The sequence below is a fragment of the Lipophrys pholis genome (genome assembly GCF_963383615.2).
Source record: "Lipophrys pholis genome assembly, chromosome: 11".
Taxonomy (NCBI): Eukaryota; Metazoa; Chordata; class Actinopteri; order Blenniiformes; family Blenniidae; genus Lipophrys; species Lipophrys pholis.
The window spans coordinates 11,695,541-11,767,629 of NC_137631.1; the positions used below are offsets into that span (position 1 = coordinate 11,695,541).

The 72,089-nt window shown below is 41.4% G+C and overlaps 1 protein-coding gene across 2 annotated transcripts; it reads left to right on the plus strand.

Moving 5' to 3' along the window:
* Nucleotides 1–13,663: 13,663 nt before the first annotated feature.
* wnt7bb (wingless-type MMTV integration site family, member 7Bb) lies at nt 13,664–45,807 on the plus strand. 2 transcript variants are annotated; one of them, XM_080475322.1, is made up of 4 exons: nt 13,664–14,357; nt 21,673–21,899; nt 38,866–39,137; nt 43,712–45,807. In XM_080475322.1, exons 1-4 carry the CDS (start codon nt 14,287–14,289, stop codon nt 44,189–44,191), a joined length of 1,050 nt encoding a protein of 349 aa, XP_080331448.1. In that variant the 5' UTR covers nt 13,664–14,286; the 3' UTR covers nt 44,192–45,807. The 2 variants fall into 2 exon arrangements, with proteins under 2 accessions (XP_080331448.1, XP_080331447.1); XM_080475321.1 differs by lacking the exon at nt 13,664–14,357 and adding an exon at nt 16,424–16,960.
* The last annotated feature ends 26,282 nt before the right edge of the window (nt 45,808–72,089 follow it).

Consider the following 72,089-nt stretch of genomic DNA (forward strand, 5'->3'; position numbering starts at 1 on the left):
CAGTAAACACACAAGTATCTGTGGAAACACAAATAGAATGTTCGGACAGTCTGCTTGTAATAAAGGTAACATGGGGATGAACAGGCAACGGTGAGGAGTGAAGCTATCAGGCAGAAAAGGACCAGGCTAAAGTAGAGCGAACGGGTCAAACCGGGACAAACTGCAGCGAATCGACAGTAGAAAGAACACATGAGATTAACTAACCAGGAATAACGTGGGCCAGCACAGATGCTAAGAGAGCTAATGAGCCATGGGGGAATCAGGTGACTGTGATGTCAGACAAGACCAGGGTTACTTCAGGACATGAAGGGTATGCGAGTTTGTGAATGACATGAAAAATATACGAATAAACTGTGACAGATGATAAAGCGCTTCAAATCTTGAAACCAGTGTCACTGGCATGACTGTCGATATTCTTATTATGATTGGTAGTATTCGGAATAACACACCATGAAGCTGTAAAGCCACTACTTTTGACTTCTGAGAGCTCATGATCCATTATGAATACTATACTATATATACTGTGTATATTGGAAGTTTATCTCAGTTTTAATTTGCTTCTATTGCGGTTACTATTTGTGCATTGCACTTTTTCTTTTTTTCTTTTTGGCAGTGTCATGCTGAGTTCTGTATAATGCAGAAAAGTACATCTGGAGTGATAGAGTGTGCACAATGGAGCACTTGCACCTGAAAAAGTAATGGCTGACTAACTCAAACACTCACCTCAGTTGACCTTAATGAGTGAGTGAGACTTTAAATCATCTCACACCCCTGACTGCTTGGACAATGTGTCACAGCTAAAAAACAACAATACATTATGTACACATTAATTAGTGACTAGTTATTTTTATCATCACTATGTAGTAGTGTTTTCACTACTTTTAATATAATTAACTAAACTTGTATTAGACGGACTTATTTTTATGTGGGCTTAGGGCCATACACTCTGCAATTGTTAATTATTTATTTTTATTTTCAACCTTTTTTTCCTTCAGTTCTGACAAAGAAAAAAAATATTTTTTTTTTTCTTCAGGAAAATTAAAGTCATTTATTTTTTGGGGGGGAAACCCGAATCCTCCTCTGAAGTGATAAAACGGCACTATAACTTGAGAGAATAATGGCAAAAGCTATGAAAATAAGACCAAAATCCAATGTTAAAGGTAAATGAACCGCCAAAAATTTCAAACAATGACAAACCTTAAAAAACAAGCATAAGTATGATAAATATTTCTGTATATACACATTTCTATTGCTATTGAGAACCATATATTAATACTACTGGATCTTCCCACTATCTCCGTGGTACTCAGCCCAAATGTGAAATCTCAATATCAAAAAAATAAAAAATAAAAAAAAAAAAGAATCAGAATTACATTACATATTTAACAAAGCTGAATATTTCATCTAGCATAATTTATACAGGATATTAAGTTCTGGGATTTCAGTGCATTATTGAGTATGTACATGAACAGTGTGCCTGAAAGTAACCACAAAGTTTCTCATGGGGAGGGAACTTACTTTCATTGAGTGTCGAAGTGTGGCTTAATGATGTATATTTAATTGTTTTTGCATTACATTGGAGGTTTGGGGCCTGAAAGAAAGAGACGGTGCCAATAAGAGTAATACAAGCCGGTGAGGGTCAATTTGTTGTTGGTTTTGGTCCTTTCACAAGGATAGTTAAGAATGAGAAAATATCAAATTTAATATACAGTCATCCGTTTTGTCCATCAGCAGTGGCCGATGAAATATGAACAGGGTCAGTAAACACTCTTTTCTCCGAAGGTTGAAGAGTGCTTAGGCACAATCCCAATAAATAGTATTTCAGAGGAGACTTGTAGTGACCAACCAGCTGTAGATGTAATGCAGCACGGTGATAGAAACCATGCTGCACTGCAAGGTTTTAAAACTTTACTCCACGCAATCACAGACCTGAGTGACACTTCCTCACAGGGGAATAATCACATCATTGAACACATTTGTGATCCTCGTGCAGTTTGTGACGCTTGCATATACCACTATATATTCCAGGTTTTTCATGTCAGTCCACACATGATGACAGGAGACATTCTGCTCCGGATCTACCACAGATTGCACAATGATATCGAGTCTTTAGTCGTGTTTAATCTTTAAGTGCTTTGAGGCGTATGCTAAAGCACAACCCGGTGCCATAATGCACTTTGACTTGAAGCAGTGGACACATTGTCTATCCTTGATCAAGCTCTTTTTGAGCCTTAATAGGGGTACTGTTACTGTACAGTGATACGCCTGGTGGGACTTGGAGCGTGGGGTATCCGAGTCAGACACTGTTTCAATCACGCGGCACGGCTGGAATTGGAGGAGATGTGTTCCTCTGAATCTAGAAAGTGGTATGCAATCAAGAGTGAACCCCCCCCCCCACACACACACACATACACACACACACACACCCACACCCACACATACACAATCAAGTTGGCAATCCAATCCAGGGTGGTGTTGGCTGTAGTCAGGAAGTGCTAATGAAGTTATTAATGATATTCATGTGTGCAGTGGCGTGCAAGCAGGGACTGGGCCTCCATTAGGCAGCTGGTAGGTCTGTCTCAACTTCAGTTCACGGTGATTAATAAAGTAGGGAAGAAAAGAGAGCTTCGCTGTGAGCCGGTTCGGGTTAAAATGAGACAAACATATGACATAGGCAAGGAGAGAAGGGGAAAAGGTGGCTTTAGCAATAATGGGGGTTTTTGCTAGTGATTAAGAGGTTACTGTTAAATCTCATAAATACACTTTGTACGCTTGGCTGTTTGGACAGGTAACACATTTCATTAGTTCATCAGTTAAAACTAATTTGAGTAAGTTTGAACAAAAATGATCTGGACAGAGAGAATTTCCAATATATGAAGGATAACAGACACACAAGTGCACCTTCAAACTGATGATGCACTGTTCACATTCACTGTGTCAGGAGGGTGTGCTAACAGACCGCAGCAAACACAAAGACGGCAGCAATTAAGATGGCGATCGGATTTAAGGGACACTCAAACCCCTGGTCCATGTGGGCAGGATCCATTGGCTCCCACACTGGGGCCGTTTAAAGTGAAGGCCTCCTTTCCCCTGCTTCCTTAATGCTTGTCCAACACCTCCCTCTGCTGGGTGTGCACACAACTCTGAACTCGGCTCAGTTTAATGTGACCCCAAAAGACAAAGAGCGGAAGTCTGTCATCAGCCATGTTTCCGTCCCCAACTTCTGTTTGGAGTTGAGTTAAAGATTGTGTTTGCAAGGGGGAATCAAAATAGCCTCATTATCTCTGAGTAAAATACGATACCGATTACTTCCTGCGTGTTCTCACTTTTTGACAGCCAACTAAAGGAGAGAAGAAAATAAGTCAGGCTCCAGTGTGGTTCAAGCTCATCGTGTAAGATCGCGTGCTGCACACTTTGTCTCCATCTACTGGAAAGACTTAGCTGCCCCTCTTCCAAGTTTACTTCAGTGTCTTGCAGTTGGAGCCGATCATGGTCACCCAGGCATCCAGCTGTAAGTGGACACCAGTTCAAATCTGCTCTCCTTTAGGTTTTCCTGATAAGATTGGCAGTATTTAAGAATGTAGCACTATTTTGCTGTATATTTCTCATCGAAGACAGAAAGAGTTCTGGCTGCGTGTGTCTCTGTTGGACGACGTCTCACAGATCACCTCACAATAGCTCTGTTCTGAACGGTCATGCAAATCACATATACATTATAATATCCTGAGCTCATGCTTTGACATATTACTCCAATTCACCGTACCACACACAGATGGGCAGCAATTCCCAAACACATCATCATTCGAATGGCTTCCTGATGACAGCGGTCAAGTCTGAGTTTCATATAGGAGTGCCAGGATCCAACCACCCATTAACCACCAATATATCCCTCAATATAGTTAATCGCTTGGTTATGAATGATTTATCTGTCCTGCAGCATGCGGCGCCAGCACCACGTACGTTTGGGAGCCATTATTCTGTTCAAGCTAAATGAAGATAAAGGAAAGACAAATTTATTGCCCTCATGAACCAGTGGAGGAATTGGAGGAATTGTATTGTCCACATTTAGCATTTGCCACTTTCTGTGAGCTTTGTGTGCGTCTGTGTCCCTGCCAGTGCGAGTTTTCTACAAATTCCACCGGATTCCAGTAAGTAGTGTCAGACAGCTTTCCTGGGCTTAACGGGAAATCTGTCTTTGGGGTGCAAGATTATAACCTCTGCAAACCGCTGGTCAATGGAAAAGTTCTAATCCACTCATAGGCCAACCACTCCCGGGTGTAATATTGGCTCCAGGAGATATGGAGGTGGCCGATTTGACCAAAAACAAATAATTTCAGCGAGGAATAAAATAAACACTCAAAAGCGCCGCAGATGGAGAGCGGAAGAACATTTTGCTCTGTTTTCTTTATAGTCACTTTTGATTATGTTACTACTCAATTTGTAGAGTAAAAAAATACGCTGCTGCTTCAGAGTCGCTTAAAATCTGTTCTGTAGGATTGATCATTTTTGCTTGATAACTAATAACAAATTATTGTCAATTCTGGTAAATTTGGAGAAGGTAAGCAAATATCCTCCGCTTTTATGATGCCATTTCACACATCCTGCCGATGATGACTCTTGCTCCGGCACTTGCTTAGTTATCAAAAAAAAGTCCAAAGGAAGGAAAAATTATTCTATTTCTTTAAGGGAATGCGTGCAGTAAAAAAAAAAGAAAAAAAAGTGCTGCACCACAACAAAATAAATCCATATGGGAGGCCTTTCATGTCTCTGCAGCTTGACTTTATAACAAGGTTTACTATTTGGCTGAAAATATCATTGTCATGCTGATGGAGGCTGAGGTCATGGGGGACAGCTCGACTTGTGTGTCAAGTTGTTGTAATTTTCACCCCATACCCTCACACCAGACTGGAGAGCGACATGAGGAGGATGTAAAGAAGACGCCAAGACGAAGAGAGGAGGAAGCCTCCTATCGGCCACAGGCCAAGTGCAATGGAGCTCTGAGGTTGCCCTTTGGCCTCTGCTGTCTAACAACCCCGAATTTCTCTCCGTTCCAGCAGAGCTGAGTCCTGTCGACAAGGAGCTCTGGGTTTGGCAAGAGTAGCTGTCACTCTTCTGTCTCTGCGGAAATGTCTTCTTCCTCTGTGCACCGAGGGGAAACTTGAGGGCAGACGCGCAGACCGACAGACAGACAAACCGCAGGCAGCCCGGCTCTCCGGGGTTGAAATAGCAGTCACTTTTTTTTTTTTTTTTTTTACAGGAAGTCATTGCTCACTGCGTTGCTTCAGTGCTCAGACACAACAAAGTGGGCTTTTTCAGACACAAACACACAGGAAGAAAAGGGCAGGGTTACCCGGAGGCCAGGAGCACGTTGAGAGTCGAAACGCAGTGTGTGTGTTGACTGTACATGCAAATTGTGTGGGATTCATGTCCCGAAAGCCACTTGGAGAGAGATGAAACGGGAATAAACAATCTTAAGAGAAAAATGGCCTCAGATAGTGAACACATTCATTTCTCCTTAGGAAAAAATAAGCATGTGGTCGGCTTACTTTAAAACATGTGTTGGTATGCAAACTGATAGTTGGTAATGTGACAGTATTTCGATCCTCAATGTCACCAGGACGACGTCTTTGACATCCATTGTTCTCGACAATTGAAGCAGTTCTGAGTTTGACCCTCCCAACACAGAATGATCTTACTGTCTCACTCACATTCCCCCTCCACTGACCGTCTCCTCATTTAATGTCCAGACTCTCAGCAATACAAGAACCTCCCTGGCCCAATTTAGATGTCAGATTACTGTTGTGGAGTCAAACAGGCAAACAAGCAGTGTGTGTGGCTGTGTAACGGATCCATCCCAACATTCCTTTGTGTATGTGAGGCCTCTGCAAGGTTGACTGTGCGGCTGACACAACAAAGAGAACCTGTGTTTGACAAGCAGCCCGATGCCAGGCCTGATCCATGGATGCCAGAGGAGCCCTGAACACTCTGAACTCCTTGGACGCTTCACTTTGTGGAGGCCACGAAACATCCTGTCAATATATGAGAGATGGTTCATGTTCACGAGGAAGGATTGAATTTTAACATGCGATATACGGTAAATGTTATTTAAAGGTCTCAAACAACTCTGCAGCTTTGGATTTTTTATTTTTTTTTTATTGCCGTGCCAACAGCAGACATTTAACTCAGTTGTGCTATCAGAGTGTTATCAACACATTTTTCATAAAAAATAGGACTTTTTTCTCCGTTAAAAGAAAAATCTTGTTGGAAACAAAACTGCATATGAAAAGTTTTAATATATTCTTATATGTGGCTGCACTCAGGAGTGACTTTTAAGAGTTTCCAAGTAGATTTCACAGTGTAATACCTCCACCGTACAGTAATGTGTGCTTAATAATTTGTTGCTTCCACCCCTGACTGTACATACAACATGCAGCAAGTATCCTACAAGTATGACAGGTTAAACTGGTGTGCGTAGAGTCAACTTTGTTTTTTCCGCAAAAACTTTTCACTGCAGACAAACAGCTTTTCACATGAATCCACACCAAATGTCTCATCGAATTTTCTTTACCACATGAAAAATTATCCTCACCTGCATCTTCTTTTGAAATGTCCATCGGTTAAACTCCATTTTTAAGAAACACTGTGAGATCCATTTGGAAAGGTTCTCCTCAGTGTTTTGGTGAAACTACAGAAATAATTGCTTTTGCCTGGTAAACTGATGAGATGATGGAAGTATGACGAATTTATTCCTGTTTGGTAGGCTTGTCATGCAGTGATCTACTGTATTTTAATATAACATGCGGCATTATGTTTTGGTATAACTATGTGATATTAGTTTGGCCTCCGCCTGGATGATCTTGATTTTATTTCTCTTTCCCCAATTCTTTTTGTTCCCAATTCTACATTAAATCCAAATCCCCCCAAAAACACAGAGAAAACCATCTTCAGCTGTACGGGACGATCGGTGAAAGTTACAACACAATAACAAAAAGTACCAGCTATTCTATGTACTTTCAACCTTCTGGGAGAAATATAAGCATTGCACATGAGATCTTGGCATGCGGTACAATGCGATTTGAAGGATGATTGGTCAGGCTAATTGCTCTCTTATATCAACAAAATTCAAGCTTGAATATCATTTTGCACCGGCCCTCCTGAAAGAGGCTGTCCTGGAAGGAAACACTTCTGTGACATTTCTTTTTACCACAGTCCATCAGGCCAGTATTATTAGGCCTCAGGAAAGCACTGCCAAGCCATCATTGAGCAGGAGTAAACACCGCAGATGGCCTTTACATATTACATACACAGTGTTTGGTGTCAGGATGCTATATGAAAAGACACTCTTGCTGTGCCAAAACAGGGAAACCACATTTTTCTATCCAAACATATCAGGCCATTGGTATCGAAACCTCAATCTGCCAAATGCAATGCTGAAGAGAAACAGCATGGATGGATTGAGACGAACGGCATACGCAGAGACGGAGCGGCTTGAGGATAGCCAAACAGTTTTTAAAAAATGATGTTTAGCCGATGCACTCAAGCAGAGAGATTTATGCCGGGTTCATCAATAGGATAATGAAATTTAAAAAAGAAAAGAAAGGGAAAATCAAGCCAGCTGTTTTTGAAGCTATTTTGACTTCAATATAATTTCATAGTACAAGTAATACATGATGTTATTTAAGACAATATAATAGACTGTTCCTTGTGAAAATGCCTTGTTCATCATAGAAAGACAGTCTGGCCTTCATTGTTTGTCCACATTTTTATAAACCACTTTATAGACAAGGAGAAAGCAAACGTGAAGACTACGAGCCTGCTGCTACAGAGACTTTGCAAGGAAGGACGGGGGCACAGGGATTAGCCAGAGTTAACTTTGAGTGCCATGACAAAATAATAAAAATCAAAGCTTGTACTGATGTCTTGTTTTAATATTTAGACTGGTGAGAAGAAATAAACTGTGAGCCTGACTAGCCAAAACACTATCAAATGCTGCCGGAGAAAACACTGAAGTATCAGGTGTGTTTCTGAAATTCGGGCTGATTTCTCAATGGACTTGGCCCCTGTGTTCTTTGTGCAACCAGAGGCCGAGCCTTCGCCGATTTGTGCGAGTGCTCACAAAAGCGAAGGCTCAGAGTGTGCTTGGATGGCAAAGGGGACGGAAACGCACGCTGTTTGAGTTAGGTGCAGTGCAAACACAGACAGTGCACGGGTCATTGTGAGAGACAGAGAGAAGAACGAAGGACCCACACTGCAAACACTCCCAGCTGTTCACAGCCCCGTGTGTGTGCAGTGTGTGTGTGTGGACGTGTGTGTGCGCGCGCACACACACGTCCACACACTTGTGCCCGTCCATAGTTGTGGTCAGATAGAAATATAGCACCACACCTTAAGTCAATGCGCTGTGTTTAGTTTTCACAGGTATGTAAACTCCAACGCCAAAGCATGCATTTGATGTATCCGCAAAGTTTACCCAAAAGGGGAGGAAAGTTAATACCTAATGCAGTTTTGCAATCTTTCTCATTCATTTTCTGGTCTATTGAGGCAAAACATGATCACAACATTTGCTGGTAACACTCAGCCATAGAGCTACATACACTTTCAATGTTCTGAAAGGAATGCCAAACTTACTGTTTTATTTTACGTTAGTATTGTTTCACCGAGTCGTTTTTCTAATAAATTACGCCTTTTGTTTAAAATTAAAACTAAAATGTTCCAATTGAAATGATGTTTGTGGATATAGAGAAGATGTCACATTAATAGTTCAGAAGAAAACCTGTAGAAAGTGTCAAATTGACACCGGCCTCTGTTCTCAGACCTTTTTCTCATATCCTCGGGCTTATTACAGGGTAGCAGAGAGTATTGCTTGTGTTCGCCTCACTGCACACAATGTCTGGGGTCTCTCCTAAAGACACTGGCCATATGTCTGTCAGATTTTACTGTGAATGTAAATGCCAGTCTTCCATTCTCTGACCAAGGAGACTGAAAGCAATAATGCATTTTCTTTCCCCACTGTCGTTTTTGCCATTGTTTTCCAAGTATTGAAATTCATTGTTTGTATATTTTGTGTGAATTTTTTGGTGGTTGTTGTATTGTTGGTCTTTGTTGTGCTGCATTGTAAATTTTTGATGGTGTCATCTTGGCAAGGTCTCATAAAAGGAGATTTCAGTCTCATTTTATTATTCGAAGCTCAATAAAAAAAAAACCAAGAAACAAGAGTATTCCTTGTAGAATACAGAACATAAAAGCAGCAGTATTATATCCTTAACTGACTTCACCGTCTACTGCATGTCCCTGCAGCACAAGACATTTTTTTTCCCCCTTTTTATTGACCACTTTCTCATTCCAAATGACAGGCTTGTCTGCAGACAGCGGCACAAAGATGTCGTGTCCATCTGATTTTATTTATTCGAGAATCTGAACGTAAACTGTTTGTTACAGAGTGATCATACCAATCTTTCAGGTTTAAAAGGATGTGCTTTTTAGGGCTGTGTACTTTAAATAATGCATGTTTTACAAGTCACTTCTTTTTTATATGAAAGATACTTGACATGATTAAGGCGAATGACCAGGTAATGGAAAATTGTACTTGTATCTGTTACGTTTTCTGGAAAGGGAATTATGGGGCAGTGATGATAATAATATTAATGACAATAAATAAAATTCAATTAAATTCATACTCCGTGAAGAAAGTCATATTTCAGTTCGCACAAGTGGATTCTAGATTTTGTAGTGCAACTGCATGAAAACTATATTTTCTTTCAGCCCATAAAGTATTTATAAACATCACTTTGCGTTACATTCGGCAAATTGCTTCCAAATTTGACCAGACGGACTGGGTGAAAAAACTAGAGACAATCGTTCCACTGAAATATGAAAAAAGCTTTTCACTAACATCTAATTGATGAGCCAGACCCTGAGAAAAAAAGATATGATCTCCATCTACGAATCTCTTAGCGCGTGACGTTTCAGTCATTGTTTCACACCCGAAGAGACATACTTTTTGAAACTGTGACTTCACTGATGAAATAGATGAGCTCGACTGAAGAAGACGTGCTTTCCTCATCGACCTTAATTTTGCTCCCTGTTCAGAAGTCTAAACATAACAACTGTTTGAGTGAATCACCCAAAGTAAACCTTTAATTTTGTTCTCGTTGAACGCATCCCTGCTGAACTGCTGCACACAGTAATTATAAAACATGTGTTATATCACTTTTGTGAAAACATACATGCCCAGCTCCAGTCTCTCATGTAGACTCACAGGCCAGGTCTAGACACATGGCACAGTAGCAACGAATCCTAATCTCAGTCATTCTAAAGGCTCCAACTTGAAACTGGATTCTTTTCTTTCCTCTATGTCATTTCATTCATTTTACTGTGTGTGCTCTTGAAAAGAGACTACAGCTTTGGCATGGTGTCCCAGACTGTCAGATTGGGGTAAATTGATCCTGCCTCCCTGTTCTGTCTCGGAGTCCCAGCCTGATCAGGAAAACACCCATGACAGTTTGGCCAGAGGCCTTGCTGAGAAATGAACCCGATTTCGAATAGCAAGACTGCAAATTAGTATTTCAAGGTTCTAACAGGGGAAAAAACAAAACAAAACAAAATACTGGTCACTATTCCAGCTTTAGTTCAAACTGTCTATGAGCTCTGCAAGTGGTTTTGAACAAAATACTGAAAGGAGGAAGTTGCCAGAAAACCTGCACTCCATGAAGGGCGCATGGTGCAGCAGTTCAGCAAGCGCTAATCACCCAGTAAGAAGCAAGCTGGGCTGCATGCACATCCAGCCTGTCGCATCTGTGTGTATCCATGCATGCACACAACTGAGGCACTAAGAGCCCGATCTATCAGTGAGCATGGTGAGGAATTAATCAGACCACACCCTGTTTCAGCACACACAGCTGTGACGAAAAAGGTCAAACCCATTGGTCAGGATGGGGGTGGTTGGTGTAGTTGCTTTAACCTTTGACCTCGCAGTTAGATGTGCGAGGAGACATCTGACATCGAGGTCTAAAAGGTCGCTGTCCCTCATACATTCTTCTGCAAATCCTTGTCATCTGGGTTTCCCGCACTTTCCTTGTATCGGCCCCAACGTATAAAAGATTTATGTGTTCAGGTAGTTGTGGGAAGTGTTCGGATCAAGACTCGCAGAGAGTGAGAGGACGATGTGTGATGGAGATGGAAAGGGGGACTTTGCGAGTGCAATATAGCCATTTCCCCCCTCTTGCCTGGGGCCCAGTGTAGATGTGGTGGACCCAGCCCCAGACGCCACTCCGTGGTTTGGCAAGCTCTGCATTTCAGCCCTCTCACTCTTTCCAGCTGAACCAGCTCCCATGCAAACACATGGGCAACCGGTGGGTTTTCTTATTTAGTTGTGGGTCAAGAGTACTTAATAATATTCAAAAAGACAGTGCGACATATCATCTCACGCTTGCCAAAATGTGAACCCCCCCCCCACTCCCCCCTGTTCTTCCCAAGATTTTCCCCTCTTCTTTTTGGTAAGAGTGCAGGCAGATGAAAAGGAACAGATACACAATGGTGTAATCTTGAAAAGGTTTTGGCTGACACTTGTTAAAGTAATAGAGCAGACCGAGAGGGGGATAAATACAGAGGAAAGAGGACAGAGATTGGCTTTCAGGAGATGGGAAGTGGAAATATTTCAAATACAATGGCCTGTGATGCGGCCTAAAGCACAGGCAGTGATGTGGCGTATGACCTATTCAGACTGATATGTCCTCACTGACCCAAATGCTCTCATCCCTGCCTCAGCTTTTTGAAGTTAAATAAACAGTGTGTCACAGGATCCTACACATACCACCCAAGTGCTACAGTGTGTGAGAGAGTCTCTGTGTGTGTCCGCAGGGCTTGTGTCTACGGTTTGATTTGTAGGCCTGGATGCATACTCACTGTATGTGTGGACACGGGGAGAGACGGATAATGTGTGTTAGCGTGCACTGAAATGTGTTCGCCACCGAGTGAGTGTGGATGTGTGGGACATGTCTGTAATGACAATGGCGGGTGACAAATAACGCTGACGCACACTGTCCCTGGTCTTGATCCTGCTTCAATAAAAAATAGAGTTGGTCCTTTGAACATTTTAATTAAACTAAACGGGGCCATCCCCACCCAGGCCTATGAGTTATGTACATCTGAAGACAAACAAGACCATCTTTTACAGAGCAGACATCAAATACATGTCTTTTTTATGTCACCCTGGGCCTGCATGTTGACTTTCATTATTTCTGAAATCCATCTGGAATTTTGATGGGCATGTTTTGAAGGAAAGGGCCTTGAAACCACAATGCAGGGATGTATTGAAACAAAGGTCTCTGCGGTTTTGTCTGGTTCTCGTGGTGAACAACAGGCCTGTAGTCTCTGCTCAGATAGCTCATGTCTGTAATTTTAGTTTATGCCATCATTATTACAGCGCGTTAACCGTTTTTCTGTTAGTTTCTTAGGAATACACCGAAATGATGGTTTATGTGTCCCTATAATAAACAATACACGTGAAACTATAAAATTTTAAGAGAAAAGCTTGTTTGTATTTAAATTTAACTAGCAAGGCAGACAATTGATGCATTTTATTTTTTTTTGCTCGTTCCTGCTGTAATTTTTTTGTTATTATTGAAACTCAATGAAATATAAAAAGGATCACAGACATGTCGGACATGTACAGGGATTTAGTTTTTATTAAGAAAAATATAGTTGTGGAAGAAAGAATTCCCAAAACTTTGCAAATTCAAACCTCATGAAAGTTGCCTGGTCTGTCAGAAATAAAATAAAACATTCTAAGTGAATTTCCACAACTGAAGAAGCCTTTCTAAACAAATTCCACAACTGTAATTTTCTTTACACAGGCCTTGAGACCTCTTTCTCTGCCTTTACAATTTGACTGAAATTTATATTAGTAAAATTCCACTGGTTGATTTATATGTATGGTTGTTTGCTAAAAGCATGTAAAACTGTAAAAAATAAAATAAAAAAAAGATTAATTGAAGTAGTTCCACACAATTTACACACAAAAAAGACAGTTTAACAAGCAGAAAGATCAAAGCTCTTCTTGTGCAGAACATCCATCTTATCTCCTCGTACATTTCAAATGACTTGATAGAAACATACAATCTGCATCTTCTTTGATATAAAAATAGTCTTATTTAACTCCTGTAATGCAGAAGTTACAGTATGCTGAAGTGGTCATATCCCTGTAGTTTAGCAATGCCTTTTACCACCAGAGGGAGTCTTCTAAGTCACAGAATCGCTCTCAAAGGAGTTGACTACATATTCTAAACATCTGTTCAAAACCCAGATCACCCAGACTGCAGCCTAAGAAAAAGGCAATCCTGATGTTTTGTTTAAGTTTGTTGTTCTCATGCACTAAATCAAAGTGATTGACAGAACCTCCCTTAGACATATTTACCAAGATGCCAGTTCATTATTATTAGTCATTATTGCACACGCAGTGTATTTGTTTTTTTCCCCCAATTTATTTTATTTATTATTTATTCATTCAAGCAGCTGGAAAGCCAGTCCTCGTCTGTTTAATGTTTACTGGATTTATTGTTGTGGTGAAGCCCATCAGGGGAGCCCTCGTTGGTGGGGCAATGCCCCATGATGCTTAGCCTGGTCTATGGGCCTATAAAAGGCCATTTCACTTCGTCGCTTTTAGTTTTCTGTACAACAACTACGAGAGCTGCGCTCAGCCTGCAAGCGCGTCACACGCACTGCACACCCGTGGTGCAGGAGGAGGAGGCGCGCAGGCGTTTTGTTACCTGTATCAGACTACCTGCTTGTTGACTTGGTTCGAGTTTAAGATGCTTTCAGAAAGAAAGAAAGAAAGAAAAAATAAATAGTGACAGTGGGCTAAGTTCGAAAGCTTAAAACGAGAACAATATCCCCCGGTGTTCCCTGGGCACTGCAGCAATGCGTGTTTTGTTTTTTGTACCTGCAAGGCGCGGCAAATAGGAATCGTTAATTAGGTTCTCGCGTCAAAGTCAGGGCGAATAGGAGGCACTTCCTCCAAGAACTCGTTCACCTTAAGTCCGACACACTCTCAAGTTTCATTTTGGAGTTTTCCAACCACCTCTCAGGTAGTCCTGCAGCATCTCACCTGTGCAAAGTGGACCATGGATTTCACACACGCGAAGACCACCGAGGAGCTTCAACTTGACGTCGCGGAAAAGAGACGGTGTTCGTGCATCTGGAAGGGTTAAGGAAACCTGCCAATGTGATCGGAAAAGCCTGGCCACTTTATGTTCCAGTGCATGGCCTCTGGACTAAGTGCTATCGATCATGCACAAACCCCTCCGAAAGCGGAGTCTCTACGTGTTCCTGTGTTTTGGCATCATATACCTCAGACTTGGGTGAGTTTTGCTTCACGAGCTCTCGTACCACACAACACGCAGTGTTTTTTCTTTTCCCCTCACCTGCGCAGAGCACGAGTATCAAATTCATTGCGACACTCTTGACAGACGTACACAGGCAGAGGGAAACATCGGCTGCCCTCTGACCTCAAAATGGATATTGTGTTGGAAATCGGATTTCCTTTGCTGTGTTTTAAAATAAATGCATTAAAATCAAACGCGTGAACTAGAGAAAGTGCCGCGCGTTTAAGTTGTCCATCGGGTGTCCACGGGCGGTCGATGAGTACAGTCACATGATTATTAATTTCACCCCACGAGACTTATTCAGCCCTTTTTAGTCCGACTAGATCATTTGTCTGTGCTCCAGAGCCAGTTCACCCCTGCATACCGTCATTAATAGCGGCAGGCTGAGTTGTATTTCCACATTCCTTCGCCCAGACGGAGTTTTTACCTGTTTTGCAATACCTCACCTTGATGCACAGAAGGACGTCTACCCCTTCAGTGTGTGCTTCTGTTGTCTGATCATAATTGAACTTGAAGTGAAAACAACAACAACAACAACAACATACAGATGAGGATGATGACAACAATCTGTGTACCTTTTTGTTCATGTTACGCAGCATCAGACGGCACGTGTATTTGTGCGTCTATTTGTCTCACGGGCAGTAAAGTGTCAAAGAAAATTCTGATGACTTTCTTTGCTCCAACAAACCTTACATCTCTGTATTTTAATTACATAAATCTGTGAATTGCCTCGTTGGCCGGATCATTGAGAGGATACCGCTCACTGATAAGAACGGGCAAAGTGTTACGCGACATTAGAATTTGTATATAATAAAGGCAACTTTGATTGAATTCAAGTCCAGTGGGACTTATTCTATATGCAGAAATATCTGGGAAAAATACTGTATGATGCATTGGAGGGTAACACCATTAAAGCAGTTGATTGAGCATCACATTTGCAGATTTACACAAAAAATAAATAAAGCTACCACTGTTTGTGCACAGTCAGCTTTAAAGCAGCTTCATTAAACTACTTTTTTTTTTTTAAGTCGTTGGACTGATGTGATTGTGTTCTCGGTGGCTCCGGCAGCCAGCCACACAAAGCCCTCCCCGTGAGAACCCCATGAAGCAAAGGTATGCTCATATCACATGACAGGAGCTCTATTATGGGGTAAAAGTCACCTATCTTCCAATTGACTAATCCCAAAACAGTTAGCTCATTCCTTCCATCCCATTTTCTTTCTTTCCGTGCCTAAATCTTTCATGGCACCCTCTTCATTCACAATGACTGGAGCCTGCAGGTGTTGAGTGAAAGTCACGATGCTGAGGAGATAGAAACCCTCCCCTGCACTAAGCTCCTCCAGGTTTTGAGTTCTCTGCTCGGTTTCAGTCTCCTCCAACAAGAGAGCTATTTTCATGCCCTCACCTTTGCATCGATTTTATCAGTCCGACAGTTTGATTAAACTAGTATTCAGTTTGACAGCAGGGACTCTGATTGGGAATCTAGACCATTGAACTACCGTGTAATGATACTAATTAAAAACAAAATGCTTAAAATGCATTTAGGAATTTTATAGTGTCCCCTCGATAAGAATCAATATATTATTCATTCATTTTGCATTGTCAACTACAGTTACTATTCTATTCTATTCTATTCTACTTATCTTTCTAACTAGATATTACTGACTAGAACACAATAATAGCTTTGAGGGACTTAGACAAATCTTATAGCAGGTACATACTCTTAGTCTTTCTCACTCCTACGTGTACCAAGCCCCATCTCCGTCACATTATTAATCACCTTAATTGTAATTTGACAGCTACTTGCTGATGGCCGATGAAGTCCTGCCAAAGAAACGTACCGATTTATTTTTTTTTTTTAACACATGGAGATGTGATGATAGAGGAGCCGCTCGTCTGCCTGTTTATTTTTGGGCTGGGATGGTGCACGGGACTGCTTTGTGTGTGTGTGTGTGTGTGTGTGTGTGTGTGTGTGTGTGTGTGTGTGTGTGTGTGTGTGTGTGTGTGTGTGTGTGTGTGTGTGTGTTTGATGGGGGGGGGGGGGGGGGGGGGGGGTCATGATGATGATAATGAATGAAACCTCCTGCACGTCCACCATGGGATCGGATCAGTGTCACCCTATTGTCCCGTTGTGGCAAAGTGGGCGGATAGCAGTGTCTATCCCTGCCCAATGGCAGGCACGACTCTCATGAGAGTGGAGAGAGGCACTTTTCTGCCATGCGAAATCCCTAAAACCATCATCATTCCGGCTCGGGAACCCACAGTCCTGTGTAACAGCCTCCGCTGCTGAGAGATGACAGAGCCAATCTCAGCGCACACACGGCCCTGGGAGCTCGGAGCTGCGTAGAGACGCACGGCACCGGAGACGAGGAGACGCACAGCAAGTTCTCTTTGATTTTTGAGCGAAGGGGACGTAAAGCCAGGAATTAAGGGAGCTTTTCATCCTGTCTGTGTCGTCTCACTGAATCCTACCGTGGCCATTTGCTCAATGTCATCATGATCATCCTCTCGTCGCGCAGTGTACTGCTGTCAGTCTACTATCCGCAGATCTTCCTGATCCTGACGAGCGGCAGCTACCTGTAAGTTTCAACCAATTACCGGATACTTAATTAACTTCGGCGAGTGCGCGCGCTCATCCTCTGCGATGCGGACGTTGCTTTTTTTTTTTCTTTTTTAAATTTTTTTTTTCACTCCCGTGCAGCCTTCTGGGTGTCCGCATTTTGTTTGTCTTAATTATTAAACATCTCATGGATGATTTGCTAAGCCTTCCGTATCCACAGATGACAGCACAGTTTAGGGTAATTATAGGCGCGCGGGGATCCAGCGCGCTGAAATCGCAATTTTAAGCCCAGCCATTTATTTAATACTCGCATCTCGCACCGGGTTCTACAATATTAGAACCCGGTAGAAAAGACTCATCAGGGGAAACATCAACGGGGAAACGATCCACGTGGGAATGTTTTAATTAGTTGAAACGCTCCCTGCTCAGACGTGCCCTCTGCACGCGGATGAAAACGTCTTGTGAGTAAGCAGCGGTGGTGCTTTTGTGTTAAGCTGAGTGTTTTTTTTTTTTTTTTAAACATTTGGAACATCAAAAGAATAATAGTTTTTGTTAACTGCGACACGGATTCATTTTGGCCACAGAGTGGCAGAGATGTTCAACACAATTGGATGAGGAGATTCTGTCTTTTCCCCCTCAGAGGAGAGTTGACTACAGCAGGCTGTGCAGCTTTTACGCATCCGAACACTGTTAACCTGTCAGAGCGTGTGAAAGATCGCCGCGCATTACCTCAGCTCTCCTTAATTCCCAGTATTTCGATATTATCGTTTAAACCCACATCTGAAAATATCCTCCTGCAACTTGCACGTGATTGACACACTGTGGCTTTGAATTAAACGGGAAATCTCTTGCAGGAGCACACTGGCTTTTCTTAAAGTTTCCAAAATAATTACTCACCCATGCTCCCTGGCTCCTGCCTTTTTTTGCTGCCCGAAGACCCCAAACCTGATGCTGAAATAGATGTGGTTTTTGGTTTTCAGTTAAAAGTGGGCCACACTACTAAGTATAGTGATGGCTTGTACATCAAAGCTACATACCATTGTTTGTTTGGATTATTTAAGTATGTTTTCTGTTGAGCATTAACCACCGAATACGTTATGAGGAGAATATTTAAATATGGGCTTAAAATAATACATTGACCTTTTCCTGAAACCTGCAAATAACAATAATATTGTACTTTGAAATTTGTAGAGCAGTGGGTGGCAAATGAACCGTGAGCTATTGAATCTGTTCATATTGGGCTTTGAGGGCACTGCACACCTCACACCTCAGTGTGGAGGAATGTCACACTTTATGTTCCAATAGCAATAATCTGACCGCTTTCACTCTGGTTTGTTTATATCACACCCGCCTAAGTGTACGGGTGCAGATATAGTTTAAAGCAGGATTTGGTTTGAAATCAAAAAAGCTTCAGTGCAATGCGAAGCCCTTACATCTTTTGCACTAAAACACAACAGAATTAGTCTCTTTGCAAAGAAAGGATTTTTTTAATTCTCTTGACTTAGTGAACTCGTGTCACAGGCATTCTGTTGAGTGCATTCTTATAGGAGATGCATGCCTGGGATCTTAATAATGTGTCAGATAGCTTCAAAGTATTCCCTGTGATGGAGCATGTGGCTGTAAGCACACCGTACGTCATGACGTGCAGACTATCGTTTCTCTTAAGGCCACACTGTGCTGTGGTGAAATCAGTAAAGCCCTCACTATGGAGGCTGCAAAGATCCAAACTTTTCAGCGGGAATAAATAGGCCACACCAACGAAGGCCAATGTTTCTGTGCGCTCTAATCCTGACGGTTTAATGGTTTAATACTGTGGCTAATAGAACAAATGTTTATGCTTTGTCTGAAATGCCACAAAACTAATGATACAAGTGTGTGTCATCTCTGTGTTTGGATGTGAACGCACAGTTTGTATCAGGCCTTGTGTATAAATAGTAACACGCACACACACACACACACACACACAAAAATCCTCAGACGGTTTGAGGAACTGTGCTCTGTACTCAAACCAAAATTTATACCACCTGCCTCTCCGCAGAAAACACAATAAACCTAACCTTATGCAACAATCGAGCGACAATGTCAAACAAACATTGCGTAATTAGCAGCCGCAGATTTTAGCTTGTTAAGACACAAAACATAAAGTCATACCTCATGTGTTTCCACAAACTCGATAATCACAGAGTGACACTGCTGCTTCTAAACAGGCTGAGTGTTTGACACTTGTCGTTGCAGTCGGACTTCCTGTTGATGCTCTATCTGATAGGAGATCTGTGTGACTGTAGGCGAGCTGTCCCCAAGCTGCTGGCATACACACAGAGGAGAGGCTAAGCAAACAGAATCGCATTTGTGCACTTTGATGATGCAGGGATTTAAAAGCTTAGCTGTGGAATTCTCTGTTTGGTGTTGTCTGATGGTTTGAGTAGCCTGTGCTAGACTGTGTTTCTGTGAATTAGCAGGTGAGGGATGTGAGAAACACATCAAAAAACATGCTCTTGTGAAGGAGTGTGTTTGTTAGGCTCGAGAATGACACTGTGCTGTCGTATGAGATCCTCAGAAGGGAGGGCAGTGGTGTATCAGCGATATAAATGACCCGAACACATTTTTATTAACTTTGGATTTGTATAAACAAAGCAGTTCTGTTGATTCCTGACGTTCATTATGCAGGAAAGTGAATTTCTCCAGTTGCACATTACTCGTCTTAATGAGCATGCCCTTTTGGTTTGCACAGGCTGGATGTCATGGTTGCCATGAACAACCACATATACAGCGGAGGGTCACAGAGGGTCAGAGGAGTTCAAGCCTCTTTAATGGCACATAGCAAAGAGGGACTGAAAGCAGCTGCGCGCTGCAGAGTGTTTACTGTGGATACGGAATGCACCTGATGAATGTTTTGTTTACTTATGGCAATTTCTCATTTCTACATTCATAGCTGTTTTGTGCTTTATAATTCAGTTATAAGAAGTCAGTGCACCGATGCACTTGTTTTGCAGACCACAATCCAGTTTTATTTCTGGTCCAATCGACATCTGGCTTATATATATATTTATATTCTCTTTTAATTTGGAAACACATATTTTATTGCATGTTGAAAAAAATGTTTGCCATCTTTTGTGGTAGCTTTGAGAGCAGGGCTCTCAATGTCAACAGTATATACAATGGCACTTTCCTTCTACATACTTTAATGCGCTCCCCTGGCTGCAAGACCAGGAAACTGTGTGCAGAACTCAGTTTGTAATTAATGTCCACATCACGGCTTTTAGGATTTATTACGCTTCAGGCATTGGGAATTGAGTGTAATGGTATTCTTGTGGAGCAACTGTCAGAGAGGGAACTTGATTGATTGGGAGTGACTGCTAATCCCAAAAAAACGTCCTTTTTGTGATCAGTCAGAAGCCGAGGACGACAGGAGCGACAGTGTGTTGTGCTTGAATCTGCCTCTTTCCAGCCTCTATTTCTGTTTCTTTTTCTTCGGCGTCTCTGTTCCTCACCCATGCTTCCACTTTACCCTTTACGCACTGCCGTCACTTTTCGCTGACACAAAACTTGCCTGTGTAGTCTGTCCCGTTTGTGGTCAAGCGTTTGGAGGTCGACGTCATACTTGAAAAGGCGGTGTTTGCCTCTGCGTTCATTTATGGTTCTCCGTCCCTGACATGTTTGAAAAGTATGTATCTACATGGTTTTGGGGGCTATAAACATAATCTTGGAGAAAGTCAGAGTTCTGTTTAGTTGTGATCTGTTTTGGCTTTCTCTGCGGTTGCAATCCCATCACAAACGCACAGCTTCATATTATCATGGCAAGTGATCACATGTGTTCCTGTCCTCTGGGAATAGCTGAGAGGCAGGCATGTCATTTACTGGGCGACAAATTGTTAACCTATGAATAAAGGCAACCAATGTTGAAAACCTTGCAACTTTTCCATTCTAACCCGTTCTCTAGGTGGCAAACATCAAAACGCTCTCTCCTGAAATTCAGAGGCAGCATGTTACACCAAACACACCCCTGCAGGAACCATGACAAATCAAAATTTATGTGACATCTGTTTCAAAAGAGCATGCTACATTTACAGTATAAAACACTGAACAAGTGTATGCTCTAGTTACATAAGAGTCTGGCTACTCTTCATGCCACTATGTTACCTAACAATTAACACGAAAACCTCAGCTCATTTCCCAGGCTCCCATCATCCAAACCAACGTGGAATCAGGTTGTCAGAAGTCAAATAAGCATCTTGTTTTCTCTGTCTGGGCTCTTTTAGCGAGTTTCTCTGTCTTCTTAAAAGTTTTATTTCGGATTAAATGTTCAGGTTTATGATTGACCTCTAATCCATTAAATAGCAATACCCTCATGTAGTGCAGCTTTCACTTCACTACGGAATGTGCATCAATCACTGGTTGAATTGAATCCTCTTCTGGAGAGTCTCAAATAAATGAGTCAGTCTGACCATCGTCTGCAAGTCCTAACTAAGTGTGTGTGTGTGTGTGTGTGTGTGTGTGTGTGTGTGTGTGTGTGTGTGTGTGTGTGTGTGTGTGTGTGTGTGTGTGTGTGTGTGTGTGTGTGTGTGTGTGTGTGTGTGTGTGTGTGTGTGTGTGTGTGTGTGTGTGTGTGTGTGCGCGTGTGCGTGTGTGTGCAACATTGCATATACGTATGCGTGCTGCTGTCCGTGTGCGCGTATGTGTGTGTGGATGCTCGTCTGCCTGCGTGGTGGTGTGTTTCTCTTCCTCCGGCAGGGCCCTGTCCTCGGTTGTGGCCCTGGGTGCCAACATCATCTGCAACAAAATTCCTGGGCTGGCACCTCGCCAGCGGGCCATCTGCCAGAGCCGCCCGGACGCCATCATTGTTGTGGGCGAAGGCGCCCAGATGGGAATAAATGAGTGTCAATACCAGTTCCGATATGGACGCTGGAACTGTTCGGCGCTGGGAGAGAGGACAGTCTTCGGTCAGGAGCTGCGAGTAGGTCAGTCTGGGTTCTTTCACTGAAGAGTGCATTGCATCTGCATGTGGGTGCTACTACAAGTTTAACTTTTGCATGAGACACGTTTTCAAGGTTTTTTCTGCTGCTGAGATGAATCGGAGTATATTTTTGAATGTGCAACAGAATGTACAAGCTTGTCAACAGGATTGTACATAAGAATCGTTCGAAGGATCTTTATAGGTTAGTGCTTCAATTTGGGGTTGATCAAAAAAAGAAGTCAATCTAAAATTACATTTAATATGCAAGGAAACATTCCAAGTCTGTGTAAAGCAGTGATGCATCTGTGAGACGGTCACACCGCAAAAAATGTCGTTATCATTTTACATCCATCATCTATCTCGATTTATGCAGCATATAGCTGCTGGGAGACCCAAGAAAATCCCAGGTGACTGTGGGCAATGGCAGGGTACATCTTGAACGGGTCGCCAGTCTGTCGCGGAAAATTTAGAGTCAAGTGAAATGTTACTGTTTTTGAACTGTGCCATAAAACCTGAAAAAACCCTGAAACAATGTTAAAATGCATGCATGTTAAAACTGCATGTGTCAATAACTACAGATGGATTATCGAATTGAACAGCATGCACGTATGTATGCATACATAGTGACTCAAAGTATTTGGGAGAGCCACCCACAAGTATCGCTTGATGAAGTTAATTAGTCTGTTTAGCAGCTATTGCTAAACATTCATAAATCCCTGCCCTCTGTGATGGAAGTCAGTAAGACTTAAAGGTGGGTGAAGCAGGTGTAGCTGCTAATCATTAATATTTACTGGACTGATCAGCTTCTTTATAATTCTGAGACAATTCAGAAACATAGACACAATCATCTCATACAAAGTTGCACAGACTTCATGTCTGCATAACCGTGCTGCCATTAGTTTAGTTTGTACATCTATACACTAAAAATTGGAGTTTTGCGCTTTCTGGTGCTTCAAAGATAGTGAAGAAAACAAATACAGCAGGGATGTCAATCACAATTAGAGGCACAGTCAGTGACTGTTTGTACTGTATGTTTGGTGTTGTAGCCAGAAGCTTCGCTGTTTCTTCTGTTGGAGCAAAAAAAAAAAAAAAAAAAAAAGCACCGCTAATATAGTTGAACAATTTCACAGCACACACAGCTGTAGAGTATATAGAGCAGGGCTTAGTACGGCTGAAGCTGCTTAAATAGATGATTTAGAGTCTTGTAAAGGTCATGGGGTTAAATCCAGGAATGCCGTGTGAGTGATAAAGCCATTGTTTATGATTCTGAGGAATATTATCAGTAATAGATCTTCATTTCTTTCTGTTTTTGTGTGCAGCACTCTGGGGCGATCGTGCATTGAATTAGTGAACATCGAAAAACAGAAAACACAACAAAAGATGGATTACAGCTTGGATGTTACGAGTATTTTTGATGTTAAGCAGAGTGGAGCAAGAGGGACGCTGGTGTTTGATACTCATTTGATAAAATGTGGTCGACAAAGAAAATACCAGTGTATATATTTTTTCTGTTGGAAAAGGAAACAATTACATAACTTTTTAAACTTATCATCTTGCCGTAATTTTATTAAATGATACCATAAGGTCATCGCAAATGTAGTACCAGCCCGACTCTCTGAACCCCATGAAATATGGTGCTTTACAAGCCAAACCCAGGCTGCACACATCACAAAGTGAAAACTCGAAACAGTTATGCGGTGTGTCTTTGCTTCGCTGTTGTGTAACCATTCGCTTTGGCATCGCTCAAGAGGATTTCACATGCTGCTGATTCTACTAAGACTTGGCTGTCTTCATTTCGATCGACGACGTAATTCCGCAGCGAAATTCTGGTTCGTGTTGATGCTCTGCGACAAGCCTGCTGGTGACCAGCGCTGCTGGTTATATCAAAAGTTATGGAAAAGCTACCGGAAAGCACTTGGACCTCTAATGAGAAAAATGCATGGTTGAAAAATGATATCACAAATGAGGAGTCAACTAATGGGTGCTATTGCAAAGAATTCACGTCGAACCAAAATAGATGGACACATCTGTTGTCAATCCGGCTAAATTGGTTGTGTCCATGCCTGGCTGGTTCGCGAGAGTGTGCACATACATGCAGAAAAAGACACAAAGCAGGCAAACATTTACATTTACGATGCTTTTGTTTGTGAGACTTTGCATTCCGCAAATCTCTTTTTGCATCGCTTTTGTTTTACTGGGACTTTTATGTATTTCCTTTCATTTAGAAGATGCTTTGTTGCTGTTAGGTTGCGGTTGGGCTGTGCATTTAATCCAGTGGCTCTGTGAGCAATCACTCGTCTTAAGGAGTAGCTGAATTAGCTCCAGCTCCCTTTACAAAAGCATTTCTTTTTTTTTTCTTCTTTGTTGTGAATGTGGCGCTTCCCTTTGTAATGGAGCTCATGTTGTTTTTTTCAACACTTAACGTCCTTCTTTTCACTTCTTTTTCGGTCTGGTCTTTTCAATGCCCATTTCGAGCACTCTGAGATTGAGAGATGATATTCAGCCGAGGTTCATCGGAAGCATCTGTCCCGCTCCTTCACATCTGTTCATTGGATGTTAAATGTTTCATGTTTACACTGTTGACCTAAAGTAAAGCGGAGAACCGCAAATGCACAGATACTTATTCTGAGTCCCACATTTTGTCTTGGCATTGTGTAAGATATTACGTCCTTCATTGTGTACTTGATGGCAATACAAGTCACATTGAACTGCATGTGCTCAGTTACACTGAGTCCATTCAACCCTATGGGGTCTCTTTCACTTTTTGTTAGTGATGAGACGTCTACATCCCCTTCAGTAATGCCGTCATCTGAATTTCATGCTTGCTTTTTGCTCTCATTGTTTGGTTTCCATAGTAGATCTGCACAAATAAATGCTTAATGTGCCTGCACTGAGCACACCACTGTTGGTGTCCAGTTTTGGTCATAGAGCGATGACTGCGGGCTTTGCCATGATTGTTCAATAATGATGGGACTCGGTGGCCTTCTCAATAAAGTGTCCCAGTCATGACGTCTTTCTTCAGACCAGCAGGGAACTTTGATTTCAGTCGCTGTTCTAAAGGCAGATTTATAAAGACGCATGGATTTTTTCAGAGCTGAAAAAAAAAATGTACTTGTCAGGAGAAGATCCCATTTTGTTGTGATTATATTCACAACAAATTGGGAGATTTGTTTTCATATTTCAACCCCACACAAATAAAATCCATTGCAACTAGATGCTGAATTGTAGAATTTGTTTGTTGAAGCCAAAAGGCCCATCTCACATAAAAGATGAAGTTATTGCAATACTTTAGCATTGCACAGTACCAATGATTGGGTCTTAAGTCCTCGTCAGTGTATCACTGCTGTGTTTCTTCTCGCTACTTTGCCTTTTCTTTAAAGTGACATAATCATTTGTTAAAGGTGGAAACATGGGAAACAAGGTTGTTGTTTGTTTGTTTTTTTGCATTTAGCACCTTTTGGCATATTTTGATGGAGCCTATCACTCTTTGTCAGGTGGTGTACTGACTTTGTTGGACTGATCTGACTGGTTGTACATTTATAGTTTTATGAGCTGTAGCTAAAATCCAAAAGATGAAATGAGTACAAGTATAAGTATGTTGTCAGTCGCACTGATAAATGCCATATTGAAGCAAATGTTTCTGTGGAACATAACAATAGAGGTAATTTGTGGAAAAACACACGCACTAATAAAAAATTTGATTTTATTTCAACCGTAACGAATTACATTAGTCTCGATTTTCCAAATTAGTTCTGAGCTTCCCTGCTATTCCAGCCTGCACTGGTCTGAGACGAGAGTGAGTTTTGATTTCTGTTTTGTCACACTCATTTAAGGAAGTAAGAATAGATTACTAATTACTCCTGAGTGGACACTGAAACTGACACGTGCTTTGTGCTCGAAGGAATGTTGAGAGGGAAAATTAACAAAGCTTTTGTGATAAGACAAAATGTCAAACATTTGTATTTTTTGGCTGCTGTGAGGAGAAGTTTTTCTTTTTTTTTTTTTTAAAGCATAAATAGAACAATCAGAAAGGAGAAAGTAGCTCTCCCTATAAGAAAGTGAATTATTCACCTGCAATTGCCACAAAGTAACCAAAGCAATGCAGCAGATATGTTTGAGTGTTTATGTGAATTTGCACTCAGGTTTTTAAGGGGAGTTACACACTGACCTTCCTAAAGTGAGGTTTTGGAAGTATCGAACTCTGCAAATAATTCCTGCTGCTGGGGCAGAAAATGAGATTTGAAACTCTCGGTGACCTCACTGTAGCGCTCAAACTAAAACGGTTGACGATCGAAAGGGTCGCGATGGAGGGCTGGAGCTCCGTGCAGACTTCACTGAGCTGTACAGGCCCGTAAATGCATGCTGCTTTGCTCTGATGTTTTTTCTGTGTAATTGTTGGATAAACAGTCACATGAACAGGTTTTGCACTTGAAAGCATTACATATCAATCAGTGGACTAATAATAATAATCAGATTATTTACATATATACATGCAAAAATAAATAAATAAAATAAACAAAACAAAACAAAACATGAGGCAGGATGTGAACACAAGAGGTTTTTGATTTTGATTGATTTCCAGGCGTGTTCTGAGTTCTATTATCTGAGGGCAGTGAGATCAAGGACTCATTTACTGTCGGTGTGAAGAGTATTGAATGTGATCTGATTGTGCTGGTTCAGTTTAGTGTCACAGGAGACCACAGAGCTACTGCAGAGCCCCCGACACCCCTCCAGTCATTTACATACTATGGAAAAGTGGGCAACTACATTTTCTCCCAACACCTACATTTCAAGCTGCCACCAGCTCGCACGCGACTAGTCCAGTTTCCAGTGTTTGTTGCTCATGACTGAAGACGTAATCGTGTTTTCTAACCATGTCTGTGTGTTTTATGGAATTCTTTAGCATGGCATATGAAATCATGGAATACACCCCTTCAACAAAATGTTCCAATCCCTTCTTCAAATCTGCAAATTCCCACATCATCATAATCAAGTGCAGGGGAAAAGCTGTTCACGTTCCACTCGCATTTAAGTTTTTCATTCAAATCCCTCAAATTATGAACACTAAACCTTTCCCCCGCTCTGCGATCCACTCTTAGTTTTGGACCAGAGGGAGAAGATGTCGGCATTTTTTCAAATACTAAAGATCAGCCGACCGCAAGTCTAATGCATTTTCTCTGTGCTGCCTGATTTTGGAGGCCGTCTCTCTGTTCTGGAGCTGCTCCATGGTATTACTTTTGCTTTCCAAGACAGCACACATTAATAGTTGGGTTATTGAGCATTACAGAGTTCGAGATATCTTCATTCAGCAGAGGTGGTTCAGTTTCACAGAGAGGTCATTTGATATTTATTTAACTTTTCTTCTGTAAACAGAAACGTATACTCAGTTTGGAAGATGGCTTCTGCTGGCAGCTCATCTGTTGCCTGACGTGACTGAACACAAGACTTGAGACGACATGTACTGATGTCAAAATTAGAGCATTCCCCCTTTCTTTTTTTGCCGCTCAATTCCTCACCAGTTTCCCTGTTTTGCAAAGAGTGCTGGATTTCTTGTTATGTTTAAACGGACAAATCGGAGAACAACACCATAAACTTGCAGTGAGACTCCAAACGGGCAATATGAATGTGTTTCTCTTTCCTCTGCAAAAAAACAGATTTAGCAATCTTCCCCCCCGTGCCCTGCTATGGTGTTGGCACGAGTTGGTATCTCCAGTCTGTGAAAATGTGGAATGAATTATCCCAATGCTAACAGAAATGGGTGTTTTTGAGAGACTTGCTGCAGTCTATTAAGAAGTAATAATAAAATTAGAGACAGATCCATCAGTGAGTCAGGATGAGATTGGCAAACGTGGTCCACCCTTCAGTCATAATACTCGGTCCGCTTGCTGGATGAATCACTCTAATTGAAATACTGCTGTCGGGAACGGTCCCATGGCTGTAATTTGTTGATGCTGTTTTATTGTGCATATTTAAGTGTGGTCATCCACGCGTGAAGTGCACAGAGAGCCCTGTGTGGATTCTGTCATGCATATTAGGTTGTTTTGAATCCCACAAGTGATCTTTGCCCCAAACCTCAACTTTTACACACAAACGTCTGCTTTTTGGCTATCAGCGCCACTATTACGTTATACATGCATGCTTTTCTATGTTTAATGACATGTCTTGACTCCAGACTGCCTCATCCTGTGTCGTATCAGACATTCCTTTGGCTAAGCACCTGTAATAGAGATGCTCTTCACTTAAAAGACCTGCCTATGCACACCTTACAACTCTGTTAAGATCGCTGTGCACTTCAAGTCAGTGATTAGAGCTGGAAAATGGACACCTTTCAACGGCTACACTCAGCATCAAAGGCCAACACTGGCCCCCTTGTCATAAAAATGTCCTGCTCTGGTTACTCCTCTGTTTGACTTTCCAGCCAGTTTGTCACCGTCCTGATTCATGCTTTTCATCTGAAAGAGGTTTCTTGTTGTGCTGGCAGTGAAATATTACAAAAGTTCAATCGCGCTGCCTTTGGCTCATTGCACAAGAATAGATACAGCACTTATGCAGGTGAACCTTTTGCTGCAAGAGGGGAGACGTCCACGTTTCTTCTCACAGTCGCACTGACAATTTGAACTCATTTGTTGTTAGAAGAAAACCACTTCAACTCGCTAAGGAAGAATGGTGGATAGTTGCTTATTATTGTTGCTGCTAAACGAGAAGCAAGGACGCCTGTTTTCTCATGTGACCTGCATTAGGCCATACACGTTTTTCGCTTTCTCTTTCCCTCACTTCTGTCATATCGTCATTGAGTTGTTGCCTCGAGCTGTGGGTTAGCAGAAAGCTAATGGCGTTATAATAACACATGAAGGCGCAGGCTGAAGAGAGGTCAGAGAGTGGAGGGTGTGTTTAAGTCTGTGTTTTCCCGTCGTCTTTTATAGCATCAAGTTTCAGCTGCTCTCTTCCTCTCTCATTCAAAAAGAGTTTGGTGAAGAAGACAGTGGAAGATCCACCTGCCAAGATGGACTTAAAGGGCTGCTGCAGGGTCCAAACGAAGAATTTAGTCATATTTAACGGATGTATTAGTCAGAAGAAGAGGGGTCACTTCAGATAGATAGCCAGACTCATAACTCAGTACTGAGGTTGGGTGTTGTATGCCCAGTTTAAACAGTGGAGGAGGATAAGTGAGAGCAAAGAGGATGTGGCTGATAGACGTTTGTAGATTTTGGCTTTGAGTTATAACTCTTAATAAGACTTAATCCATCAATTGCATGTTGCAGAAACAGCCGATTCACTGGCGTTTTTTTAAGGTGTTGCATAGTGCTTATTCCAAACGTAGGTCAACTTCAGGTCAACATTGGGGGGATTCAGTTCTTTTTGTGGTTGAGGGTTTAGAGTAACGGCGATAAAAAGGAAGATGTAGAGGATACAAGAAGTATATTTTTGATTACTGCACATTTCTTAGGCACTCATTGTATTTTAACATGAAATGAAAGGCACATTATAAGCTAAAGAAGAACTTATGTGAACTCAAAGAAAAATTTTCAAGTAAAAGCCTCTAACAATCTAATGTGAGCAAACATTAACAATAGTGTCTTTTGTTTCAAAAGGATATATGATATACCTCTCAATGTTATAGGATCTATTATGTTAATTCTTGAAGGTTAAGAAAGGCTCATAATGTCCAGAATCAATTTTAAAGAAAAAGTTAAATGCAGTAATACTCTGATTAATAAGTATTAAGCCCACATTTAATCCAAGCTATTAATTATTTAATTCCACACATATCCAGTGTTTCCTTCTTTCCAGTACGTCTCTACAAGCTTAACCAGCACAATACCAGCAGATTATAAACGCATTGGCAAAGCTCCTTTCCCTTCTCGGAATCAGTTGATGGCCATTTGTGGTGAAATCGTATCCCAGCAAAACGCAATACGACAGTCCAACCTGAGACTAATAATGAACGGATGCAGACATTTATCGGAACGGCCATGCGGTTACCTTCATGCTTTGTTTCGTCATTTTGACAAAGTAAAAAGAAATGCAAGCTGAAATATTAATTATGACCAGCTGAGCTTTTAAAAAAAGTCTCCTTATGAATCATGCAGTAAAGCGGTTTAAAAAAAATTTATTAAAAAAAATCAAGTTAAATATGATCTACAGGATAAACATTCACTTCATGGAAGAAAGTAAATCAGTCTCAAGGTTTAATTTTAGCCATTTACATTGTCTACTACATGATTATTCACAGGTTAAAAGAGAAATAACTTGGCATTACAAGAAAGTAATAATGTCTCATATTTAAAAAGTGATCATTGTTTGGACGTGAAGCTTCACAGTTTAATCAGCCCATTGAAAAAAAGGACAAATTTATCCTGTTTGACGTATGAGCAGTTGGCATTTGCCAACATTTAGGTTAATATAGTGGGTAGAAAACTCATTCTTCAAAACTGGGGCTTTTTCAAGAGCACACAAGTGTATTCTTTGACACCGCTGAACTCTCACAAAATGCCATCAATCATCCCACTGCCGCCAAGAGTGTTTTGGCTTTTGTGGGATTAGTTTCTTGTTGGTCGTACACACTCCAGACAAACCGTGGTCATCAACTCGGATATGTAATCACTCACCGAGAGCTTGTTTCCTGTATGGATTCTTTAAAAAAAATAAAATAAATGCTATCGGAAAAGAGAAAAGTATGTTAATGTTGGAACAACAAATATATGAAATATCTCAGATGTATCATGATCCACCCGGCAAAACTGCAGATTCACTCCCAGGCGGCCAAGGGTTTGACACCATGTGGATAACAGCGTGGAAATGACGCGTGCATTGTGTTATGGTGGAACGGTGTTGGATAAAAGGCCTATTTTTCAGCCCATCATCATGTGGGTAGCTGTAATCCTCTCTGCCCTCCTCCATGTGAGTCCAGAGAAAACAGAGCGTTCGTGTGTGTGTGTGTGTGTGTGTGTGTGTGTGTGTGTGTGTGTGTGTGTGTGTGTGTGTGTGTGTGTGTGTGTGTGTGTGTGTGTGTGTGTGTGTGTGTGTGTGTGTGTGTGATCCCGTCCTCCCCCCCCCCAACTTTATCAGATAGGGGAGTCTGATGCTTTGTTGTTCTACAGAGTGTGGGCTGTGGTCATCATGGCTCAGTAAAGGTCATCTCTTACTCTTTTTCTCCCAATGTTTCGCCTCACATCCCCTGCCCACAACATGTGTCAGTATCTGGGTGGAGCCTCCTGTCCTACGCAGCCCAACAGCACTATCACTGCCAGGTCCGTTTGGCTTGTTCATTCATCAGTTCTGTCTCCGTCTCAGACTGTGTGGGTGTCTTTCTTTCTTGGGAGCTGGGGTCCATTCTCTGTCTCTGTCTCTGTCTCTGTCTCTCTCTCTCTCTCTCTCTCTCTCTCTCTCTCTCTCTCTCTCTCTCTCTCTCTCATCCACCGTCTGTCTGCTGACTTGGCCCGGGGGTCGCCAAGGGGGCCCCGGCCCCCGGCCCCGTCGGGCCCCCATGAGTGTGTACGTACGTGTTGTTTGCCCCTCCCCTCCCCTCCCCACGGCGCTTGTGTTATCGGTGGGATCTGCGTCTGTCTGTGTCTGCCAGTGCCGCTAGACGCAGGAGGAAACAGGATGCGAGAGGATCAACTGTAATCTCACAGTGCGCTTTGTTCCGCACAATCCCAGGCCGATCACTGTATTCTCTACATGCAGGGCCGCCACTGGACATTTACATGTGCCAACAATCACACTGCAACTGGCCCACTTAGGTGAGAGTGTAGAGTGAGGGAGAGCTGGCGATGGGTTCGAGGCTCTTGTAGGATGTTGAGAATATTAGCACACCTGCAGCTTTATGTGCAGGGTGCAGAGAGCACCAGCAGATATGGAAATGTCAAGTCTGAAGGATTCTTTTGTAATGAGAAAGGAAACATGTCATCAGTGGCATATTTGACTCTCTGATTATAGTAATGATGATAATGATATCTTCAATGATATGCTGTGGGATTGATATAGATCCCAGTAAATATGTTTCATTGAAGATGAAACAAAACAAAATGGGATTGAAATTGAGGAAAATCCTCAAAACTATCCTCACATGAACTCAATGACTACCTGCTACTCCACATGCAGGCCTACATTTCGAGATCTGAGCAGGTGAGGTCTTGATTCGGTCTCATTATTAGGATGAAAGGGTGGGAAGAAGGATTTGTGCTTGTTTTAGCAAGTCTCGGTATTCAGTCGAAAAGCTTTATCTGCACCTCGGGGAGATCAGAGAAGAGAAAGGATGCTTTTGAAATGTTTTCTGCCAGCCCAATTTTCTATGCCTGGGAGGCAGCCTACTTAACTTCTCAGCATTTAATACCGTACCGGCAACTTTAAATACTCTCATAATTGTTTTAGCTTTACTGTTCAAAGCCCTCCTCATTATATGAATCAAACTTGGGACCCTACAGTGAAGGGTTGTGCCAAAGTGTGTCACTTCCCCGGCTCTATGATGTGAGTGCTATGAGAATGTGGAGCCTAGTTCTGGTAAAACAATATTATTTTATTGTACAGGAACATGGCTGTGCTAATTCCTCAAGCTGCAAACCTCACGGACCACAACTTTGTCTATAATTTGCTGGGAGCATATGTTCATAGCAACGGTACATAAAGCGGAACGGAAAACAGTAGTACAGAGTGCATTAGTCAGTTCAGTGATTGGTATACAAAGCTAGGGGTTTTCCTCCAACTTTCTTCCCCTTCCATGGGGCCCTGGAGACACAGTTCCAGCACCAGCCTGGACTTGGCTATTATATACTTTCTGTACTTTTGGTGGTATACGGTATCTTTTTTATTTATCTCTAAGATGTAAATGTAGTAAGCCTTTAAAATGCATAGATAAACTTGGGCTCACAATCACTGATTGATAAGTAGGCCGGATTTCCATTTTAATTTAATATTTTTGGCAGGTGTGTTTTAAATTATTAATGTGGTGCATAAAGATTGGGCGCTTGTTTTAAAAAAAAACAACCAAAAAACTAAAGACTTGATTATCTTCGTGTGGTCGGTGAATGCAGTAAGGCAAACTGAAAACATAGGTAATCCCGACAGGTCTTTGTTTGTGGATAAACATGTGGCTCCAAATAGAGTATTGTATTTATCTCCATTGTCCCTTCATAAACACAACCATGATGCCTCTACTCACCTCAAAGTGAAAGGATTGTTCAGGGATTTTCATGCAATGTGCTCTACAGAAAATAACCAAACAAATAAAAAAAAAATATCATGTTGTGAATTCCTCTAAACTCTGTCAGCGTCACCACAAGTGTAAACACTCCTGGCCACCAGCAGGTGACACTTTCCCCTTTGTTCACCAATGGTGGCATTTTTCTATGACATGATGTTCTTTTATTTAATGGATATGAAGCTCAAAACTCCAGTGTCTGACCATGTTGTTCAAAATATTATTTCTTATGCAATCCAACTCATGGCCCCAGGGTGTGAGTGCATGTCTGGGATGAGGGGACTTTAAAAAGCTTTCCCCTTCACTGCTCCACCACCAACAGGCCGTATTTGTGAGGAGAGGCAATTCAGCTGCACGACGGGACTCTGCCGCTCTGGGTGTTGGTGCATGTGTGTGTTTTCCTGTTGTCTTGCAAGACCTCCACCACTATTCCATCCTTAACTACTTGTCTTCAACTCCTTTTTATTCCTCTGAGTGTCTTTGTTTGTAATCTTACCCTCCACCTTTGCTGTCATGGCCTTCTATCTGTAGTGTCGCTACGCTTCACTACAACTCCAGTGGGGTTGAAAGAAGTAAGCTAAAAATAGAATAGAATAGAATAGAATAGAATAGAATTTATCAAAATCTTTGGTAACATAGAAAATGCTCAGCAGCTCTACAGTGCAAAATGATTTTCTTATTGCATGTCAAGCTCTGTGTCTGTGTGAGTGTGTGAGTGTGTGTGTGTGTCCAGGGGGTTCTCGTCAACACAAATGTAGCAAAGTTGAAAAAGTTAAATAAGTACAATATATGCATCATCCACACTGTGAATGTGAGGTCAGTCTTTAAACTAACCAATAAATGTGAGATATGGTATTTCTAAAGTGATGTGTCAAATGTAATATTGTTTCGGTTTGAGTGTAAAAATAGATTCCCTTTCGTATATTTCAACTCTTTATGTCATAGTTGGATGGACTTGCAGCTCAAACTAAGCTAGTTTCTGGACTGAGAAATATTCTCCACGGCCAGTCCCTTATCCAAGTCCCTTTAGTATATCTTTTCCCTTTCCTCCCCTGTCAGCAGCACAGCCTAACCATGGCCTGTTTTTGGTGAAAAAAAACAAACAAGGGCTGCCCTGTTGAGGTCAGCGCCATCATTACTACATCGGCGAGCTTATACTATACCAGCGCTGTCTGTATGGTAATGTGGGTTGTAAATCTCCGGTGCTGTGTCACATGAGTTTTGGCCAGCGGTACGCTTGCCTCTATCTCTAAACACAGATTGCTGTTTTCGCGGCAAGCCGCTACATCCAGAGACTTCTTTTTGTGTCCCGGTTTCGGCATAAGGTCAAAAGACACGACAGGGTTCGCAGCGAAGGCCGGTGTCCAAAGTGGTGTGGTCAGCTCATGTGAAGGCCAAAGCACACTGAGTCAGTAGTTTTCAATATATTTGTGTTTTTAGCTCCGGATGCATTGGCATAACAGGAAATTTGAATGAGCTTTTATGAGCTTCTGTACCTGTTCTCAATGAAGCAGAGCTGATCTTCTTGCATACTCTCTTGGCTGGCGGAGCAGACACTTGCCACTAAACTCCATTAAACATCTGGTTTAATATTCCCCCATTCTTCTCCCCTGGATGTTTCCAAGTTCAATGAGGTTTTTCTGGTCACTCCAATTTTCCACTGGCAGCTTGCGAGGCTATCCCAGGGTGGTTCCTCCTGGAGGGCTGTCAGGACTCTGGGGCCAGCTTCTTTAGGGCTTTTTTGCTGCTGTGTACGGGTGCTTTTCCTCCTCCAAATTTCTTTGAATGCATACCAGTCAAGCAAAGCAGGGAATTTTTCTCTTGAGGGTATGAGGGAGAAGTGATGTTGCACATACTGTACAAGATCTGCACAGTATTGTTGCTGAAATAACAGGTTTTGTGATTGTGGTTTGAGTCGTTCATTTGTTTCACGTGGCCATTGTCATTTATATTGATATTGTTTTTATTTTTGAAACTATAAAACACACAGGTATATACTGAATACAAAAAGGGGCAAAAATAAAGCCCATAGAGGTAATTTAAAAAGGGATTAAGAACAGGTACACGACCAGTCGTCTTCCTCCTCCTCCTCATCATCATTATCATCATCATCATCATCCTCAAGTCAATTGGCTGAGGAATGGGCCTGCATCTACCGCCGGGGGAACCACCCTTTCTCTGGAAACAGCCCTTATCCTGTTTTAAACATTACAGCGACGCTCTGTTTGCTCGTCTATGTGCAAATGTGTTTTTAACAGTGTAGTGTGAGTGTGTGGTGTATTTTTACTCACTGAGTGTTTTGCATGCATGCGTATACACGTATGTTACAGCTGCGCGCCTACATTTGTGCATGTGTGTGAGGTGGGGGCAGCAGAATGTTACCACAAGCTGGTGGGGCGCAGCTCTGCTGCTAACCAAAGGAGCAAGTGGTTGTGAGTCAGTCCCCATCGGCAAACCTGTGGCTGTGGTATTAGCTCTACAGTACCAGTGCCAGGATAGGAAATTAACAGTGGCTTTTGGGTGAAAACATCCCTGGAAGTTCAGAAAATACCCCCGGGACAAGAATAAGAGGTGTAAAAAGTCCCTCTGCAGAAAGAAGAGGAAATGAAATGGAAAACAGCTGTTAATAGCTGCATATATATATAAAATATGGAACGCCACATAAAGCAAATTACTTTCAAAGTCAAAAAGTTTGTTTTACTAGTCCATTAAGAGGTGAAAATTATATTATTATATTTTTTCTGCTCTCGTTAACACTATTGTAATGTTCAATTAATTAGCTTCAATTTCATTTTTTACTTTTCTATTTTCACCTATTTGCTCATTTCAGAACGATATATCACTTTTGGTTGAGAGCAGGAGTTGCTGCGGCTCTAGTAGTTTGGGGACCAGGGCCTGACTTAATTAAAACCTTTAAAGATGTATGTTTTACCACCCATTATAGATGTACAGAGTAACCTGAGTCGATATGCAAAAGATCAAACAGATTTTAAATGTTATCTTCCACACATAGCTTGTTTATTTTTCTAGTCAATTTACAACATTTAGATTTACTAATAGTTTGTAAGAGCTATCTCTATTTATTTTCTGAGTAAGTGCATGGAGAGTATGCAGAAAGACTATGTTTGCTCTATCCAACCTTTTTTCAAAAAGAGTTCTGAACTTTTACTGGTTCTCAGTACATTTAGCTCTTTTTTGCACTTGGTACTGTTTGTACTTAAACCCCAGCCCCCTGATAACATGTCTTTTCCGTTACATCTCTCTATGATTTCCGTAGTCATCGTACACCAATAAAAACTGAATTTAAAAAAAACATACGATACATACAGTACTTGGCTTTTTGCACTCTAACCTTTTGCTGTGTTTATTTATTAGGTTTTAAAGGTATGTATTAGGTTTAAATGTAAAGAAGAAGAACGAATTGCTGTCGGGATCTCAAAAAATGCCACCTTTGCCGAAAAAAGCATTTAGGAAATCATCGAGAAACTTTTTCCTCTCTGAAGTGAAAGAAAAAGCATTTTTACCTAGAGAGATTCCAATAATTGTGAGTGAGTATATTACACAACACACATCAGAAGACTTACAAAACATTCCTCTCCAAAGGCTGAACGGCTCCTTGAAACACTCTGTGGTTAGCCTTGTTTCAGATGCTTGGGCCCTTCCAGATTACTGCCACTTGAAGGGAGACCAAGGTTGTAATAACCCACAGCTTTCTTCAGACCAGTGGATGCCTTTTAAGTCCTCCGTGGCCTTTAGGAGAATAACTGAGACTTTCGGGGAATGAATTGCATTGTGCGACATGGTTATTGTCATCATCCTTTGGGCTGAGTGTGTAGCTTTAGTCCTTTAGTTTCTCATTTGTATCAAAACCACTGTTATTGACGTCAGTTGTTGTGTAGTTTAGAGACAGAAAACCATACATACCCATATTCACATCTATAGGAAAATTACAGTCACTGATTAACATCCCATGCACATTTTTTTTAAAATTTGGGGTGAAACCCTCCCCAGAGAAAACCCAGGCATGCGTGGGGAAAACACGCTAACTCCACACAGAAAACGTGTTCCCATATTTGAATCCACGACTTTCTCACTCTGTGACAGGAGCACTAACTACAGCAGTAATGAAAAGCATCAATTTGAAGGCTTGGAATCAAAAATAGGACATGCTTATTCCTATTTAGGCTCCTATTTTATTGGGATGCCACAAATTGTGGAAAGAGTTCATAAAGTGGTTCAAAAAATATTTCACAACCTTCAGAGGGGTTCACAAATGTGTTCACAAAACTTCTGTCTTGGAAAAATAGTCTAAGCTGGGATTGACTCCAGTGCTTCGTGATCCTTAGTTGGATAAAGTGGTTAAGACGATGGATGGATGGAGTCTTGTTATTATCATGGATGTCTTAAAACCATCTCGTACCCTTCTTGGTTCAGTTTCCAAGAGTAGGAAAGTGCGAAAATAAGGAAATAAACCTTCAGCATGTCAGTCTGGTCTTCATCTGTGTTTGCGTCCTCGTCTGGAAGCTGCTGTATTGCTCCTATCCATTCTGCTTGATATCTGATGACAAAATGATTGCAGGACTGGGGAGAGACCCATATTTAAATGGTCGAGAGAAATTGTCTTGCATAAGTGTCATGTGACTATTGCCCAACATTTGTACATCTATTGCCATACAGTGCAGCAACTATGCGATTTAATCAGGAAAAGGTTGGACGTTTGGAAGTGATAACTGTTGCTCAGCTGTGTCTCCAACTTGTCTTGAGTTGTTGCAGCTGAGTGAGATAGAAGGATAAAGGACATGGGTTTCCGACACTGCACCGGTGAAATAGACCCGTCTTTAGAAGTGAAGTCAAAGTTTGAGTAACAAAACAGAAAATGTGTGATCATGAAGGCCACAAACAAAAGCCGTGGAGAGCCAACGTTAGTAGCAGCATATCTGCTAAAGGCGAAGCTGATCGGCGGCTCCTTTCCAAACAGTTTAAACACAGATACAGTGATAAACTTCGCAAAGTTTTTCCATCGTTGGAAATACATATTGTAAATGAATCAGTTAACATAAATGCATCACAATATATTACATCGTCTGGAAAACAAACGCAATCTTCCTTAAACATGAATGCAAACTAAATCTGCTTGTTTATCAGAAGCGTATCTGATACTATCATGTGCTCGTCCAGTTGTGCAAACCTCCAGAGGTTCAGGCCCTATGTGTTCAGCTGCTGAGCCGATCATGTTTACCACCCGCTGCCATCTGTACTGAGCACCACAAAGTGTTTCCCTTCTTCCCAGTGTTCAGTGTGCGTGGCACCGTCAGACCTGCAGACCCCATTTGTATGCAGTGTTGGGCAGCAGTACAAGGTGCTCCTGCACAGGATTTCAGCACTTTGGACAGCACCTAGACCAGCTCTCCCCACGCTGTAATTCCAACTCTGCACTCGCGCAGGCTGGTTCCAAGGACTTTGCGGTCGGAAATGTGACCACATTTCTACCAAGGTGTAGGAGAGAATCTGTTTTGAGAGAGAGGGAAGGAAAAATTGCTGGCTTATCAAGATGATGGACCGTCTGAACAGTTTAGGAACCTGGATGTCTTTGTGGATGTGATTCATTGTCCCTGGTGCGGCATGTTGATGATATTGACTTTTGGATTTATTCAAGCTGTTGATATGTACTTGACAGTCCTCCTCCAAATGATCCGACAATGGCGTTAGGCGACAAATCTTTGAAACCTCTTTTCATCCAAATTCCAACAGTGTCTGCTTTCTCCCTCAGGCAGTCGGGAAGCAGCTTTTACCTACGCCATCACAGCTGCCGGAGTGGCCCACGCGATCACAGCAGCATGCAGCCAGGGCAACCTGAGCCACTGTGGCTGTGACCGGGAGAAGCAGGGGTATTACAATCAGGAAGAAGGCTGGAAGTGGGGAGGCTGCTCGGCTGACATCAAGTACGGGATCGAGTTCTCTCGACGCTTTGTGGATGCCCGCGAGATTAAAAAGACTCCTCGTCGCCTGATGAACTTGCACAACAACGAGGCAGGAAGAAAGGTAACGTGACAGGGCGGAGGCTGGGATACTTTATTGGAAGTGTGTTTAATGCAACAAGCCACTCTTTTTTTCATTTGATCAAAATAACAACTTCCTTCAAAGTGCCCTGCAGATCAATGAACACAATCAATATTGGTGTTGATGAAGCTCTTTGATAAAACAACATCATCTTGAGTCTCATATTGCTTTTATACAACAATTACAGTAAAGCTATTTATCAGCTAAATTCAATAGAAATACAAGCTGTGATTTATATTTTAAATCTTAAGTTTTGCCTCCCTGAACAGAACAGGTGCTGCTACTAAACCACTAAAGTGATTGTTGCTCAGTAACAGAAAAGCATTTCTTTGTGGCTGTGTTTACTGTAACATTATTGCAGGTACTGCTTCTAGAAATTTGGCATTTCTTTGTACATTTTAATTATATGTGCAAGCAGAAGGAAGATCTCCGATGTCATTAGTGTTCTGGTATTGAGTCAGAGCTATTATTGGGGTCTTTAAGACTTGAAACAGCTTTGAAGTGAAGTGCCCCACAGCTGTTACAGTGAAAATTAGCACTCATTGAAGCAAATTCATTGTTTTATAAATAAATAATGAAAAAGTGGTTGTCATCCCTGTATTATCATTCTGAGATGAATATATAGATAGAAACATTAAGATCTCTTGGAGTTTAAAACTCCACTTTCAGAAATAATGTTAATTACGGCACTTTCTTTAGATCTTGTGTTCTTCAGAAACTTTTAAAGTTTATTTTCATCAAGACTTTGTTAATCACTGTTGAACGTTGCTTCTCTTTTTCTGGGGATCTGCTCCATCTGTGTTAGTGCAGACCTCGGCAGAATATATTTCAACAGACCTAAATGATAGAATGACTCGATAAGTGAGTTATTATCAAAGATAACAGACATTAAACAACACTCTTTCATTCTAATTTATTTTCACGAGGGATGTAGATACATAGAAAGTCAGCGTATAGGTTGTGTCTGTGTATTTGTAGGACAGGAAGCAAACAATCTTGGAAGAAAGTTCACTGTGATTGATCTCTAATTTAGCTTCTCCGCAGCTTGTTGTGCTTCAGACAATCGTCGGCTTTCCATCGTATTTGAGAGCCCCTCATTTCAGACAGCGTTCGTCCGTAACATCAACAATATCTTCTATTAGTCATCAGAGAAGAGCCGCGGGCAAAAGAAGGCTTGAGAGGGAGTGTGAGAGGTGAATAGAAGAGAAGACGTAATGTTATGTTGACAAATGGATCCAATTAATATCTCAGGCTTTATGGTGTCCACTCCGAGCCTTGTGTGAGCCTGTCCAATTGTTGCCAGATGGAGGACTTCCATTCTTTCTGTGCAGATCCTTTCATGGGATTATGAAGTGTAAAGTCAGTAACAAGATATTATTGCTGTTGGCTGCACACTGTTCCAAAACGTGTTGCTGCTATTTATCCGTTTAGGGTGTGGAAGCAAACTGACATTGCTGCTGTTCACGCAGAAAACTGATAAGAGTCCGCCCTCTAGCATGGCAGTGTGCTGGCATGTGTGAATGTCAGGGTTGGCGTTGGCAGAGTTACTCTTCTCAGCCTGGAGCTCAGAAACTCAGAAATCTGCTGAGACTGAAGGAAAACCAAAGTGTTTCACAGACTGTTAGAACATATTAATGTTGCAGAGCTCTGAACCTTCTGTGTTTGACATTGCACACATAGACAGTAGTAGTTGTAGTCTTATTGGCTCGTATGGGTTAGTATGTAACTTATATATTCAGAAGGTTTGCAGACTTCCTTCAGCACTTCAAACGACTTCGGTATCTCAATCTCAAACTGTTTTTAACTGCATCTGATCAGTGTCTTTGTGTTTGTGGTTTGCATCTCTGTGAGGTTGACTTCACCTTGCAGGCACTATAAGCTTGCAATGGAAATCAAAGGATGCCCTTTTCCCAGTATGAAAGTTGTTGAATAATATTGGCGTAAAGGTTTTTTTTTCTCTGCCCAACATCGATCCATCCATCCGTTTTCTGTGCGGCTGTCATCCAACTTAGGTTTGTGGGGAACTTTAGCTGATCCCCGCTGAGAGACACACTCGAGAGACACACAATCAAAATTAACAATCAAATTCAAATGGATGGTTTTGGATTATAGGAAGAAAACCGAAGTACCTGGAAAGAATATTTCACACATCGGGAGAACTTTGAAATTCCACAGAGAAATAACCCCAGAGTCAAACCGGGGAAATCTCACTGTGAGTTGAGAGTGCTTAACCACTACACCATCGTGCGACCCAAGCACAAACATAGAAATGCAAAGGCAAATTATCTGATACAGTTAATCCTGTTCGGACGAAGGAATAAATGGTCTTCAATGATATCCAGCTGAGATTTTGTTTTCTAATCAATGACAGGAGCTTTCATTAAAACAGAGGACTGTAATTACAAGATTAGATTCTGTGACTACCCCGAATGTAAAAGAACACCCAGCAAATCACCACATCACTTAAACCTTGCGTTGGGGAAGGGGGGGGGTTAATGTTTGACAGGCGATCTTCAGATGGGAATCTGGTCGTATTGGAGTAATCAGGAGCAGATCAAAGGCTTTGATGGACACAGTTTAAGTAAATGTTTCCATGCATCTGTCAGAGTCCTTATGCCGGGCATTCCTTGTGGTTTTGCGCTCTGCATTTTTGGAAATCCTCATTCTGAATCAACATCCGTGGAAAGATTGACAGCTGACCCCAGCTTTCATGTCGACGGGGGAAGTCATGTTTTTTCAATCAAATATCCTCATGCTGAGAAACTGTGACCACATGAGTGCTCAAATGCGACAAAGGGAGATAATAAACATCACTTGTATGTGTTTCACAAGCGTCTGATAAAAGGCATGCCTAGTTGCGTCCGCTGACAATCCACTAACATCTCATACAAGAAAGACACACGCTTCAGTCAATCAAGTTAGTTCTTAATTGTATTAAAGGGGTAATCCCAGAGCTATCAGATATGTTTTGATACAACAAATTTAATCTACAGCCTATCATCCCTCTGCTCATTTGCCTCTGAAACGATATCAGCAGGTATTGAAGAGGATCCAGCTTTCATTCGTTTTTCTTTAGTTTGTTAGTCTCAAAAGGAAAATGTTTCACACTTAAACACCGACGACATTGCACAATATCTCCCATATGCTTTGGGATTAGGGAATGAAAAGATCAGTCTCTGCCCTGTGTTCCATATGTCGAAGATAACCCCAAAGAAAAATTCAGACCAAATCTGAGGAAGGGAGTTACCCCAAAATTGCACCTTATCCCATTGACACATTTGTGATAGAATTATTTTAACCCCAACCATATGGCAACATGTCTGTCTTTTATTCTTCACAATATTGTTCAAGGAGTCACATAAACCTCGAGTGTCTTGTCCAGCTGTAAACAATTCATTGAGTTTGTCTTTCTTCTAAAGTGCATGTAAAGCACATTTAATTATACAATAATCCAGATTCATATTTTCCAAGATGATTGATTGCCGTTTGAGAACCATGTTTATTTAACTGCATTGCTGATGTGGTTTAGGCAAGGTAGGCAGAATTTCAGCAATGGGATGTGACCAGTAAGTACAATTTTCCCTCCCTCAGGACATGCAACTGCATGTCATCCATGACTGAACACTGAGATGTGCTTGGATCTGTCAACTTCCCAGAAATCAGCACAGGGCCAAACTGGTGACTGTCAGAAGTAAGTGCCTTTGGCCATGAGTCATCTTCACAACACTTACGAAATCAGTGGAAATCCAAAATGCCTCATTCCCATCATAGTTAAGATATGGCACTCAAACAACTCCAACTGGTGGCAGTACAAAGAAAGCATGTGGGTCATGGTGTTTATTAGGAAGCTGTAATGTACAGCATCCTTGGGTTTATCACATCATGTCAACAGTTTTGTGAAGTGAGAGAAACTACAGCTATATAGTTTTAAAGGCTACTGAATGCTCTGGTTGCAGCCGCCACAAAATAAATCACCTATGTTGGATGGCTGATTGTATTGGGACAACATACTTACTTCCTGAACTTCAGTTTGGTCTCACCTATGACATTGTCCTATGCACGGTAAGAAAACATATTTCCAAGCAAAATGGAATTCACAACAATAATATATTTAAATATAAAAGAGATAAAACAAAAATACAAAATAATAGCAATCTTAAAAGACAAATAGAATCTAAACTATCTATGTGTGCGTTTAAGCAAGATAGTATGCAACATCACGTGTCTTGTACAAGATAATGAAGTGGTGAATGATTACAAACTCCTGCGTAAGATTAAAGGTCCTTCATTTCCCCTTTCTGTACTTCTGGCCTGAGGGTAGGGCTGTGTGCTCTCCATGCTGTGGGTGGTGGTGAGTTCTTAAAGATGGAGGTAGCTTTCCTGTGGACTCTGTGATAAATGCCCTGCAAGATGGAGTGTGGTCCAGATGAAAAACTGCATCCAATGTCTTCCATTATTTATGCAAAAGTAGCAATATTTTATTAGATTCTAATGTTTGGTATCCTGCTTCCATGTGCTTCAGATCTATTTTTTTTTGTTGTGTTCACCCACTCCAGGTTTTAGAAGAAAGGATGAAGCTGGAGTGCAAGTGTCACGGCGTCTCGGGCTCCTGCACCACCAAGACCTGTTGGACTACACTCCCAAAGTTCCGCGAGATTGGTTATGTACTCAAGGACAAGTACAACGAAGCCGTGCACGTGGAGGTAGTCCGGGCTAGCAGACTGCGCCAGCCCACTCATCTCAAGGTTAAGCAGACTCAGGGCTACCGCAAGCCCATGGAGACGGACCTCGTATACATTGAGAGGTCACCCAACTACTGCGAGGAGGACGCATCCACGGGGAGCGTGGGCACCCAGGGACGCCTGTGCAACCGCACCTCGCCACATACGGACGGCTGCGACCTCATGTGCTGTGGTCGGGGTTACAATACACACCAGTACACCAAAGTGTGGCAGTGCAACTGTAAGTTCCAATGGTGCTGCTTCGTCAAGTGCAACACATGCAGCGAGAGGACGGAGGTGTTTACCTGCAAATAAGGGCGCACGGACTCCAGGAAGTGACATACCACGGGCGAGCTGATTGAGGAAGACCTGAGAGAGCGACATGAAAGTGTGTCTTAGACCAATGACAGAACTTTTTCTTTAAAAAAAAAAAATGGAATTTAACAGCTCTTCATGGCATCGTTTTGCACAGCAGAATCTATCTAATTGCTTTTCAGAAAGTAAATGCTAAATATCAGTAGGTAAAGCCCCAGAACCTTACTGTCACAGAGATTGTGCTCATGTACTGATTTATCCACAGTGAAGCTGGGACTATAGACATAGAATGAGGCCCTCGGTGGGAACTGTGCAGTACACTCTGGGATTTGTAGTTGTTCAGCTCACCCCGAAAATTGCTTGGAAAGGAGCTCACAGTAACATGTGAGTGGATCAAAATGACAGCAGCTGATGAGAGGTGACCGGGAGAGATCTGATTCAAAACTGTTTGTGGGTTTTGTCGTATTTTCACTCCAGGGGAGCGTAAGTGAATCTTGACATGAATGACCCCTCCCTTCCTCCCCTCCCTTGACTGGCTGGGGCTGATGTCGGAGGTCTGTAGAAATGAAGAACATTTTGTAAGTGTGGCGTGTTTGGGTGCGCCATAATCTGAGTGGAGAACTCTGTTAAACCCTCTGCTGCCAACTGGAATATGGTGGAGTATGTTAGTTTTCCAGTCACACTGGAACTGTCTGTTCTGAACACTGAAAATAAATTGTCTATTTATGTTATAGTATCTTAAAACAAAGCACTAACGGGTAGAGATGTCTTTTTTTTTTTTTTGTAAGTGTAAAGAAAAATACGTTATAGTAACTTTGACTGAAGATGTGTTTCTATTAGAAATTGACCCCTCCTCCCTAAAACGCCTAACTTTTCCTTTAAAAAAGAGAAAGAAAGGTTCCATCGTTACTGGTATGTTGACAACAAAATATATAATGGCTCAAACACTTTGGCTCTATTTTACCGTAGCATAGTTTGTTTGCAGTTTGTCTTCCCCGAGCATCTTCTTGAGTGGCTTCATTACAGACACGGTAGCAAAGAAACACATTTAACTGCAGAGATCCTTCCTCAGTTCATTAAACATGAACATTAAAACTGTGCCACATGTGTTGTCGTTTGCTATCCGTTATATTTTCTTTTGGAACACATCGCATGGGAAATCAGAAACCTCTATTCCTCTCGGCTTGAAAGTTCATTGCTAAAATAGTATATAAAATAAAGTTGAATCTCCAGTCTTCTTTGAGTATTTAGTGTATTAATGGTTTATTTCGATATGCTGCCAGACAAACTGTCATTTATTTGCTCAACATTAAACTCACTTGGGTGTTATGATTAACATTTGCATGATCCCATTAAGGCTGAAGGGGGATTCCCCCCCTCCCCACCCCCGGCTGAATAACATTTCCTCTGCCAAAATTAATGAGAAGTTCACTGTATTATGGATCTATTCTGAATAATATAAACCAATTTTTTGGACCGTTTCACGTTTCGCAATTACTGATTCACGTGACAACAACACTGAAACAGAACAAATCACGTGAAGCAAAAGTTGCAAAAGACTCTCAAAATGTATTGTCATCAAGATTATATTGTTTTGGTCAAATTAAAAGCACAGTACCATGTGTTAGCGTGTTACTTGTAGATTTGCAGACTGCTGATGTTTTATATTACAGAGAATTTCAATTGAATCTGAAAATCTCTGCATGGCTATTTTAAACTTAGCATAATGTGTCTTATAAATACGTAATATATAAAGTTTACAAGTGAATGTCTATCACTATACTTAAAAAAAATTATCTAAAGCTAAAAGAATCAGGACAAAACTCTATAATATGATTATGCTTGGATGTTTTTATAGAATATAACATAATATATTGTTATTGTATGTGTAACAAAGAAATTGAGGCCCAATTCAACACACTGATGCAAAATAAGAATGAGACACACATTCACTGACAAGACTAGTACCTCCCAGTACCATAAATTACTGCTTTTACAACTGACACACAGGCGAAAGTGATGCATTGTGTTCACCTGGCTGCGGCTCCACACTGATCTGAGAGTGGAATCATTTTTTGCATCTAATTGTCACCAACAATGCAAAATTTTGACGGTGCACAAGATGTCAGGCAACTTCTGGAAGCTCTGCATATTCAGTCAAAGTCTTCCAGTTCAATATCTGCCGAGAATGTGCCGTGCTTTCTGGCACTTTCAGTTATAACCACTTTTTTTGACATTTTTAATATTATTATGTTCATGTCTCCTCAGCTTTAACTTACCGCATTTTAAATTATTTGACATCCACAACCCAGTTTCTTTTACTTTAAATTATGACTTATAGGGTTCGAACAACTTTTGCACATTCACACATGCCAGAGATTGAAAAACTGTCGTAAGTTGTATTTTCAGGTAAGGTGCACCTCACATGGCTCAACCACGACTGTCATATAGATATTTGGGCATATTTACTCTATTCAGTAACCTTTTCCAAAAACATATTTAACATGTACTGAAATTCTGACATTTTTTTCCGCTGACTGTTAAAAACGTTCGATTGAAATAATGCCAACTGGAAACATTTCAAAAATGGTGTTTCCTTTGATACAGTTGACATAACTTTCCTTTAAGTGTGACTTGTACTAATAAAATTTGCACAAAGCTTAATTAAACCTCAATTAAGAATCTACATTCTTAATTTTGTTGCTCAATGCATGCTGGCACAAGAAGGTTCCTGCTCAGCTGCTTATTTTAGGCTAATCTAACAAACATCCAAGGCTGTTATTTTAAGAAACTTCTTCCCTTTGAGGAGAAACACACATATTAAATCCATATATTGTGTGTGTTGAAGTTAGAAGCCAAACTTTACGTAGAAGTCTATTACCTAAATATTCCAAGCATAAATAACAAAGTGAATTGCAAATGTACAATGCATAAATTATATATATATAAAAAAAAAAAATATCCAAAATAAATAAATCAAGCCATGTGCTGATTTTGATGGTACCCTGTACACAGCACATGTTGGTAATGTGTTGTGGTCTTTTGTCTTGATTGTGGCATGCATGGAACAAAAATCAATTATCTCTCCCAGTATGGAAAGGAGCTTCTTCTGTCTGCATCCGTGTTGAGCGAGATGTGATCAGAAACACAAAGAGAGAACGGGGAGAAAAAAAAACCCCAAGGGAGTATGGAAAACCATTGAAAATGAGGAGCACAAAACACAGACGGACACAAAGCCCGAGTAACCCTGTAAAATGTGATTATTCATCCAATCAGAATTGGCTTTTGTTTGAGGTTGAAAAGCACTTCTTTCCACATTAATTGAAGCTGTCTGACTCAGGCGGTCAGAGCCACTTGTGACACCTACAAAACTCTTTCTTTCAGTCCTTTTTTTGGGGGGGGTTTGTTTATTTTCTGTCATGGTCTGACATGCAGATCATATTGAGACACTGTTCTCAAAGCACAATATGGTGCATTTCACATGATGGCTAAACCAAGTGAGGACATAGGATGCAGGATGAAAAGGAGAACTGGCTCAACACTCGAGCCTCTCATGCTGTCTGAGTTGGCAGCACTGCCCAGAGTCACTAAATGGGAAGAGGACCTTCATGCAAATGACCTGATGTGAATAGGAAGTGGCTCAGTGTGTCTCTTGTTTTTGGACACACAAACAGGAGTGTAGTTCTTTTGTGAGAGTGTTTTTGAGATGGATGGGATGGCTCGATGAAAGGAGGTGCATGTGTAGCCGGAAACTGCAAGTGAAAAGAGTGCTTATTTAGAAGAGGAGCTAATTGAGAGTGAGATTGGAACAGGAGTGGGTACACTATACGAGAAGGAGCAGCTGGCCAGGCAAGTTGGGGCCTGTGGGCAAAGTGTAGTAACAAAGATTAGTGTTCAGCTAAACAAAGGAGAGATTTATCCTAGTACTGTTTTGACAGTGGACTTGTCGTTTTCCCTCCTGTGATGCACTCAGTCAGTCGCGCTCCCCAATTTTTAACGGATGATGTTGATCTTGCTGATTGTTAACAAAGACGAAGAAGCTTTGGGTCTATTGAACCAGTCGGAATTTATTTTATTTTACACAACTTAACGAAATAAACACACACACACACACACACACACACAAAAAAAAGAAACTACCAGTTCAGACATTGTGAATGTCAGTGTTTTTAACTTACTCTTTCTATGAAGTACTTCTTTGAAAGCTGGCCCTGCTACTTCATTCATTTGCTGGACGGTCACATTCGTCCTCCTGTATGTGAGAAGCATTGTAGGCGAGCAGCAGAGCAGAAGTAAGATGTGTTTTGTTAGTCGTCTGAAGCCTAGGCGACCGGAACCACATAAGCTCCCCATATTATCCTCTGGATTCAGAAAAATAAATCCATTTGTTTCTGACAAACATTTTGTCATTAAAAATATTAGATAGAAAAACAAGAGTCTGCTGTGTGTGCCTTCTTCTAAAGCAGCTATTGTTTGGGTGTCAGGATCATTAGTTCATTGGGATATAGTCTGCAAGCTAATGCTTCTGGTCTAATTCACACTGTGGGCAACGCACCCACCTTTCCAATACAATGCCCAGCGAGCGGTGATACTTTGGAGCAAACATTGGCACTATGAAGGATGGCGGTCTGCAAGGTCATGCATTAACCTAATGTAAATGTTACACAGGATCCTACTTTGTGCTGCCTTGTGTATGGAAACCTTAACGGACTGAAATAAGTAATGAAAGAAGACTTTATTTTCCACCTTGAGGTTTTTCTGCATTTAACCTATCCCATTCATCGTAAAACTCGACTACAAGTAGTGAGGATCAGGGGGTCAAGGGTTTTTCTTCGGGAGCCACAGAAGTAACCTGTCGGTAACACAATTGGAGCCTGCAAATCTCCAAACACAAGCTTGTTTCTCTAACCGAGGACACCACTGCCCATAAACGTAGTGCTATTTAAGCAAGATAACAGGGTTGTGCTGACAATTACAGCCATTCTGATTATTCAGGTATGTTGTTGCTATTTGGCCACAAGCAATGAAAATAAAAACAACCCAATAAATCTAATTTATGTCTTTTATCTTTTCTTTTTTTTTTTGTCTCCACCCACACAAATAGTGCTGCCGGTAAACCGAAACGTGATCGTTGCTGAACAACACAACAGTTATTCTACTCAATATTTCGACTCTGCTGCAGGTTCCACTTCTTTAAATCATGAACATTTATCTGTACATTTGTGCAGACGGAGAAAAATCCCCCATGTCCTGAGTGTTATGATAAGGAGCCAGATTTAACTACTGGTGTCATTAATGACGTGAACATTTGCTGCGAGTTTCTCCCAGTTCTGTTATGCTGAATATCATGATGCATTCCAGTCCCACTTTCCATGAAAATCAGCCGATAGATGACAGATAATTTCTACACTCATATAACCTTAAAAAAATAGATGGAAGGAAAAAAAGAAAAAAATGCTTGTGACGTTAGTGTTATTGAGAAAAATAGGATTTTATAGGAGCTGTTTATGGGATACTAGAACTACATTTTACTCACACAATACATCATCGACAAATTTCACTTGTACATGTAGTTTTTCCCCACGGAGAAGTGGGATCTTTCCCACTTTACACCACATTAACACTCATAGTAATGTCTTTCATCAACAAGAAGTATTTCATGTGTTTAGTAAACAAAGTCACTTTTGTCTAGTTTTTCTTCGTTCTTGTTTGAAGTGACAACAGCTCAGTGAGATTCCTTTGAATGATCTCCCGTGCTTTGCCTTCGTTTGTAATTTGTAACTTTGGCAAGAGCAGTCGAAACAGAAGCTTGGTAGAGATAAGACACATGCAAACAGAAGGAAGAGAGAGAAGAAAGGATGGGAAAAAAATAAATAAATGAAGGGATGAAATTAAAAATTGGGGGAGTCAAAGGTCTGCTGAGCAGATTCTCGAGATTAGCCAGACACCAAATGAAAAGGGTTGTTGTCGCCCAGACGCTGCACTTCAATTACAGACTTCTCTTCAGCTGAGGAAGGGAATGTTTAACAGCTTCATGGATGATGGATTATTCTGGGGCAATCCTTTTAAGTCTTGTATGTTTTTCCAGGATGTGAACGCTTTGGTTAAAGAAATACAAAATCACAGAAGCACTGCTGTGTCGAAAACTGTGGAGGACTAAATGTGCCAAGATTGATTAAATAAATACACAATTAAAAAGAAAAACTTAAATGTGTCATTAATTAATTCGAATACCAATTATTTTTATTAAAAAAAACATCTAATTATTTAACTACTTACTCAATTATTTTACGGTCTGGTTTTGCAGCATTTTATGAATTTATTTATCTGTCAAATCCGTCTGTCAGGGTCAGAGGGCGTGGCTAATACAAATCCAATCAAACCGATTGCTTTGGTCTCGAGAGTTTCAAAACATGGCGGCTCCATTAATGGAGGATCTACAGGAACTTTCTCGGAAGTTGATGAGAAATGTTTTATAGTCTAAAATATCTTGCACCACTAAGGTGTTTAACTTGCAGAATGGCCTCGTGGTTTTTGTTGGTTGCAAATAAAGTTTTGTTAAATAAAGTATCCAAACCCACATAAAGGTGCTTAGTGTAGCAATAGGAACTACTGTTAGCTATGTGTTGCAACAGGGATATGTTACCGTGCGACACCTGGGATACCCGACCAAGCTGAATGTAACCTTATGTGCAGAAGTTAAGAAATAAAAGTTCTACACCTGTTGAGTGGAAACAAGAAAAGTCTGGAGTTTTACTGAGTGCAGAGCAGACTTTAACATAAAGCGTCGCCCAGTGTATCTGAATATGTTCATTTGCTCTCTTTCAATCCATCGTCTGGGATCATTTGGCCTTTACTTGATGTGCAAGGGAACCAATCAGGTGTAAGGATCTGCCCACTGACTTTTCATTTTTTTCCCCCACTTACTTTGACAGACGAGTTTGACAGATAAAATGAATTCATGAAGCAACAACGGATAAGTGAAATAATTATACAAGTTGTTGTTTTTTTCATAACATGAATTTGTATTTTAATGAATTAATGACACATTTCCAATTCCAATGAATTAGTGACACATTTTAGCAATTATTTCAATGGTGTATTTATTTATTTACTTTTTGCACTTATATTCCTCCATAGAACACATCTCTCAGCAGCCCTTGTTGACACAAACTGAGCCAATCCTGTGCCAGGATGGCGGCGTTTAAAATGAAATTTTCCAACAAAGCAGAAGAGCATACAATAGAGTTTGACACTGCCCACAGAACAGCCTGCAGCAATTAAGGACGCATGGTCTTTTTTTGTCATGTGATCGCTCGGAGTGGTGTTTTTCTGTGTTCCTATAACTTTGTTTTGACTGCTTGTCTTAGTGAAAGACCATCATTTGGAGGTTTTCTCATCATCTGTTTGATATTAGTGGTGAGGAACACATGGCCATTCAAAGGCAAAACCCTGTGTGACATCATAGACCACAAGGCAAAGTGGGGATCGTCAGACCCCAGACTGAGGACTCCGAACACTACCTGACTGCCTCCATCCATCTGCAACTGTATTATCCAAACAAAGGGCCGGCATGGAGCTCTGTTTCTTGTGTATTTTTTTGCTGAACCGTGCATGACAGCAGAGATCATTTCAAAAACATCTTCAGTGTCTTATCAAAACAGTGTGAAGAGCTCAATAAACTGAAATCAAACCGCCAGTACTTAAAAGCAGTGGGTTCTGCACAGCGATGAGGAAGAGAATCGACAGAGCCAAGCTGCAACACTGAACCAACTGAACGGTTTCTGAAGACAAGAATTATCCAACCACATTTCTGGCTGGGAACAATTAAACATGTAAATTGCATTAAATTCACCGATAAAGTGAAAGGTTTTAACCGTATATATACTCATATAAGCAGACAAGACATTTGTCTGGGGAGTAATGACGCCCAATTTGGCATGCACACCTGTTTATGTTGGACTGGGGCGGCAAGCGGTGCTTGTAAAATATGAGTGAGGTTAATACTTATGCGGTGACGCCCTCAGGCCTCACAGCTACAGTACGGACAGCATCAGCAGTCTGAGACGATGGGATGGGTCTGGGCCTCAGGCACCGCTCCATTTGTAAGCCGTTCATGTGTGTATATTCAATGAGCACATTTATTAGTCTGCTCACTTCGTGATTCTGTCCGAATGCGACTCACTTTGTTTTAGGTGTGTATGTGTCTGTTTGTGAGTGTGTGTGTGTGTGTGTGTGTGTGTGTGTGTGTGTGTGTGTGTGTGTGTGTGTGTGTGTGTGTGTGTGTGTGTGTGTGTGTGTGTGTGTGTGTGTGTGTGTGTGTGTGTGTGTGTGTGTGTCTGCAGAAGACAGACACATCCCAATGGGAAGTGGGTTTTCTACGTGGACACTTTTGGTGAAGTGAGTTCGAGGACGGCCCACACGCGCTTTTGTGCTGCTCAGTGTCCAGTGGTTGGCTAAGCCACGGCTTCTCCTTGAGGTTATTTTTCTCCCCATATTTTGTTTTCACAAAGTGAGGTCGGGGTTCTAAAAGCAGACTCCACCTCTCAGGGAAAACTACACGACCCTCGACAGCCATTTTCTTAGCACTTCGGCCCCTCACCCTCAGTGAGACAAAACAGAAGACAAATGTTCTGGGAAGACCAAATTACAAATTTCACAAAAATGATGAAATGAAAAATTATATGTTGGTAATATGTTTTCCATGGCATGTTGCTTTCACATATTCTGAAGAACAGCTCTTCCAAGGACACAGCATGAATTTTACCAACTAATTGCTAAGCTATTCATTTTTCAAAACCATGATTCATGTTTTATAGCAAATTGAATTTGGCATATAATTTCAATGCTGCAAATGATAAACTGAACCGACTGCAATGACAACAAATTCACTTGGTCCAAGCCATAGAAATGCAGAAGGACTCAGAGTGCTGCACTCTAAATGATCTGTTCTGATAAAACAACATCAAAATGCTGCACAGCTGAGACCACAGAACTCAACACTCCACAGCTGCCTTTTTAGTTTTTGCGAACTTACACGGCACCGAACGCTGTCAACAACTACGCAGAAATCCTTGAAACAACTCCGTGAACAACTTCATCTCAGAACTAAAGACACTGAGCTTGTTAGTATGCTACTGTACATCAACAAATGGTAGCACCAGCAGCAGGTCTATTACTCTTTTTCTCCATTAAACAGCAGCACTTTTGAGTCCGTTCCAGAGGATAATTCAGGAATAGCCAACCCCAGACCAGAGCCAGTGCCAGTGAGAGTCAGTGCCAGTGTATCATCCGTCCCTGTCTCGCCTGTGGAAAGAGCAGTGGAGGAGGTGAAGAGGTTCCATGATGTGGGTCACATACATGGAAAGTTCTGCTGAATTCGTTGCTTTTCCATGGGGATGGAAGGTCGCAGGAACAACACGCAAACAGCTCCAGCTCGACGGGAAGCTGAGAGAGCTGCATGAGAAACACAGGGCCCTGTTGTTCAAACAAATGATCTTACTATGTTGAAATTCTTTTTCAAGGTTGTCAAATCCAAAAGGTACTGAGATCTTTAAATGGTTCTGGCGCATAATGATGAGCAGCATGTTGACAAAGTTTGCTTAACACAAGTGAACTTGTCCATCTGCTGTTCAGGGAGTTGATGGCTAACTCGGTCTGTCAGCAGAGCGTACCACAGGCAAGCAACATCAGAGAAACTGGCTGCCCAGTGCTTGTATATTTCTATCTCCATCTGTGTCACAGGCTGGAAGTGGGCTCGTGTACATGCCTTTTGAATATGTAGGGCATTGGACACCAGCTCCATGTGGTTTGGGAGAAGTTAAAGGCTGCTTGGGGCTTTAATCCAGCAACCCTCCTCCCAGTTTTTCCTCTCCTTTTCTTGTCTCTGTGGGTCTTGTTTCCCCCCACCCGTTCCCCGTCTTCCACACTGGCCCATCAGCACCCCTGCTCTCCCCCTCCGCTGCCTCCACACCAACTGGGCCTTGCCTCGCCACAGTCCTGACGTCCTAATGGCTGATGGATGCACCGAGGTCACATTGATGATCTAGAGAAGTCCTTTGGTCCATCGTTGAGTCTTTGATCAACATACTTAACCCTTTCTTCCAAAGAACCCCCCTCAGTGGATGAGAATGTGGGGAGATTGAGTTACACAGTACTGGGTAGCAGGCAGGCTGACATCTCTTTGGTAACACATGTCTTTGTTTAAGGAAAGGCTCTGGCACTGACAGTTCTCCTCCAAACTCCTCTCTTCTTTAATATCCAACCAAAGTAAGCAGGGAGCAGATCTCGAAGAGACCGAGTGTGTGTGTGTGTGAAACCTGTTTTTGTTTTTTGTTTTTCTAGAAAATTAACTCTCAATTCACTCAGACAACCACACTGCTAAATCAATAGCTCGGTCAACCAGCTCGAATGAAATGATCACACTGTCACAACCATTTAACGAAAGTACACGTCAACCACATGAAAGCACCAACAATAAAATAAGTAAAGCAAGAAGCTTAAACATGCTAATTAGTTTTTTGGGGTGTTTTTCCACTATTTTCAGGATGATCTTGACTTGAATGTGTGTGTCTATTGACTATAGCGAAGTCACAAGCATGATGATGCTGAATTATATCGACTTCCTGCTTCAGTAATCAGACACAAGTAAGCAACCGTCCCATTTTCCCCACATATCTTCTATACCAATTTATCACCGGTTGGTGCAGCAAATCCCAGCTCACAATGGGAGGAGTCAGAGTTTACTACACATAGTCCGTCTTCCATCCATCTTCTATCCCGCTTTACTACACATGTTCACCTACACAATTTACCTCCACCAACCATGTGTGGTTGAAAACACATGCTTTTTGACAGTGCAGACTCAAATCCATGCATGCACAGGAAGATTATGGTAACTCCCCTCAGAAATACCCTTCAGCCTTGTCTCCATCCGAGAATATTTTCAATGTCAATAAGTGATTTGTAACTACCACACGACAGTGCCCCCCCCCCCCCCCCCCCCCTTTCCCTCTAATGTCTAATAAACTCACTATTGACCACATATCATGAACACAGAATGGACTTTCACATGTTATTCAACATTTGAAAGCTTTTTAAGCTACTATACATACATAACTGCGGTCTCCATAACAAATAATTGAATACACAATAATCGGTCCATTGGATGAGATTTCTTTTGGAAGTGCATTTCATGAGGCAGTTTCAGTCAGCGATGCCAGTAATAATTTCATATTTGCAGTGCAGGTGTCAACTTGTTCTGCACTAACCACACTGGCACCAGCACAACGTAGGTTTTTTTGGAACCAGAAAGCTGCGTGTTACCACAAAGTGTTCTCATTCAAAGAGGCTTCCTAGAAATAGGGCAGGAGGGTTTTTTTTTTTTCTTTCTAAAAACCACAGCTCGGCTGTGTATTTAATATTTATTTGTTGTCTGTCTAAGTGATTTTGTTTTCAAGCCATTCGAGGAGTAATTTTTTATTTTACTTTTTTAAATAATCAACAGAAAAAAATTAAATGTACGTTCCAACATAATGAAGAATAATGATCATTTGTATTTTTACTGAATTGATGTGAATGATTAGCAACATAAATTCCTCACCTACAAATGAGCTCTGTGATGATTTCAATCAGACATTCATAACCTAAGGAATGAAATGTGGTTTGAAAGACAAACTGTTCAGTACTGTCATTTCAGGATCAACTTACCAGTTTTAGGATATGTTCTATCAATTAGCAGGCTTGGACAGAAAGCAGAGGAAAAATTAATGTTTCTAATTCTGCGTATTATGGTTTCAGCATATGGACCTGTATATCGTCCTTCCAAAGAAAACTTCAAACCTTGTATTTTTCTCTTTTATTGAGCTGAATTGCAGTAAAATATGATCCACAAATACATAAACGCATTAGACCTCACTGGGAAGTGCCATTAGGTCTTGGAACAGCAGTAAAATCCATTTTCAATTTCTGCCAATTTTGCTGGCCTGCAACCTGTAGTTGCACCTCTCATCAGTCGGGCCATTAAAGAATATTGCCCGCTCTGAAGTGATGGGGCACACAGACGCTCATGCCGCTCCTGTCTTGTCATGTCCCATCTGTCTGCTTGGCTTTGTGCGTACTTTTCCCATACGCGCAGGTTGTTGAGGCAACAGCAGCTGTCAGACGGTGGTTGTTGGCAGGGCGTGGTGCTGGACTCGCCGGTCTGACCAGACACTTGTGCTGCTGTGCTGAGCCATGGCCAGTTGATTGACCCCAAAGCTTGCCTCAGACTACTGGGTGACGTCCTGTGGTTGTGAGGATCCATGTCAGCTCGGGTGAAGGCCGGCCAAATGGATGACCTGGAGATCCTGTATGTGCGTGGTCACATCAGGGTGGACTAATTCTGACATAAGATGCCGTGGGCCTCTTTCACATCTATTTATCTTTCTTTGATTAATCTTTTATAAGCTGGCTAAGTGACTTCACAGCTAAACAAACTGTGATTTGTGACCACAGTAATCCCCTGGTTGGGTCATATCCCTTCTTTTCCCTTTCCTAAAATATGCCACTTGAAGTTCCCCTCAGTCAGATCTTCAGATCTGGCAGAAGAATAGTGAACGCAGCTTGAAGCAGAGTGGGTTTGAGTGATGACTGTCACCATGGCAACACTCTCGTGTTTTCAGTTTGAAGCTGCCATCTCAGTGGGTCCTGTTGTGAGCTGATATGTGGGGGTGGTAAATGTTATAAATGTAAGAGGTGAATTATTAAGACTTTTTTTTTTAGCTTCAGGGTGGGGCGAGGTAAAGAGTAAATCTTGAAAATTAAAGGCTGGATGTATGAGGAAAACTATCTGCAAACTCAACATTTGGTTCTTTAGGAGCCCCGTGATAGCAGAGGTGGACAGCTGTAATGTAAGACATAGCATTGAAGATTTACTTTTCAAAGTCAAGCAGAGTCTGTTTGACATGGAGGCTCGTGAGCCTCATTTCACAAAATACATATTGAGGTGACCTGAGGCAGTGAAGTTTTCAGAGCATTTTATTTACTGTATTTACTATTGCACATAACCTCAGCCTTTAGGAGCTGAATCAGTCATCAAGAGCTGATGTGCTTGAACAGAGTAATTCTTGCACTCTTTGGTGCAATAAAAAAAATTTTTTTTTTTTTTTGGGGGGGGAGAAAATGTATTTATTATGTAATAATAAAACTATAATTTCATTACTTGCAATTAGTTATCCATGTACATATTGTAAATTTCTTTTAACTCACGTCAACATAGACTGTTTTTCGCTGATTGATGGATAATCCCAAAAAATGATATTTTATGGTCAGTGCAAAAGCTGTACCTCATTGCATATGTTAGATGCCTCTTATCATGGTGCCTTAAGATTCATTACATTATCGCATCATCAAGGTTGTTGTTTTTGTCTGTTGATAGGCCCCTCCACTGGTACACCTTCGTTTATAGAGCATTTATTGGGCTGCGTCCATCATAAATCTAGATATACCTCACTTTACGATCAAATCCAGTGTACAGGTTGTGCCTCCATTCCCATAACACAGACTGAGTTTGGAAGGAGGGCGTCCATGTACTCTGTTTTTTCAGTGGTCTTTTAGAGTGTTTCATGGTTTTGTCTGTTTCATCATGATTCTCTCCCTCCTCAGGATCCCCTGTGACCTCCTTCTCTACTCTATCCAGCCCTCTCCTTCCCCTGATACTCCCCTATCCCTCACCAGACTGTGTAAAATAACTGATCCACAGGACATTTCTTTTCTATGTGTGTCTGCCCACCATCCTTTGTTTTTAATGCTGCCCTTTTGACCAGGTCTTGCTTGTAAAAGAGATCATTTGAGCTCTCCTTCAATTTATTTGTATTATACCTCGTTTTGATGATCAATTTTGCTCACATAAGAGGTTACTTATGTATGAAAAACGGTGTCAAATGAGTTACAAAAGAGGTCAAATAAAGTTAAAAAAAGTTCCGCAAACACAAACATTCCTCCTGGGTGAGGGCAGGAGAGCCTGGGTAATGAGAGCGGGTCAGGAGGGAGACAGGTCTAAAGGTTGGTGCATTCATGCACAATGGGCCATGAGAGGCTCCATTCTCCCCTGTGGCAGACCCTTTCATAGGTTCCTCCTCCCTGGCCCCGAAAAGGACCCCACATGAGTCCTCAGTGCCCTGTCAGTCCACTCTCTTTTCCCATCATTTGCCAACAGCTGTTTCTGGGTGGTGTTGTGTCATTATTTGGACTCATTTGCAGCCCCCTGCCTGTGAAGAGCTTGGTTTTGTTCAAGTTGTTGTGGTAGCTCGCTCACATTTGGTTTCAAATATGTTGTATGTCAGTTATTTGATGGTTTGGCTTTTGAGAAGAGTTGGTTAAACTAATTTGGGTGCTCAAGGGGGAAAAAAAAAGGCCTCTAACGACACTGTACAGTCGAGTACATTTTTCAAAAGTGATGTATTTTTTGCAGCATTGCCGTTTCAACATTGCATGAATGGTTTCCTTCAACCATAATATAATGTTGCTGGCACAAAATGTTCAAAAGAGATATTTCCTAATTATGACTGGGGAACATAATCTGTGATCAGATATCAAATGAAACCAACGTGGCGTGTTTTCGTGTAGAGACCAAAACTCCGCTCTGCAATTTTGGCGAAGCAATGAGATGTCTCAGACAGTCGCTGACACTCGCGCTGACTCAAAAAGACAAGGAATCATCTACCACAGTGGCTCTGACATTTTCTGGGCTTTGGGTAAACAGGTGCATCACCGCGACTCTCATGGAAAGAGTCTTATGTTGAGAACTAACTGGCTATCACTCCCAATCCACATAAAGACCTTGTGGAGGACAGTTGTGGATATTTCACTTGAAGAAGTGATACAGCAAACTGTTATGGTTCTGTGTCAGAGGAGCTATAGGAAAGCAAAATGTGGTCAGAGGGGTGAGGGGAGGCTTTTCCATATTGGCACGCTATACCGCCAGATGCTTCTTCCCCTGGGCTTTGTTGTGGGCAATTGCATATTTAAGCATCTACCTGTATACAAACCAGATTGCATGTGACTTATGGTAAAGCACTACAGTCATACAACTACGAACCGATCTCAACTGTCAACACAGGTCTTCTGAAGTGGCTGAATATGCATAAATGTCATGGTTGAAGTATTCACGGGAGTTTTTTTTTTTCTACAATTGGACACTGTTTGCTGCTCCTGGAATGCTTTTAGTGGTTGATATAATTAGTCTCCATATAAACATGTGAAATTTGTTTTACGGTTTGAGTACACTATAATTTTTTTTTCATCCTGTATTTTGCATGTCTCCATACTTTGTTGTTGACCTTGCTTCAAGCTGTTTTCCGATAGAAAGCTTGGCTATGCCTCCCCCCATGCGATTGGTGATCTTAATATTATCATCGACAGGAGATGAGATGTATCATGGTAGAAAACAACTTTTCAATGTTGTATCTACAACATTTTTTTTTTAATATTTTGTAGAGGTGAGCTATCGATGTGTATATGAGGCCATCTTTGTACATTTTTTTTCTGGTTCATAGCAAAAAACCTCAATTTAAAGAGCATGTCTCAACTGTTGTTTTCTCACATGCGGTTTTATTGTTGGCATTTAAAAGTTTAATATATTACATAGTGCAATAGTGGCACATTAGTGCATTTCATGTCATACTGCTAAGATTTATGGATCAATTGAGTTGAATTCACTGATGCCCGACAGTTTTCATTTAGACTTTTAGATCAAATAGCATTTGACTTGTAATTGCTTCTAAGAATCTTTAAAGGGAGTGGCAAAAGAAAGTCCGTCAAACCTTGTTTTAAAGCATTCTAGCCACAAATAGATGTCTTTGTGTCCAAGTTAAGAACTTGTCAAACTAGTTTTCTGGGTCACAGGGGCTACATATTTTATTAAGCAAAGTGTTTTTAAGTTTAGCAATTCTACTCATTCATTATAGGGCATTTGTCAACAACTCCAAAGTGCTGTTTCTGTCATCTTATCAGAAAATTCAGCACTGACGGTGGATTCAGGGCCCACAGATTCCCCTGCCTGTGTATGTAAGTGACGATGCAGGTCACGAGGCCAGGGTCATAGCAGCCATTCTCATCGGCGGTCGCCATGGTCCAGTTGTTAATGAGTGTGTTCCTTGTGCTGACACTAAGTGGTGAGTCAGGTCAAACAGCCATTCAGAGGAATTCCATCTTGGACATTCCAGTGCTGCGTCCCCTCAGGTTCACATCACAGTGGGCGCGAGGGAAAAAAGGTCGAACAATGTGATCTGGAATCTGGGAGGGAGTTTGCCACCACTCGTTCACGGCTCCTGAGATATGAGTTAAACATGCGGAATGTTAATCTGTCAATGTGTGGTCATGGTGCGTTTTTGTAAGCGGCTGCAATTTGAATCACGAGGCCTTGTGGTTGTGCCCAGGCTCTTTCTGCCGATCAGGAGCGATTAGAGGTAACTGGTTCTGACACCCTGATGGCCATGAGAGACATCCCTCGCCCGCCAACAAAGCCACATGTCACACACGGCCATCTTGTTTTCTCCCAGCAGGCCTCTGGAATGTAGTTCATCCCCTCGGTTTCCTCAATAAGTCCATTCTACAAATTCAGGGTGAGAGGCTATTGAATCTTAACCCTTCACGGAGATAGATGCAAAGTAGCTCTCAGCATGTGAAACTATGTAGAACGAATGCATTTCAGCACCCTTTATCTGCCCTTCAATAGGCTGCCATCACTGACACTGGCTCACCAAAATCTGTCTCACTGAACTTCTTTCCAAAATGAAACTGTGAAACAACATAAGAGATCATCAGCTCCTGCACTGGAAAATCAGGATTTAGCAAAAAAACATCCAACATGTTTTAAAAATTGTTTGAATGGATCTTAGACCCCAAACCCGGAGTGTACCAGTCATAACCTCCTTTGGTTTCTCATTTGAAGGAAGTGAAAAATGCTTTTTTTTTTTTTTTTTAATCTCAGTATGCAGGGATAGATCCATGCCATGTTGGAAAAACATTTGCACCACAGCTCTGGTTTGTGGCTGGCTATTGTACAGGGAGTGGTATTTCACTTATGAAGTGATTCCGTTACAGCTGTCCCCTCAACCATCCCCCCTCTGCACGCACTTACTCCCAGTCAACCACACGCACACACACATACACGCACGCACACACACAAGCCCAACTGTTTAAACACAGTTCTCCATAAACACGTACAAATCAGTTCCAACGGGCGCTTTTTAGCAGAAACTCAGACATGGACCCAGACCCACAACACTCAAAAACAGGTTATTTTAGAATTTACACAATATGCCAAGTTGCACATCTGCAGCAAGATCCTTCCAAGCTGCCAATGCAAAACACAATCCAAGGCTGGTCTGCTTGATTCCAATGAATGATATCCTTACAGTCCTATCTGCTGAATAATGCATATCATTTAAGTCCTCATATAGCTTAGCTCTCCTGGTAGCTGGAAGGAAACTAATCTTGAAAAGATTATTGTATTTACTTTCTTTGGCAATGCTTTGAATTGGTATGGGGGGGGGGGGGGGGGGGGGGGGGGGGGGGGTTAGTTGTGGCTTTTGTGGTCACGTGTTTATTGTTTATGCTTTGTATTTATCCCTAATTAATGCTGTGCTGATGAGTGCTGTCACAGACACCAGCGAACAACAGTCTGGTCTCACGCAATGTGCGAATGATTCCCTCGCCACATTCGAGGCCTTGGAGAGGAGCGAATCGCTTCCTCCGGCTTGTCTCTTTGAGCCGGAGCAGGAAGACAGATGCACTACAAAAACACACACAAAACCAAAGGCTGTCAATCTGTGTTCCCACTACCCCTCAAACGCACGTCTTTTTTTGGGAAGCCCTATTCTTGTTTTCAATATGTGTTCCAGAGCAAAGATCACTTCAAAGACCGGTTATTCATAATCACAGTTGTTACACATGTTTCCCCCAGATGAAGACTCTGGATCCACATGCAGATCAGTCATGAGGGTCGCTGAAGGGTCTCAATGACCCGCTTCATTGTGGCTACTCCATCCAACAAATCCATGTCATAGAGTTATTGTTTTCAAATGATCTGCTCTCTGACAAATGATGTGTGACCAATTTAAAAATAATGCAACTTGTCATCGCTGAAAAATGGAGCCTTTAGACTTTCTACAGTTGGAAGTCAAATCAGCATGCTGTTTGGAAAAGAAAAAAAAGTACTATTGATTAATTTTCCCACACACACTCTTATGTCACCCCTTAATTTAACAACCACCACCGTGATGTGTTACATTGACTGAAAGTTTTATTTGTGCTTCAAGATATTGAGCTTTCATTTGCTTTTTGATCAATTGCAAACAGTTTTCTTTTCCTCGCTCTTCAGGCTACATACAAGGAATGGATGTCATACAATGTGTGTATTGTGAGCTGAAGCTTTGCAAATGATTATAGTTATCAATCTTTTTTATAAGTATTGAAGTAACTGTTTCATTATTTATATATTGTGGACATAACTGTAATATTGTATTGTTCCAGTCTGATTTGTTTTGTTTACATAGTATATCTTTCATATACTTTCTGTTTTCTATCCAACTCGCTCAGGGCTGGTGCCAGTTCGTAGTTGATTGAAAGCTGTGGGACTACTTCCTGTTATCTAAAGCTTTATGTAGTTTTTTTTTTTTTCTTTCATTTTGTAACATTGTACTTCATATTGACCTTTGGTTCGTAGCTCGTAGCGTTGCCACTAATCAAAACTCATGCAGGTTCCTTACTTGATTCTCACACTCCATAATAGCTTATTTATCCAGGGAGGGTCCTGTGTCTGTCATGATTTTGCTCAAATGTGTTGCCCAGTTATTTATGTAGTTGCTGTGGAAGTACATATAAGAGTATTTGTGAAGGTGCAGTTTCTGATGGTGGACTGAAGTCAGGGGAGTATTTGTTTGGCTGCTGAGTTCAAATATTGACGGTTCTTCTCCACAATCGTGGACTCAACCTTTAAAGAGTCATGTGGTTTACCATCTCAAGCATGGGGCACTGTTTTCCGGACATGTTGACTTACCCTAAATATACTTTTCTCTATTTAGGTTGAAGCATTTAACATGTCACGGTTGCTCTCCCTTATGGAGGAAAACACCGCTGTGCTTCATTTTTGCCTGGGGTCAGGATCTCCCCAAGGGAGAGAGTGAAAGGCTTTCCCAACCCGCCATATCAGCAGGGTCCTCCCGACATGTATAATCTGTAATGCATAGCTGCTTTTTACTGCACACTACTATTCTACCACTGAGCCCTGACAGTGCCAAGGCCTGTGGTGGCCGGGGCGTTGCAGGCCTCAGGAGTTTGTTTTTGTCTTGTGCATGGGCACCAAAATCATATCTTACCACCTGAGGACACAGGCACTTAGCTCCATGATTCATGAGTGTGATAGGGGGGGTTGTGGAAAGAGGAAATGTTTCTTTTCTCGCCAGGTTATGTTGTGAAAATATGGAGAGCAACAGACTGCACTGCAAAAGAAATATCATGTCTCATAGATGGAGGGCAGAACCATTATCAAAGTGTCGCATTACCTTTGCTGCTGTCTCTCTGCAATGTCCATGCTGACTATTAGCTTTATTCTGGGTATGAGCTGAGAGCTGTTGTCTCCTATGAAGAGCAGCTGTGTTATTTGAAAACTCTATTGAAATTCTGATTGTACTTTTAGTATTATACTGGTAATGAAATTCTGTTCACTGATAACTATTTGATATTCAAGCACTTAGATTAGCTATTTCAATAAAGGTCTGTTTACTCATCTATTTCAAGGTCAGCTAAAACCCAGATTATAGAACATCTTCCTGCAACTCACTGTAACTTGAACTTAATGAGTAAATCTGTCATCATACAAGGTGCTGACAGCTCAGCTAAGGTGTCACACAAACAGTACATTAGTCTTCCTCAATTAGTCCAATGTGCACATATTTGTATCAATGTAAACAAATGTTGGCACCCGTCTGATGAATAATTAGACACTCGTTATTTCAAAAGCTTGAAAAGAAACTCCAACGAATATCTTTTTTTAGAATTATTTAATGTAACCAGTGACAGACTTTGAGTCTCAGAATGGGAAGGTTTTGCAGTTGAGTAGCACTTTAGGAAGCCCGATGGGTGATAGCTCCTCAAAAGTGAAGCTATAATGTGTCATTCCCCTATCCTTGGAGACTTGTAATGAACCATACATTCAAACTCTGTCTATAAACAAATAGGGTATACGTAAGTCAAAGTACACCTCAAGAAAAAGATTCCAAAGATGTGTTTTCATGATTTTAAGTAGATGTATTTAAAGTGATTCTCAAATTAAGTTGGGCTTTATTTAATTTCTTAACCAACATAATTGACATGTAATGTCATTATTTACTGCTTGTGTGCCTGGTTGAAGCAAGTGTGTTCAAGGGACTTTGCGGCTGAATGCTTTGTCACTACTCTGCAGTCGCTGGTATCTTGATTCACACTTGGATGGATCTGTTGTTGTTCATCTTTCCATAAAGTCTGAACAAAAACAAACGAGACCCAAGAACACATAAGGATTATGTTAAGATCAAACTCATGCATTTGAGCACCTAACAAAGAATACTATATGATTTAATTTTTAAATGGAATCTCCTGTTGGAATGAATTGGGCCTCTGTTGCAGAATGATGACAGACTGATATTTTTTCGACATGTGGTGTGGCACAAAACCTGGATCAGGTCTCCTCATATCAGACCAGACCATCAACTCAGTCCAAACTGCACAAGGCTTGATTCAATCTAAAGGAATGAAAAAAGCAAGCATTAGCTCACATTGCCAACCCAAATGATATGCTTCCAGACATGCGTTTATCAAAATGAGCCTTCCCTCCTCCCAAAGAGAATAGCTTTGCTCGTGTTTACGCAGAATGCTTACTTGGAGAAATGAACATAATCATAGGATCCAGTGAAGCTAAATAGCTGCAGCATGTTGACGACACAATAAACCCGTTTTTATTTGCATGAAGAGGAAAGTGCATCTTTCATCACTTCTTCCACAGTGCCCAAGGCAGCTTCCTTCTCCGCTGTGTGGCCAGCACCCATCAAGCCACACAGGAAGTATCTTCCACTGCTTCCCCTCTCCTCCCCTCCCTCCTTTTCCTCTTGGTCGCCTCCTCACCCGCTCAGGGTGGAAACTATTAACAGGGCAGGCTTCTACGGAGCAGTGTGACGAGGTTATCATTCACACAACTTTCCTGCCGTCATTCTCTTTCACTCTCTGTATAGTAATCCCCAACACACAGCCCAATATAGAGGACCTTGCCCTCTGTTTTTAAACCTCCAAGGCCACAGGGTAACGATTTTTCCCGATCTGTGCGTGGTGAAAATGCGTAAGAAGTGACCTTTTTTTTCTTTCGTTCTTTCTTTCTTTCTTGGGGATTGATGTGTCACAGGCAGGGGTACCACGGGAAGGAAAATGTGATGGGCAGCCCACTCTCAAACTGTTTAGCAAAATATCAGCAAAAGAGCAATGCATATTTAAATGTCTTTGTGGCGACAAAGTTCAGAGTTGAGTCGATTGACCAAACGTCCTCTTTTGTCCACTTTTCATGTCCTGTCCAAGGCATCTGGATGAAAATGTCCATTCCAGAAAATGTTCAGCTTTCATTGTTTTTCAAGGAACAATTAAACATTTTTTCAACTTGACACATGCACAGAGAAGACGTCAGAGCAGCACATAATGCCAAATATTTATCTAATACGTCCATACAGTTTTATCTATCTATTCATTTCTCTGGTGGAACTTGAAGTAAAAGTTGCTATTTTAGACTATTGATTGTCAAAAAATATAGATTATTTTAGGCTAAACAAAGCATGGTGAGTGACTGTTGGGAATCCTCTCTGAAGTTGGTTATAGATAAATAATATCTTACTACATAACTGAATTTTCTACCCATACATAGGGGGCATACATTTAAATGTGAGGCATCTATGAGCAAACTTTAAATATCACTGAAGTGTCTTCTGACCGGGCCAAGTGATCTCTCTTAAACTAACATCCTGGCAACCACATGAAGTATTTCTGCCAGTAAGTAACATCTTTTATATATTCTTCCAAAGTATCTTAAATAATTATAAGCTTATCTTTATAGAAGGCTGTCTAGATAGTTTAGCTGTTTTGTTGTGTTTCCCATGACTGGTGGAAAGTGTAATATCCACTAGTCATGCCTGACCAAAATAAGATGCGTGTGCGATTTGACTTACATTTAGCAGAAATAACATCTTTGTAGCACCTTTTTAATCTCCAGCAACAAAATTAGTAACTCTAACAAGAAATCACGTGTAATCGAGTGTTTTCAGTGACTTTCCCAACATTGACTGTATTGTACCTGCTACACTGTCGGACGGTCCTCTCACTCCTAATTCTCTCAGTCAGCCTCATCATCCAGCTTTCCTCCTCCCTCTCGTCTCCTCCAGGCTGCTGAAAAGCTGTCATTGATGAGAACGCTGCGAGGGGGTGAGAGGTGCTCGGGCCCCATGGGCTCGTGTAGCAGATCCACTGAAAGAATCCTATTTAAACGCACACACCTGTTAACAAACAGCAACAATGGGCTGCATGGCTGCCAGTTCAGTGAGCTCCATACTCTGACCCCACTCCCACCCTCTCTCATCCCCCTGGCGGATATTAAAGAACCTCTATTTATCCATACTGGCACACAGCATGCAGGCCCCACAGAGGCTGGCCTGCTCAGGGCGTCCTCAATCCGCTATTGTCCCAGGATGGAGAACGAGGCGGATGGATGGCGAGGAATGCTGAGGTAAAACAAAGTGCTGGATGGGCACACTCTTCAAGGTTTGTCTGAAACGTTGAACATAAAAGATTGCACATTTTGTCCTCACTGGCTGCATTGCGTGGGATGGGTTTTGTGTCACATTTACAACTTTGCTGTTGAAAAAAATGCAACTGAGTGTTACATACTCTGTGATCACAATCAGTTATGTTAAGCATACTTGTTCTCACTTTTTGTTCATGTTTATCTGGAAAATGATCGACGTTCATTTGCACATGTGTTTTAATTATTTATGTCGTTGAAAACATCATCTAACAAAATCCAGCAGGAGCTAGTTTGTTAACCCATTCATAAGCAACAAAGTCATACAACAACCGACAAATGTTCTTTAACTTATTTTCCCAGCTAGAACTCCAAATTCGATGACAAACTAACTTGAACTAAAACTAAAATAAACAGATTTATCTCATTTATGAAGCACAGTGTATTCTTCTTATGATCAGTTTCTTCCATGCGTCAAAAGAAAAAACTCATTCTGGGAAAAGGAATCCCCCTTGCCCACAGACTCTTCCTACTGCTGTGTGTTCTCCCTGAAGCCCCTCCCCAAAGGAAGCCTGCCCCACACTCTCACAACCATTGCTCTAACAATGTATAAAGTAGATGAGTCCATCAATTCATCGTCTATATTGCTTAATCCTGCGCAGGGTCGCGGGGCACTGGAGCCAATCCCAGCTGACCAAGGGCGAGAGTAAGTCACACCCTTGACAGGTTACCAGTCCATCACAGGGCAAACAGAGAGAGACAGACAACCACACACACTCACATTAACACCCAGGGGCAATTAAGGGTTGCTAATTAACCTCACATGCATGTTTTTGGACTGTGGGAGGAAAACGGAGAACCGCGGAGAACTGATCATTTGGTGATATCAATTTCAACAGAATGTTTTTAGTACTTGAGGATTAATGAAATCTGTCATTATTGAGACCAATGTCTTTGCTGTGTAAGTATCTTCAGGAGTAAAGTTGGTAGGAAGCAGCCACTGATGGTTGCCACCATTCTTGAGATGAGGCCGCTCTCCAGTCCGTCCCTGACCACTCCTTTTGTGCTCGTCGAGGAGGGAGGGGGGGGTCAGCCATTCAATCCTATGGGATGGATAATAGCTTGGCTGGCCTGCACACCCTCCGCTTCCCACAACTGCTCCATCCTCCCATAAAATTCCACACTATAATTGCGTTCCCTGGAAGCCGATAGGAGTAGAGAAGGAAAACATGGAGGGAGGAGGGAAAAGAAAGAACTCTATAGTGGGGAGCCCGTATTCATCCTGTTCCTATGCACAGCAAACAACAAACTGCAAACCACAGTCTAGGAAGAAAGAGCCACAATGGTCAAAAGCAGTGAAGGACTGGCCCACCAGTCTCCAATTCAGCAGACCCTGGCTTCTTTAATAACTGATTGAGCTCACAATTAAACCCTGCTTGCTGGTAATACAAGTCTTCTTAGAGGCTCAATTGCCATTGGTGGGAGACAGGGCCACTGTTGTGTCCTGAGGATTAAAGCAAGCAGGGGGAATCAAAAGCCATTTTACAATACAGTAATCAGCATGTTTTCCCTCTGAAAGGCCCTCCGCTCTCCCATTTAGAAAACACTGAGCATTACCGCCTTTCTGCTCCCCACAAAACCCATTCAACCAGCTTTATTATATGGATTAATCCTATGTGTTGTCGGGGTTCCTCCGGGGTTCGGTGAAGCAGGAGGGTGGAGGTGAAGAAGTGTCCACTCCAGGCAAGTTGGAGGGGACCAGGAAACCTGTGCCCTGGTTGGGACACACGGCCTCACCGCTCAGAACCAAAGCTGTAGTTTTCTCCTCAGATTGGGTACGTGACAAGTTTTAGGATGGAAGTGAAGCTGTGAGGACGAAGCAAAGGTTTGTCAAGGCTGGATGTGTCGTTTGTGCTACAGAGTGATGGACAATTCATTTCAAGAAGATCTTATCACTTCACAAAAGAATATAGAACTAATGAAAAACTAAATCTAAATATTGATTTGCCATTAATGTACCGTGCTTCATTGGTGCATTAACAAGTGGGGGAAAAAAGGATTGAAGAAAAAGGATATCTCCGTAAAATGCTTTGTAGTTTGGGAATGCAGTAAAAGGTCTCAAGTTGATGACACACACTGAGAAATAAACAGTGATCTTAATTTATATAGGAGCACATGAGCGGGAAGCTAAATTAAAAAAAAATAAAAATGCGTGAGGAATACAATCCAATTCAGTCAGTTGATCAGTCCCATAATGCTTTTCACAATTTTCACCTTGAAGCACACCATAATTGAAGATTTATTTGATAGCTCAACAGTTTTAACTTCTTGTGTTTCTTTGCATTTCTTTTCAAACTGCTACATTTTCTTTCTTCACAACATAATAAGAAAGAGACACGCACATAATTCTAAAAACACATCTATATATCAGCATTGCCTTCTGCAATGATATTACATGTTTTGTTCACATGTAATAGACACGTGCACAACGCTGAGAAGCAACCTGATTTGTTATTTATGCTGTGCTCAGGTAATAGATAATGCTCCGTATCCTCCACTGAGCCAATAGATTTAAAATGTATAGGGCCAATCTAATCAGATAGAAAACAAAACAAAGCAAAATATCAAGCAAAACACTTGAAACCTGCACCACGAAGTGGAACTTCAGAGTTAACCTTAATCAGAGTTTACCTTTTACCTGGTAACTTATGCTGGACATTCAACCTGCCCTCAAACATGTTATCATTGGGATCAATTTGTTAACTTTCTTAAAGCAAGAAGAACAAGAACGAAGTTAGTTCTGGCAGGACATAAAAACTCAAGTGTAGACCTCTTGCAAGATGATGGAATATTAGCCCATCTCATATTTTTGACCAATAACACAATAGGTGTTGAATGCTACACACAGAAAAAGTTATGCCCATATGACGTGTCCAGAACAAGCTGCAAGCCTTTGTATTACATGATCGATTGCCCAGCTTATGATGAGAACCTGGAGAAGAAACAATAAAAATTAATTGATACAAAACCGGGTACACTGTCCAAAATAACACCAGTACTGTATGACAAATTATAACACTCACACCAATGACAGGTTTTTTTTACAGTTATTAGTCTGAGAATCTAGTATTATCAGCCAGAGCGTGGTGTGAATTCTAAAGGTCAAAAACAAAAAGTGACTTCGACCATCAAAAATGTTGACTGATGAAGAAACTCTGTGCAATTCAAAACAAGAACCATGTGGAAGAGCGGAGAAGCAACCATATGTGTAACAGCAGTGAAACAACAATGGCAGTTTTGTGTTATTAATGCAATGAAGAGATCTATGATATGGCTTTTTTTTTTTTTTCTTCCATTGTGTCTGGGCACAATTGCATCTGTGTTTGAACAGGCCAGATCTATGTATTACAGTGGATAGGGGAAGTATTCTATGTCGCTCTGTCTCTGTATCCTGATCAAAACCACACACATCTGATTCCGTTTATCCTGCATCATTCACAACCAGACGATTCATTGATCTCCGTGAAAAAGAAATCGGAGAGAATATGGTGCTTGTCATGGAGTTTGAAATCTTGACTGTGATGCAAATCCAGAAACACAAGCTTCTTCTCTGGTTGGAGACTGGCTGTTTGCAAGTGCACAATAAGGATAGAAAAGCCTTTAAGTGGCCAGTTGCCTTACGTCTGTAATCTGACTCTCTGTGGTTCTGAGTCGCCAAAGTTGTTTTACAGCATTGACCTCTCTTGTTTGTTATGTTTATCAATAATTTGTATCAGGTTGAAGGCATTTTATGAGTACACCAGGAGTATGGGCACATACTCCACAGAGTATCACCAATGCAAGGGCAAGTGTCATTGTTTCACACCAGTCCAGTGGCATCCACATCGCTTGAACATTGGATGGTTTTGCGCTTAACTGAGTGACCATTGCTGCTCGTAAGAAAATGATTGGTGGTGTATTGCTGGGAGGGGCAAAATGTTTACACCTTACTTTCATGGACGTGGGCTTACAGCAGTATGCAAACATGGAATATAAGTTTCTGGATGAATAGAGGATATACCCTCACCTTCTTGTTTCTGTCCTAGCAATTAATGTTGATTAAAAAAAACTATTAAAAAAACAACAAAAAAACAATAACAACTATAATCAAGTAAAGCTGAGTCAACTCAACACACTGTGCATGTATTGTTTCAGGTAAAGCATGTTATTTTTGGCTTAAAGCGGGAATTCCAGTATTTTAAGGCCATTATGTCTTAAAACCCTGCAACTGTCAGACCTGTTAAACTAATGATTTTGTACTTAAGCTTACGACCCCTTACAATGCTAGATAAATGTGTTCCAAGCATTTGCACTACGCCAAGGAGCAAGTGTAAGCTGCTAAAAAAAGAATGGGACCAGATACTGTGTTATATTTCATGTTACAATCAAAAGAATCATATCATTACAATGTGTTTGAGACCGTTTACTTTACAGTCAGACTTTCCATATCAAACAAGAATTAGATTAGTCAAATGAATTCACATTAGTCAACTAAATGTTGGACGCTTTACAGGTGTGAAAGACAAATAACTCCACAGCTGAATCCAACATTTTATTGGAAGATATTTTGATTCACTTTCTGCCTCTGGCTACTATCAGGTTGAGATTACAAATAAAGTTGACTATGTAAAGCAACACTAAAATGCTAATGATTCAACCCCAACTTCAAATAATCCTTGAGGTCTGTAAATAAAAACAGGTTGCAATAATTTGTAATTAACTAGTAACTTGCGTAATTATAATAAAACACTAACAACACATCTGTTGTTGAACATGTTATTGTTTCAAGACAAAATATTTAATTTATAATATTTTATTTCCAATCTGACTTAAATTGAACCCCTCCAAAAAAACTTTTTTTAAATACAGCATACATGTTTCTATTCCACCCAGTTTTCATTTATTAACTATTGTCTTTGCTGTTTTGACACTGGAGTTGTGGACAATACCATTATTATTCTAAATCACCCACTATGTGCCTTCCAGTAATGTCAGTCTCACTCATCCTCCTCATCTGTGTTTTGTCTTCTGCATTTAAAAATAGAAGGCAGCATGATGAAG

Bases quoted from the DNA above. Each gene is read 5' to 3' on its own strand.
- wnt7bb (XM_080475321.1), top strand. From the start codon at position 16,878: ATGATCATCCTCTCGTCGCGCAGTGTACTGCTGTCAGTCTACTATCCG. The intron at 21,900-38,865 runs GTCAGTCTGGGT...TTTCTCCCTCAG, and splicing joins CGGTCAGGAGCTGCGAGTAG to GCAGTCGGGAAGCAGCTTTT. The intron at 39,138-43,711 runs GTAACGTGACAG...CACCCACTCCAG, and splicing joins ACAACGAGGCAGGAAGAAAG to GTTTTAGAAGAAAGGATGAA.